We start from the raw sequence: 55620 nt of genomic DNA on the forward strand, positions 1-55620 counted from the left end.
TTAACAGTATTTTTACCTCATACCGAAAAAACGGGGTGACAGGTGCCCTTTAACTAACTATCCACAATTTTTAAACTATCAATATAAGAACTATCTACTATTTATATATCTTTTTTTAAACTTTTTTTAAAATTTAAAGCCGATGCGGTCCATACCCGTTGGAAATCGATAAGGGATCGCTTTGTCCGTGACTACCGGAATAGTCAAAATGCACCAAGCGGATCAGGTGCCAAACGGGTGACCCCGTATGTGCATTACGAGCAATTGCTCTTTCTGCAAAAAACAGTGTCTCAGCGCTCGTAAGTACAAATAGGTCTGTGTGCGAGACAAAATTGTTTAATTAAAGAAAAATAATTTAATTTTTTGGGGGGGTTACAGCACGATATGCAGTACCGCCTCGCCTAGACAGGCAGAGGAACTGGAGCCATCTCCACTGGAACCAAGCCAGCAGACGGGCGCTGAAGATGTGTCTGGCATCAGCGAGCCACGATCTGGGGAGAGAAGCACTGTTGCTTCTGGTGTGAGTGCCCGGTTGCAATCACAGCGTGGACGCAAGCGAGCATCACAAAAAGATGAAGCTGATGCCATTATTGTCGATGGACTCCAACGGGTAGAGGACATGTGTCGTAGTGAACTCAAAGACCTGAGGCGGGAAATTACCGACTTGCAATTCCGCGAGTCTGTATATTCTGCAAATGAGTGGAAGCTACTTTTTTTGTCCTATGTGCCTGTAGCACAAAATATCCCGACACACAGAAACCTTTTGTTTAGGCAAAGACTGAATGACCTTCTTGAGGAATTTGTGGGCCCCCAGGAACCCGCTCCATCGAGAACAAAAAGCATAGACATGCCGGCCTACAACCCTCAATATAGAGGCCGGGGTGAAACGAGCATGGAACATCAGAGACAAAGTAGCAGTCCATCATACAGTTGGGCAGACAATACGCCCGCGCAATACCAGAGTCTGTAGTACTGTTCACTGTCCCCAGCCAGGTGCAATTACTGCGTTTCACGTTTTGTTGGTTAATTATTTTTTTTGCACCCAATTTCGTGTGTGTTTTTTTCCATCCCTATGGGATATCATATGTTAAACATGTCTACCAACAGTTTTTTCATACAAATTCCGAAACTTTTAGTAAACTGTTTAAAATTTAAGATTTTTGTATGACTTTAACTTTGAGAACAACATAATAACATGAATGTAACTTTTTACAAGACATAAGGTTGTGGGAAATAAAACAACCAAAAAAAACCCCACACATTTCAGCAAAACATCAGGACACAACTTCAGACTTTAAATAATTTTCACACGTGTCTGTCTTGTCATGGAACATGGCCTTCATGTGTGAAGTACTGTGCAAATTGATCACGAATCCTCATTATTTGAGCTGTAGACCGAACAGCAGTAGATTCAATGCTAATGAGGTTCGCCTCACATTCATCAAGGTCAACCACCTGGGGTTCATGTCTGGCAACAAAATTATGCAGACAGATGCATGCCTTCACAACACGGTCCACATTTTCTGGTTGCAGTTGCATGCAAGTTAGTAAAATTCGCCATTTTAATGTCAAAATACCAAAGGCACACTCCACATAACGTCTTGCCCGGCTCAAGCGATAATTAAAAATGCGCCTGGTGGAGTTCAGACTACGGCTTGAGTACGGCTTGAGGAGATTTTGTCCAAGTTAGAACACCTCATCACCAACTAAAACAAAGGGCAAACTTGGGTCTTCTGTCCCCGGCAGAGGTCGTGATGAGGGTATGTTGAAATTGTTGCTGTACAAACATCTCCCCATGTTGGAGTCTCTGAAGACTCTGGAATCGTTAGTCCGGCCATACGCACCAATATCCACAGCTACAAAACGGTATCTTGCATCCGCAATAGCCATCAATATAATCTAAAAGTATTTCTTATAGTTATAGTAGAGGGATCCACTATGCGCTGGTTTCTGAATCCGAATGTGCTTGCCGTCCACGGCACCAATACAATTGGGGAAATTAGCCACATCCTCGAACTGTTGGGAAATCGCTAGCCACATTTCTGATGTTGGGGTTGGTAGCACAAGTAGTTGCAAGTTGTTCCAAATGGCATCACAAGTTTCCCGAACCAGTTGGCAAATTGTTGACTTCCCAAGTCTAAATTAATAATGCAGTGACGGAAAAGATTCTCCGGTAGCCAGATATCTGTCGGCATTCAAAAAGAAAAAAAAAAAAAATTGTTTAGGATTTTAAAGGACAACTAAAAGGCTAGTTACAATAGAATATACAATTGCTAAATGAACATTATGCCCCACGATACCTACATCTAGTCTTTGTCAATAGAATGATTAAAAAATGTATAATTACCTCACAGTCACTACTAAACGTTCCTCCGCACAGATGCTTTCACGGAAAGTGCTGCGATGATGATGTATCTCATCCTTCACATGTGAGAGCAGAACATCAAAGGTCTCAATGGACATCCGTAGATAGCGTTGGAATTTGGAGGGATGATCCCGAAGCTGAACATACAGGGTGTGAAAGGCACCATATATATTCCGCAAGAAATTCACTTCGTGGATCCAATATCTCCTTTGCGAACTACGCTTTCTCTGCCGAAGTCGCAACCGCATCAAGCAAAATCGAACGAGCTCAGACACACACATCTTGCTAGCGGAGGTTCACTCAATGCTTTCAAAATGGAGAATGAGTCTGCACCCATACCCCGACGATGACAAAAGGAGAAAAAAAAAAAAAAAATTTATTGACAGTGACAAACGCAGACAAACGGATAGTTCGCGAACGGACATCCAAATGAGAAAAACGCGGTCACGTGCGTTAACGTGATGCCGATTTTTTGATAAATTGGATCCTTTTCTGTACATGCGTTTAACGGATCCGTTTAACACCATGTACTTGAAGCAATGTGAACCTAGCCTTACAGCCTTACAGAACGGCAGAGAGAGTAAGGAGCGCAGCGGTGAGCCTACCTGCCAGAGTGCAGGACCTGAAACACGTGACCTCCGGGGGAGTGGACGGAGGCGGGGCCAGATGCCGAGTAGCAGCGGTGACTGGCGAAGCCGGAGAGTAGGCTGAAGGTGCCGAGGTCAAGCTGGGAGGTAGATGAAGTGCCAGAAGGGTGGGACGTAAGCATGATCGAGATGTAGCAAAAAGGTCAGGGAGCCAAAGATAGCGGTGCAGTACAAACGGGGTAGGCAGGAAGGAAGTTAGAGTACCAAGTCGGAGGTCAGAGCCAGAAACAGACAATTAGCCCAGAGTCACAAGGAAAAGCACAGAACAAGAAAACAGGCCGAGTCATACACAAGAAAGCAATCGGACTAAACAGTATGCAAGCACACCAGGGGGTCAGACACACAGTCAAGACAGATGTGTCACTGACAAGGATCCCCAGATGAAGGTGGGAAAATATAGCCCTCCCCAAACCAAAAGGAGGCTATACAAATAAACCCCGAAAGAACAGGGAAGGAACCTTGTCCACAACCATGACAGACACTATGTAATTGAGGGACAGCACTGTACACAATACAAGAGGAATGTACTATGCACAATTAGGGAGGACACTATACAATAAGGGGGGGACATTGTAATGGAGAATGGCACTATAATGTGGATTGGGCTATGCACAATAAGGGAGGAGACACTATGTAAAGAAATATGGTGCTATACAGAATACAGGGGGACGCTATGTAATGTAGAATGGTGCTATACACAATAAAGGAGGATATTGTAATGGAGAATGCACTATACATAAGGCTACGTTCACATTTGCATTGTGCGCCGCAGCGTTGGCGCCGCAACGCACAACGCAAACAAAAACGCAGCAAAACGCATGCACAACGCTGCGTTTTGCGCCGCATGCATCCTTTTTTTCATTGATTTTGGACGCAGCAAAAATGCAACTTGCTGCGTCCTCTGCGCCCGGACGCGGGCGCTGCAGTGACGCATGCGGTGCAAAACGCAAGTGCGACGCATGTCCATGCGCCCCCATGTTAAATATAGGGGCGCATGACGCATGCGGCGACGCTGCGGCGACGCTGCGGCGCCCGATGCTGCGGCGCAGACCGCAAATGTGAACGTAGCCTAAGAGAGGACACTAATGTGGATAGGTCTATACACAATGAAGGGGAATATTATGTAATGTAGAATGGTGCTATACACAGTAAAGGAGGACATAATAATGGAGAATGCACTATGCATAAGGGAGGGCACTAATGTGGATAGGACTGTACAGCTTAAGAGAGGAGACATTTTGTAATGGAGTATGTTCTATACACAATAGGTTGGTACTATACACAATAGGGGAGTAAAAAGTAAAGGAGGACGCTATAATACATCACAGTGCTAAGTACAATACTGCAGATGGTGCATTACACATTAAGGGGTACACTACAATTGAAGACTCCACTATATACAACAAGGAAGTATACTATGTAATGGTGGACTATGCTATACACAATAAGGGAGGATGACACTGTACACAATAAGGAGAGACACTATGTTATAAGGATGGTGCTTTACATAATAGAGGAGGACACTATAAATGTGTATACTATACAAAGCGTCAGCACTCTAAGCAATAGGAGGACACTGTAAGAAGATGTGGTGCTGCATATGAGAGAACACTGTAAAAGTAGAGATGTCTCTGAATATGAGAGGACACTATGTAATAATAGACAGCGCTCCACATATTGTAATTCCAGCAGATACTACAAACTAGGGGACGATGATATGTATACAGGAGGGTTTTTTTTTACAAGCAAGAGTATAACTCGCATCATCTCTATACAAGTCCTACATTCTTCCAGTCACAACTTGGTCACTGCAGAGTGTGTAGCAGTGATCACCGAGCCCCTGAAAATGAGACCACATGTATTTGCTACCTGAATACATAATGTCCCTTGCTGCACCCCTGAATATAAAAATGAACCACTAATATATAACTATGTCCACTCTGCATCCCCAATAGAAAACGACCCCATTATAATTCACCACTGTGTAAGACTATAACATTGCTTGTAGTCCTGTATCTACTGTTTGGCTTATAGGCAAAGCTCATCTCTATAGGGCCCCCATGCAAAATCAAAAACGACATCTCCCCTCTCATGCTTGCTGAGCAGGTGGGCTCTCCCCGCTGTGAGACTGGTGCTGAGTGAATCAGATCTCTCCCCAATTCTGCACAGACATAGAGACAGATAGAGATAGAGTAGTGCAGCTTCATCCCCCTCCTCCCCTCCATGCCCCTCTTTCTTGTTATTTTACAACCAACTGAACGTTGTAATACTTCTGTCTTCAGTAAACTTATTATTTCTATGTCACACTGTACATGTTCCCTTAACACAAAATTAATGATAAAAATTCACGATGTGGAAACCAGTGATTGTTCTGACCGGATACAGAAATTTTATAAACTGATTTCTAACAAATACAGTCACAAAATACACAATAATACCCAAAGGAGGCAACTTTATTTTATCAGGCAATGATTCAGATCATCTAAGAAGGATTCAGTGGAGGGAACTTAAACCTGAGATGGATCCATAACTCTCCCCAATAATAGGACCGCCTTCATGCGTTTGCAGTAAATCAAAGTGAGAAATGGACAATCAAGTGTCAGCTCGAAATCTTTGGAAAGAGTAATTCCCTGTATGACATGAGCTCCACTGGAGTCTGTCCCATTCTCAGCAATCTTAATTAGAGTTCGTTGGTACATCTAGAGAAAAAGACAATAATCCAATAATTACCCTGTGCACAAGAATATAATTACGGTACTATAATACTGCTGCTATGTATAAGAATATAACTACTACAATACTGTTCCTATGTACAAGAATATAACTAGTATAATACTGCCCCTATGTACAAGAATATAACTACTATAATACTGCCCCTATGTACAAGAATATAACTAGCATAATACTGCTCCTATGTACAAGAATATAGCTAGTATAATACTGCTCCTATGTACAGGAATATAACTACTACAATACTGTTCCTATGTACAAGAATGCAACTACTATAATACTGCCCCTATGTACAAGAATATAGCTACAATAATACTGCTCCTATGTACAATATAACTACTATATTACTGCCCCTATGTACAAGAATATAACTACTATACTTCCCCTATGTACAAGAATATAACTACTATTATACTGCCCCTATGTACAAGAATATATCTACTATAATACTAACCCTATGTACAAGAATATAGCTACAATAATACTGCTCCTATGTACAATATAGCTACTATATTACTGCCCCTATGTACAAGAATATAACTACTATACTTCCCCTATGTACAAGAATATAACTACTATTATACTGCCCCTATGTACAAGAATATATCTACTATAATACTGCCCCTATGTACAAGAATATAGCTACAATAATACTGCTCCTATGTACAATATAACTACTATATTACTGCCCCTATGTACAAGAATACAAGAATATAACTACTATACTTCCCCTATGTACAAGAATATAACTGCTATAATACTGCCCTTTATGAACCAGAATATAACTACTATAATTCTGCTCCTATGTACAAGAATATAACTGCTATAATACTGCTCCTGTGTACAAGAATATAACTACTATAATACTGCTCCTGTGTACAAGAATATAACTACTATAATACTGGCCCTATGTACAAGAATGTAACTACTATAATACTTCTCCTCTGTGCAATAATATAACTACTCTGTGCAATAATATAGCTACTATAATGCTGCCCCCTATGTGCAAGGATATAACTACTATAATACTGCCCCCTATGTACAAGAATATAGGTACTATAATACTGCCCCTTATGCGCAAGAATGTAACTATAATACTGTCCCTATGTACAAGAATATAACTAATATAATACTGCTCCTATGTACAAGAATATAACTACTATAATCCTGCTCCTATGTACAAGAATATAACTACTATTATACTGCTCCTATGTACAAGAATATATCTACTATAATACTGCCCCTATATACAAGAATGTAACTACTATAATACTACCCCAATGTATAAGAATATAACTACTATAATGCTGCCCCCTATGCACAAGAGTCTACTATAATACTGCCCCCATGTACAAGAATGTAACTACTATAATGCTTCCCCCTATGTAAAAAAATGTAACTACAATAATACTGCCCCCTATGTACAAGAATATAACTACTATAATACTGCTCCTATGTACAAGAATGTAACTACCATAATGCTTCCCTTATGCACAAGAATGTAACTACTATAATACTGCCCCCTAACTACAAGAATATAACTACTATAATACTGCTCCTATGTACAAGAATATAACTACTATAATACTGCCCCTATGTACAAGAATATAACTAATATAATACTGCACCTATATACAAGAATATAACTAATATAATACTGCCCCTGTACAAGAATATAACTACTATAATACTGCTCTTTTGTACAGGAATATATCTACTGTAATACTGTCCTTATATACAAGAATATAACTACTATAATACTGCCTCCTATATGCACAATATATAAGAATAGATCTCCTATAAGACTTTTATTGATATAAAAATAAAGATTATTATAAACAATCTTTCTTACCGTGGACACTTTCAATCCTGGTTTTTCTGAGATTCTGGAGAAATCTGCGGTGTCACTAAATGCTTGTGTAATCCCCATGTGGAGCAGGGCATACTGCACATTGATTTGCTGTTCTATCATTATCTCTGGGATGTAGAGATCCAGCAGACTGACCGTAAAACACAGAACATAGATGTAGTGTAATGGTTTTTTTTTTCTGAGGTTCGTATGACTGCGCAATCAGCTCCTGTCTGCTCGAGCCATCACTTACCTGGTTCACGCCTCCGACATATAATATTCTATGAGTTTTGGAGACAATTTAACTTGCAGCAAATCAAAATTTGCTTTATTTGGCATAATAAAAAGCAGAACAAGGTGTTCGTTGTATGGGACCTCCACCATGACACAGCCCAGAGCCTTGTCCTTGAAAGTCCTGTATTGTCCCACTCGGTGCATCATAGGAACCGAAGGTGATTTTATTTGGTTCACCTGGAAATTTTTTCGCTTTGTCCCTTGGAAGGAGAATGGATTTTCCCATTTTGCTGGTGAAATAAACGAAGAATGATATAATTTATTACCCATAAGATAGAGCTTGGATAGGATGCCCTCAAAGTTAGTGCAAGGACAAGTCAATGTACTTAGCAGGACAAGGAGGGCATGAAGTGGTGGGATGGAATGGTTGTGACATCAGTAGTGTACATCTGTCACGTAAGTAGCCATGAAATCACTAGAGTGCTACCGTCGGGGAAGTTGTGTGACATCACTACTGTAGAGTGTATCTGTCAGGGAAGCTGCGAGACAACTAATGTGTTACTGTGAGGGAGCCTGCATGGCATCTCAAGAGTGCTACCGTCAGGGAAGCTGCGTGACATCACTAGAGTGCTACCGTTAGGGAAGCTGTGTGACAACTAATGTGCTACCGTCAGGAAAGCTGCGTGACATCATTAGTGTGCTACCGATCATGGAAGCTGCGTGACATCACTAACATAGTAACATAGTTTAGCAAGGCTGAAAAAAGACATTTGTCCATCCAGTTCAGCCTATATTCCAATGCTGCTGTGACATCACTAGTGTGCTACCGTCAGTGATGCTGCTGAGACATCAATAGAGTGCTCCTTCCAGGAATGCTGCTGAGATATCACTAGAGTGCTCCTTCCAGGAATGCTGCTGAGATATCACTAGAGTGCTCCTTCCAGGAATGCTGCTGAGACATCACTAGAGTGCTACCCTACCGTCAGGGATGCTGCTGTGACATCACTAGAGTGCTACTATCAGGTTAGCTGTTGTGACATCACTGAGTTATACCATCAGCGAAGCTGTTACAACATGATTAGTGTGCTACCGTCAGGAAAACAGCTGCAGTGACATCACTAGTGTGCATCCACCAGGGAAGCTGCAGTGACATCACTAGTGTGCATCCACCAGGGAAGCTGCTGTGACATCACTAGTGTGCAACCACCAGGGAAGCTGCAGTGACATCACTAGTGTGCATCCACCAGGGAAGCTGCTGTGACATCACTAGTGTGCAACCACCAGGGAAGCTGCTGTGACATCACTAGTGTGTATCCTTCAGGGAAGGCACGCCCCGGGAAGAAGCATTAGCGAAACGGCGCCCGTCGGGTGTGAGGAGAACGCCTGCACGCCATCCTGACAGCACTACCATCGGGGTAGAGGTAATCCATCATTTTCCTATACTATTATAGTGATTCGTATAGTACTTAGTGAAAGGGTTTTCTTTTATTTATACCTCATCTAAAGGCTCTTTCTACTGTATATGGCAATACCCAACTATATTTTGCATACTAGTGGTATTAGTGGTAGGACTCGCAAGTAATGAGGACCTGTGACGGGGGTTGTGAGCTTAAATTTTGGCCAAAATATTAACTAACACCTCATTTAAAGTATTTAGCATATGCATTAATTTTTTGCACTTTTTATCATATCATTTTTTGTAAGATGTGGCCAGGCCTCTTTTCGTTGGCTTGGTTTATTGGGGCATCTGTCCCTATGTGCTGGATACTATAGTGTTGGGCAGCCTGCCTGTTAATACAAGGGTGTCATTAATAGGCTGCAAACCAGACACTGTGCATCACACTTACCTGTGTGACTGGCATCCTATGCCAGCTATATCAGTGTGCATTTTTCCTACTAGGCAGCCAACCCCTGCAATGTCTGGCTAGTGTGGGGGTGGCGGTTTTTATCAGTAGTTTGCACCTGTGCTACCCCTTGCCTTTATCAGTGGAGGCCTGCTGCATCCTGCTAAATGTGCATTTGTCATCAGACAGGGTTTTGGGAAGGCTGTATCTTATCTATATATATAATTGTCTAAGGTACTTCCGTCTTTCTGTCGGCAACTTCTGTCACGGAAATCCCGCGTCGCTGATTGGTCTCGCCAGCTGCCTGTTATGGCTGCCGCGACCAGTCAGCGACGGGCACAGTCACTCCCTACTCCCCTGCAGACAGTGCCCGCTCTATAATCCCCTCCGGTCACCGCTCAAACAGGGTTAATGCCAGTGGTAACGGGCCGCGTTATGCCGCGGTGTAACGCACTCCGTTACCGCTGCTATTAACCCTGTGTGTCCCCAACTTTTTACTATTGACGCTGCCTATGCAGCATCAATAGTAAAAAGATGTAATGTTAAAAATAATAAAAAAACAAAAAACCTGCTATTCTCACCTTCCGTCGTCCGACGATGCGCTCGCGCCGGCCGCCATCTTCCGTTCCCAGAGATGCATTGCGAAATTACCCAGAAGACTTAGCGGTCTCGCAAGACCGCTAAGTCATCTGGGTAATTTCGCAATGCATCCAGGGAACGGAAGATGATGGCAGCCGCTCGCGCATCGCCAGAGCTTCGCTGGATCCCGGCGGGTGAGTATATAACAATTTTTTATTTTAATTATTTTTTTAACAGGGATATCACGTGGGCTGTGTTATATACCGCGTGGCTGCTATATACTACATGGGCAGTGTTATATGCTGGGTGATATACTGCGTGGGCTGTGTGATATACTGCATGGGCTGTGTGATATACTGCGTGGGCTGTGTGATATACTGCGTGGGCTGTGCAATATACTACGTGCCCTGTGTTATATACTGCTTGGCTGCTATATACTGTGTGGGCTGTGTTATATACTGTTTGGGCTGTGTTATATACTGTTTGGGCTGTGTTATATACTGCGTGGCCACTGTTATATATTGTGTGGCCTGTATTAACGCATCGGGTATTCTACAATATGTATATGTATGTATGTATAAAGCAGCCACATAGTATATAGCACAGGCCACGTAGTATTTGTCTGCTATATACTACATGGCTCCTATATACTACGTGACCTGTGCTATATACTATGTGACTGCTATATACATACATACATATTCGAGAATACCCGATGCGTTAGAATCGGGCCACCATCTAGTGGTATGTATATTTTGCATACTCTGCAGAGCCCCACTAGGGACTGCACAGCATTCACTGTTACCTCAGCTTACTTGCTATAAACTTATAGCCTCATTCTGCCAATTCCCCCCCCCCCCACCTTCCAACTTGCCTTCTTTTGGTACACTTACCTCCCATTATTAATAAATACTTGACTTGCAGCTGTTTTCCCTCCCTTCAATGGAGGTTTTAAACCCTCTCTTTTAAAATGGTTTTAATTTTGTGTATCAATAAAAAAATATATTATTTTATTTCTGTGATGTTAGGAATCTCTTCTTAGCAGGTGGACTTACTCTTCAGCTGCCTTCAGTGTTTTCTCTGACATACTGTAACTAGTGTGTGTCCACCAGGGAAGCTGCTGTGACATCACTAGTGTGTATCCGCCAGGGATGCTGCTGTGACATCACTAGTGTGTATCCGTCAGTGATGCTGCTGTGACATCACTAGTGGGTATCAGTCAGGGATGCTGCTGTGACATCACTAGTGGGTATCCGTCAGTGATGCTGCTGTGACATCACTAGTGTGTATCCGTCAGTGAAGCTGCTGTGACATCACTAGTGTGTATCCGTCAGGGATGCTGCTGTGACACCACTAGTGGGTATCAGTCAGGGATGCTGCTGTGACATCACTAGTGGGTATCCGTCAGGGATGCTGCTGTGACACCACTAGTGGGTATCAGTCAGGGATGCTGCTGTGACATCACTAGTTTGTATCCGACAGTGATGCTGCTGTGACATCACTAGTGTGTATCCGTCAGGGATGCTGCTGTGACATCACTAGTGGCTGTCTGTCAGGGATGCTGCTGTGACATCACTAGTCTGTATCCGTCAGGATTGCTACTGTGACATCACTAGTGGGTATCCGTCAGGGATGCTCCTGTGACATCACTAGTGTGTATCCATCAGAGAATCTGCTGTGATATAACTAGTGTTTATCGATCAGGGATGCTGCTGTGACATAACTAGTGTGTATCTGTCATGGATGCTGCTGTGACATCACTAGTGTGTATCCGTCAGGGTTGCTGCTGCGACATCTAGTGTGTATCTGTCAGTGATGCTGCTGTGACATCACTAGTGTGTATCTGTCATGGATGCTGCTGGGACACCACTAGTGTGTATCTGTCATGGATGCTGCTGGGACATCACTAGTGTGTATCTGTCATGGATGCTGCTGTGACATCACTATTATGTATCCGTCAGGGTTGCTGCTGCGACATCTAGTGTGTATCTGTCAGTGATGCTGCTGTGACATCACAAGTGTGTATCCATCAGGGAAGCTGTTGTAACATCACTAGTGTGTATCCGTCAGGGTTGCTGCTGCGACATCACTAGTGTGTATCCATCAGAGAAGCTGCTGTGATATAACTAGTGTTTATCCATCAGGGATGCTGCTGTGACATAACTAGTGTGTATCTGTCATGGATGCTGCTGTGACATCACTAGTGGGTATCCGTCAGTGATGCTGCTGTGACATCACTAGTGTGTATCCGTCAGTGATGCTGCTGTGCCATCACTAGTGTGTATCCGTCAGGGATGCTGCTGTGCCATCACTAGTGTGTATCCGTCAGGGATGCTGCTGTGACACCACTAGTGGGTATCAGTCAGGGATGCTGCTGTGACATCACTAGTTTGTATCCGACAGTGATGCTGCTGTGACATCACTAGTGTGTATCAGTCAGGGATGCTGCTGTGACATCACTAGTGTGTATCCGTCAGGGATGCTGCTGTGACATCACTAGTGGCTGTCTGTCAGGGATGCTGCTGTGACATCACTAGTCTGTATCCGTCAGGATTGCTACTGTGACATCACTAGTGGGTATTTGTCAGGGATGCTCCTGTGACATCACTAGTGTGTATCCATCAGAGAATCTGCTGTGATATAACTAGTGTTTATCGATCAGGGATGCTGCTGTGACATAACTAGTGTGTATCCGTCAGGGTTGCTGCTGCGACATCTAGTGTGTATCTGTCAGTGATGCTGCTGTGACATCACTAGTGTGTATCTGTCATGGATGCTGCTGGGACACCACTAGTGTGTATCTGTCATGGATGCTGCTGGGACATCACTAGTGTGTATCTGTCATGGATGCTGCTGTGACATCACTATTATGTATCCGTCAGGGTTGCTGCTGCGACATCTAGTGTGTATCTGTCAGTGATGCTGCTGTGACATCACAAGTGTGTATCCATCAGGGAAGCTGTTGTAACATCACTAGTGTGTATCCGTCAGGGTTGCTGCTGCGACATCACTAGTGTGTATCCATCAGGGATGCTCCTGTGACATCACTAGTGTGTATCCATCAGAGAAGCTGCTGTGATATAACTAGTGTTTATCCATCAGGGATGCTGCTGTGACATAACTAGTGTGTATACTGCAGGGATGCTGCTGAGACATCACTAGTGTTTATCTGTCAGGGATGCTGCTGTGACATCACTAGTGGGTATCCGTCAGTGATGCTGCTGTGACATCACTAGTGTGTATCCGTCAGTGATGCTGCTGTGCCATCACTAGTGTGTATCCGTCAGGGATGCTGCTGTGACACCACTACTGTTTATCCGTCAGTGATGCTGCTGTGACATCACTAGTGTGTATCCGTCAGGGATGCTGCTGTGACACCACTAGTGGGTATCAGTCAGGGATGCTGCTGTGACATCACTAGTGTGTTTCCGCCAGGGATGCTTCTGTGACATCACTAGTGTGTATCCGTCAGTGATGCTGCTGTGACATCACTAGTGTGTATCCCTCAGGGATGCTGCTGTGACACCACTTGTGGGTATCCGTCAGGGATGCTGCTGTGACATCACTAGTGTGTATCCGTCAGGATTGCTACTGTGACATCACTAGTGGGTATCCGTCAGGGATGCTCCTGTGACATCACTAGTGTGTATCCATCAGAGAATCTGCTGTGACATAACTAGTGTTTATCTATCAGGGATGCTGCTGTGACATCACTAGTGTGTATCTGTCATGGATGCTGCTGTGACATCACTAGTGTGTATCCATCAGGGATGCTGCTGTGACATCACTATTATGTATCCGTCAGGGTTGCTGCTGCGACATCTAGTGTGTATCTGTCAGTGATGCTGCTGTGACATCACTAGTGTGTATCCATCAGAGAAGCTGCTGTGATATAACTAGTATTTTTCCATCAGGGATGCTGCTGTGACATAACGAGTGTGTATACTGCAGGGATGCTGCTGAGACATCACTAGTGTGTATCCGCCAGGGATGCTGCTGTGACATCACAGGTGTGTATACGTCAGGGATCCTGCTGTGACATCACTTTTGGGTGTCCGTCAGGGATGCTGCTGTGACATCACTAGTGTGTATCTGGCAGGGATGCTGCTGTGACATAACTAGTGTGTATCAGGCAGGAATGCTGCTGTGACATCACTATTGCGTATCCATCAGGGATTCTGCTCTGACATCACTATTGTGTATCTGTCAGGCTATGTTCACACAGTGCAGATTATTTGCGGTTTTTTAGCGTTTTTGCGCTATAAAAACGCTATAAAACCGCAAATAATCTGCATACATTAAGCATCCTATCATTTTTAATGAAATCCGCACTTTCTGTGCACATGATGTGCGTTTTTCCGCATGAAAAACGCATTGCGGTAAAAAACCGGACATGCTCATTAATTTTGCGTTTTTTTCGCGGTTTTCCCACTGTCTAATGCATTGGGAAATGTTTGGGAAAAACCGCGTCAAAAACCGCTTCAAAAACGCGCAAAAAACGCGCAAAAAAACGCATGCGGTTTTTATGCGGAAATCTGGCAGAAATGTCCGGATTTTCACAGGAATTTTCTGCATCAATTCCTGAACGTGTGTATGGGGCCTCAGGGTTACTTCTGTGACATCACTAGTACAAGCCAAGGTGCTATAACATCTCAACTAGCTCCTGTCAAATGTATAATCGAATGTGCAGTTTCAGCTTGAGTCCATGTTCTTTTCTTACACAGGGGTCCCTTGTGTTTCCAGTACATATCTGTGGGTTTCCACTACTCTCCCCATATAGGTTATCGACAATTACTGGTCGTGAGGAAGGGACATGTGCAAAGCTATAACGGGTATAGGGGAATACAGAGTATGCAGTTACAGCTGTCCCTGGTTTCTGATGGGCCGCAGGAGCCCCTGTACTACATATTAAGACCCCATTATTATACATGGCCCATGGTGGGTGTCGGTGTACCTCTCTATAACTCACCCTCAAAGCTTGCATAGTCGAGCAGAACCATCTCTGTCCGTGTGTCCAGGTCATGAACCAGATCTTCTATTTTGCCATCTGTCCGGCAGCTGACTTGCTCGTTGATACTTTGTGCTGCCTTCTCTGGGTCTTTAAAGTTGACGCTCTGGACAGTGGCGTTGTAGTACTCTGCCAAGTCTTGCTGGTATTGGAGCTGAGGCTTTCTGGAATTATCTAGGAAGAGCCAGTTGAACAATCTGAAATGTGCACCTTCTTTTTCTATTCTAATTTTCGCCAGGAAGTTTTTAAAGTCGTCTTTCAGGGTTTTGTTTGTTTGGGTGGAATTTAAAAACATGGCATCCAGAATCTGCTGGTGAGTTGAGGATCTTGCCCCAAGAGCCAACAAGGCAGTGCTGGTGTAGATGCTTGGAGGGCAGATGAAGATGTTGGCGGGGGCTTTAGCCGTTTTGGACGACACAAGTTTGAAAAGTGAGATGGCGAACTGCATACTGGCCTTGGATAAGCTGTCAACTCCCGTCTGTCTGCCATGTTGGGAAGTGATTGTCACAGAGACGGAGAACAAGAGGAGCCAAAGCAGCTGCATCTTCAGTCTGAAACACACAACGGTGATGACTGCAAGATTAGGTGCGTGGATTTAGGTATTTCTCTTGCTGCCATTTCCACATTTCTCACCCAGTCTGTTATGACCCCAGTGGACAGGGTCTCAGAGGAACGTGTAAGTCTGCGAGATTCAAAAATCCAGCTCATAGGGCTGTGGTAACTGGGTTGACCAAATAGCTACTCCTAACGCCAACACTAGAAGTAGCCGGGGATCATGCCTACGGTGATCGCTAGATGACTCGCGCCAGCCGGAGAATCTAACTACCCCTAGGAGAAGAAAACAAAGACCTCTCTTGCCTCCAGAGAAAGGGACCCCCAAAGCAAGATACAAGCCCCCCACAAATAATAACGGTGAGGTAAGAGGAAATGACAAACACAGAAATGAACCAGGTTCAGCAAAGAGAGGCCAGCTTACTAATAGCAGAATATAGCAAGATAACTTATCTGGTCAACAAAAACCCTATAAAAATCCACGCTGGAGATTCAAGAACCCCCGAACCGTCTAACGGTCCGGGGGGAGAACACCAGCCCCCTAGAGCTTCCAGCAAAGGTCAGGATACAGATTGGAACAAGCTGGACAAAAATACCAAACTAAACTAAAGCAAAAAGCAAGGAAGCAGACTTAGCTTGAAATACAGGAACCAGGATCAAAGGACAAGAGCACAAAAGATTAGCTCTGATTTCCACGATGCCAGGCATTGAACTGAAGGTCCAGGGAGCTTATATAGCAACGCCCCTGAACTAACGGCCCAGGTGAGGATATAGGAAAAGACAGAAGCTCCAGAGTCAAATCACTAATGACCACTAGAGGGAGCAAAAAGCAAAATCACAACAGTACCCCCCCCTTAGTGAGGGGTCACCGAACCCTCACCACGACCACCAGGGCGATCAGGACGAGCGGCGTGAAAGGCACAAACTAAATCGGCCGCATGAACATCAGAGGCGACCACCCAGGAATTATCTTCCTGACCATAGCCCTTCCACTTGACCAGGTACTGAAGCCTCCGCCTGGAGAGACGAGAACCCAAGATCTTCTCCACCACGTACTCCAACTCGCCCTCAACCAACACCGGAGCAGGAGGCTCAGCAGAAGGAACCACAGGCACAACGTACCGCCGCAACAAGGACCTATGAAACACGTTGTGGATAGCAAACGACACAGGAAGATCCAGGCGAAAGGATACAGGATTAAGGATTTCCAATATCTTGTAAGGACCAATAAAACGAGGTTTAAATTTGGGAGAGGAAACCTTCATAGGAACAAAGCGGGAAGAAAGCCACACCAAATCCCCAACACGTAGTCGGGGACCCACACCGCGGCGGCGGTTGGCAAAGCGCTGAGCCCTCTCCTGTGACAACTTCAAGTTGTCCACCACAAGATTCCAGATCCGCTGCAACCTATCCACCACAGAATCCACCCCAGGGCAGTCAGAAGGTTCCACATGACCCGAAGAAAAACGAGGGTGGAAACCAGAGTTGCAGAAAAACGGCGAAACCAAGGTGGCGGAACTAGCCCGATTATTAAGGGCAAACTCAGCCAACGGCAAGAAGGTCACCCAATCGTCCTGATCAGCAGAGACAAAACACCTCAAATAAGCCTCCAAAGTCTGATTAGATCGCTCCGTCTGTCCATTAGTCTGAGGATGGAAAGCAGACGAAAACGACAAGTCAATGCCCATCCTACTACAAAAGGATCGCCAGAATCTGGAAACAAACTGGGATCCACTGTCTGACACAATATTCTCAGGGATGCCGTGCAAACGAACCACGTTCTGGAAAAACACAGGAACCAGATCGGAAGAGGAAGGCAGCTTAGGCAAAGGAACCAAATGGACCATCTTGGAGAAGCGATCACATATCACCCAGATAACAGACATGCCTTGAGACACCGGAAGATCAGAAATGAAATCCATGGAGATATGTGTCCAAGGTCTCTTAGGGACAGGCAAGGGCAAGAGCAACCCGCTGGCACGAGAACAGCAAGGCTTAGCTCGAGCACAAGTCCCACAGGACTGTACAAATGACCGCACATCCCTAGACAAGGAAGGCCACCAAAAGGATCTGGCCACCAGATCTCTGGTGCCAAAAATTCCTGGGTGACCTGCCAACACCGAGGAATGAACCTCGGAAATGACTCTGCTAGTCCACTTATCAGGCACAAACAGTCTGTCAGGTGGACAAGAATCAGGCCTATCAGCCTGAAATCTCTGCAACACACGTCGCAGATCTGGAGAAATAGCTGACAAGATAATACCATCCTTAAGAATACCAACAGGTTCAGCGACTCCAGGAGCATCAGGCACAAAGCTCCTGGAAAGAGCATCGGCCTTCACATTTTTTGAACCTGGTAAATACGAGACAACAAAGTCAAAACGGGAGAAAAACAATGACCAGCGGGCCTGTCTAGGATTCAGGTGTTTAGCAGACTCGAGATACATCAGATTTTTGTGATCAGTCAAGACCACCACACGATGCTTAGCACCCTCGAGCCAATGACGCCACTCCTCAAATGCCCATTTCATGGCCAACAACTCCCGATTGCCCACATCATAATTTCGCTCCGCAGGCGAAAACTTCCTAGAGAAAAAGGCGCAAGGTCTCATAACAGAGCAACCAGGGCCTCTCTGCGACAAAACGGCCCCTGCTCCAATCTCTGAAGCATCCACCTCAACCTGAAAGGGAAGCGAGACATCAGGCTGGCACAAAACAGGCGCCGAAGTAAACCGACGTTTCAACTCCTGGAAAGCCTCCACGGCAGCAGGAGCCCAATTAACCACATCGGAGCCCTTCTTGGTCATATCCGTCAAAGGTTTCACAATGCTAGAAAAGTTAGCGATAAAACGACGGTAGAAGTTAGCGAAACCCAAGAACTTCTGAAGACTCTTAACTGACGAGGGTTGAGTCCAATCAAGAATAGCTCGGACCTTGACTGGGTCCATCTCCACAGCAGAAGGGGAAAAAATGAACCCCAAAAAGGGAACCTTCTGTACACCAAAAAGACACTTTGAGCCCTTGACAAACAAAGAATTTTCACGCAAAATTTTAAAGACCATCCTGACCTGCTCCACATGCGAGTCCCAATTATCAGAAAAAAACAGAATATCATCCAGATAAACGATCAAAAATTTATCCAGATAGTTCCGGAAAATGTCATGCATAAAGGACTGAAAAACTGAAGGGGCATTAGAGAGCCCAAAAGGCATCACCAAGTACTCAAAATGACCTTCGGGCGTATTGAATGCGGTTTTCCATTCATCCCCTTGCTTAATGCGCACAAGGTTGTACGCACCACGAAGGTCTATCTTGGTAAACCACTTGGCACCTTTAATCCGGGCAAACAAGTCAGACAACAGCGGCAAAGGATACTGAAATTTGACAGTGATCTTATTTAAAAGCCGATAGTCAATACAAGGCCTCAAAGATCCGTCCTTTTTAGCCACAAAAAAGAATCCCGCACCAAGAGGGGAAGAAGACGGACGGATGTGTCCTTTCTCCAGAGACTCCTTGATATATGAACGCATAGCGGTATGTTCAGGTATCGACAGATTAAACAGTCTTCCCTTAGGAAATTTACTGCCTGGAATCAAATCTATTGCACAGTCACATTCCCTATGAGGAGGCAATGCACTGGACCTGGACTCGCTAAAGACATCCTGATAATCAGACAAATACTCCGGAACTTCCGAAGGCGTAGAAGAAGCAATAGACACAGGCAGGGAATCCTCATGAATACCACGACAGCCCCAACTAGACACTGACATAGCCTTCCAGTCAAGGACTGGATTATGGGTCTGTAACCATGGCAGCCCCAAAACAACCAAATCATGCATTTTATGTAGAACGAGAAAACGTATCACCTCGCGGTGTTCAGGAGTCATGCACATGGTAACCTGTGTCCAATACTGCGGTTTATTTTCTGCTAATGGCGTAGCATCAATACCCCTAAGAGGGATAGGATTTTCTAATGGTTCAAGAATAAAACCACAGCGCTTAGCAAATGAGAGATCCATAAGACTCAGGGCAGCACCTGAATCTACAAACGCCATGACAGGATAAGATGACAGTGAGCAAATCAAAGTTACAGACAGAATAAACTTAGGATGCAAATTACCAACGGTGACAGGACTAACAACCTTAGATATACGTTTAGAGCATGCTGAGATAACATGTGTAGAATCACCACAGTAGTAGCACAAGCCATTCCGGCGTCTATGAATTTTCCTCTCATTTCTAGTCAGGATTCTATCACATTGCATCAAATCAGGTGTCCGTTCAGACAACACCATGAGGGAATTTGCGGTTTTTCTATCACATTGCATCACATCAGGTGTCTGTTCAGACAACAACATGAGGGAATTTGCGGTTTTGCGCTCCCGCAACCGCCGGTCAATTTGAATAGCCAGGGACATGGTATCATTCAGACCTGTGGGAATGGGAAAACCCACCATAACATTCTTAATGGCCTCAGAAAGGCCATTTCTAAAATTAGCGGCCAGTGCACACTCGTTCCAATGTGTCAGCACGGACCATTTCCGAAATTTTTGGCAATACACCTCAGCCTCGTCCTGGCCCTGAGACATAGCCAGCAAGGCTTTCTCTGCCTGAATCTCAAGATTGGGTTCCTCATAAAGTAAACCGAGCGCCAGAAAAAACGCATCAATATCAGCCAATGCCGGATCTCCTGGCGCCAACGAAAAAGCCCAATCCTGAGGGTCACCCCGTAAGAATGAAATAACAATTTTTACTTGTTGAGCAGAGTCTCCAGACGAACAAGGTTTCAGGGACAAAAACAATTTACAATTATTCCTGAAATTCCTAAACTTAAATCGGTCTCCTGAAAACAGTTCAGGAATCGGAATCTTGGGTTCAGACCTAGGATTTCTGGTAACATAATCTTGTATACCCTGCACACGAGCGGCAAGCTGGTCCACACTTGTAATCAAGGTCTGGACATTCATGTCTGCAGCAAGCTTAAGCCACTCTGAGGTAAAGGGGAAAAGAAAAAAAAAAAGAGAGGGAAAAAAAAAAACTCAAAATTTTCTTTCTTATAATCCCACTTCTGCAATGCATTAAACATTTAATACTGGCCTGGCATACTGTTATGACCCCAGTGGACAGGGTCTCAGAGGAACGTGTAAGTCTGCGAGATTCAAAAATCCAGCTCATAGGGCTGTGGTAACTGGGTTGACCAAATAGCTACTCCTAACGCCAACACTAGAAGTAGCCGGGGATCATGCCTACGGTGATCGCTAGATGACTCGCGCCAGCCGGAGAATCTAACTACCCCTAGGAGAAGAAAACAAAGACCTCTCTTGCCTCCAGAGAAAGGGACCCCCAAAGCAAGATACAAGCCCCCCACAAATAATAACGGTGAGGTAAGAGGAAATGACAAACACAGAAATGAACCAGGTTCAGCAAAGAGAGGCCAGCTTACTAATAGCAGAATATAGCAAGATAACTTATCTGGTCAACAAAAACCCTATAAAAATCCACGCTGGAGATTCAAGAACCCCCGAACCGTCTAACGGTCCGGGGGGAGAACACCAGCCCCCTAGAGCTTCCAGCAAAGGTCAGGACACAGATTGGAACAAGCTGGACAAAAATACCAAACTAAACTAAAGCAAAAAGCAAGGAAGCAGACTTAGCTTGAAATACAGGAACCAGGATCAAAGGACAAGAGCACAAAAGATTAGCTCTGATTTCCACGATGCCAGGCATTGAACTGAAGGTCCAGGGAGCTTATATAGCAACGCCCCTGAACTAACGGCCCAGGTGAGGATATAGGAAAAGACAGAAGCTCCAGAGTCAAATCACTAATGACCACTAGAAGGAGCAAAAAGCAAAATCACAACACCAGTCCTGACCATTGATGGATATCTCCACCACCTTTTAAATATTTTATTATTAGCATTATTATTATTTATATAGCACCATTAATTCCATGGTGCTGTACATGAGAAAGGGCTAGTGCAGCGCCCCAGAGTCCTGGTCGTTGCAGTACTATTGCTCCGCCACTAAGGGGGGCTATGGTGTGTCTGATGGCACTGAAGGAGTTCATCTGACCAGGTATCACAGACACCAATACATTTCACAGTCTGGCCTCCAGGGGGAGCTAAGGGTGCTATTTATTAGGCCACTCCTCACACATTGGTAAAACTGGGGGTTAGGCAGGAAGTTAGAAGAGAAAGCTGACTGGGTTGGAACCAGGCAACACCTAGTGGCAGAGGGTGTTGCAGGGGGAAGATTCGGTAGGGTCCCTGTCAGGGGTGGGATCCTGACAGAGGCCTGGCAACCAGAGAGAACGTCACGGGACCGTGCCTGCTCTGTATAGCGGCAGTGCCCTAAGGAAGGATGAGAAGCGAGATATATTGTGCTGAGTGAGAAACGAGATCAAAGCAGAAGGAGAATACCAGTAGGAGTCGTGCTGTAAGACGAGGCAACATCCTACTGAGGCGCATAACCGGTGGCCGGAACGCCGAGGAAGTATAGAGCTCCAGGCCAAACTTCAAACCTACGGCAGGACAGTCAGTTAGAGGCGGGCTGTCTCACAGAAAGAGCCCAGGTGACACAGGGGGGGTAACAACAGGAGTGGGGCGACGACCGAGTCCCAGGAAGAACCTCCGAGCCTTCCCCGTCTTACGGGCGCGTCCTTACCATAGCATCTGGGGGGACGTGGAAGAACATCAGAATGGAGTTGTGAGGGAACACGAGAAACAGACACAACAGTTGTGGGGTACTATCCCGTGGTGCTCAGCAGGGAAGGACCACAACACACAAGCGCAGGAAGGTAGGCACATATTTCCACCTGCAAAGGGAACTCTGGAGGTGCCATCGGACCGGCAGGACTTACGCAGCCCTGTTAACCGTATTTCGGACTGAGGACCCTGAAGCCTTCAGTAAAGAGGTAAAGAGACTGCACTCTGGTGTCCTCATTATTTACTGCGACCGGCACTTCACCGCACCATACCACCACATTTCATTGTACGCCCCTCAGCAGGGTCACGGACTGGGTCTAGCCACCGTGACAACCCCAGAACAGAGACTCAGAGGCCCGGTACCGGGTACCCCTCGGCCCTGCGGCAGTGGGGGCGCTACAAACTTGGCGTCACGAACAGGATCTACTTAAGCCTGAAGAATCAGGTCATGTGTGCCTTGGAACTGTGATTTACTGTGCTTTATTGCAAAGACTGTGTATTGCCACTGCCCGCCAAAATCGCCGCCATTGCGGCACCATGTGGCGTGCCGGAAGAGCGGGGCATGTCGTCTTAGGAGTAGCTTGGAAGAATGGCGTGAAAGTTGAGCCAGCCCCCCAGAAGTACTACTATGTTCGGGAGATATGCCCTTCAACGAGGGAGGTACGCCTCCTAGTCTGGGACGGCGGCGGGAAGAGGAACCGCCCTCCTGATAGGGGAAGGCCGGAAGCCCTGGACGACGTGGGGCAGAGCCAGATTAGCAAGATGACGAGCGAAGGTCGCCCAGAAGAGGGGGAGAAGGCCCGCACCAGCCCCAGCCAATGGGAGCTGAGCAAACTTTCACCAGGCTGCGAGGACCGGGAAATTCTCGGGGCGGAAGTGGAGGAGCTCTGCCGTCAGCTTCGGAGTCTGTGTCGGCGCAAAGCCGCTACCAGTGAAGAGCTGTGCCACCCCCAGTCGCTGGCACCGCAAGCCCCTCAGCAGGGTCACGGACCGGGTCTAGCCACCGTGACAACCCCAGAACAGAGACTCAGAGGCCCGGTACCGGGTACCCCTCGGCCCTGCGGCGGTGGGGGCGCTACACTTACATACAGAGTTATAGATATCGTTTGCAGTAAACAAATTTACAATGACAGACTGGTACAGAGGGAAGAGGACCCTGTCCTTGCAGACTTACATTCTATGGGATAATGGGGAAAAGACAGAAGGTCTGGGGTGCGGCAACTCAGGTGGTGGTGAGGCGGCAGCTCGGGTGGTGGTGAGGCGGCAGAATGGTTATTGCAGGCTGTAGGTTTTCTTGAAGAGATGGGTTTTCAGGTTCCGTCTGAAGGATTCGAGGTTGGTGGATAATCGGCGTGGAATTTCAGAGAATGGGGGATATTCGGGCGAAATCTTGGAGGCGGTTGTGTGAGGGATGAATAAGTGTGGAGGAGAGTAGGAGGTCTTGGGAGGATCGGAGATTACGTAAGGGGGACAGGTTGTGGATGGCTATGTAGATCAGTGTTAGTAGTTTGAACTGGATTTGTTGGGGAATTGGGAGCCAGTGGAGGGATTTGCAGAGGGGAGAAGCAGGGGAGTAGCGAGGAAAGAGGTGGATTAGCCGGGCATCAGAGTTGAGGACAGACTGGAGCGGTGCAAGAGAGTTAGCGGGGAGGCCACAGAGGAGGGTATTGCAGTAATCGAGGAGGGAGAAGATGAGGGCATGCACAAGAGTTTTCGTAGATTGTGGGCTGATGAAGGGATGGATTCTGGCAATATTTTTGAGTTGGAGGCGACAGGAGGTGGCAAGAGTTTGGACGTGCGGTTTGAAGGACAAGGCAGAGTCGAGAGTTACCCGCAACTCAGACAGCGGATTTCAGGTGCGGGAGAGAGCGTGATGCCATTTACCGTAATAGATAGATCAGGTAGGGGGGATACGCGAGATGGGGGAAAGATGATGAGTTCGGTTTTGTCTACATTGAGTTTTAGGTAGTGAGAGGTGAAGAAGGAGGATATGGCTGATAGACACTCTGGGATTCTGGACAGCAGAGAGGTGACATCTGGGCCAGAGAGGTAGATCTGAGTGTCGTCCGCATATAGGTGGTACTGGAAGCCATGGGACTTTATGAGTTGTCCTAGGCCAAGGGTATAGATGGAAAAAAGTAGGGGCCCCAGGACAGAGCCTTGAGGGACTCCAACAGAGAGAGGGTGGGATGAGGAGGTAGTGTGGGAGTGGGAAACGCTAAATGTGAGGTCGGAAAGGTATGAGGCAATCCAGGACAGAGCAAGGTCTTTGATGCCAAGGGAGGAAAGAATCTGTAGCAGTAGGCAGTTGTCGACTGTGTCGAAGGGAGAGGACAGGTCGAGAAGGAGGAGGATGGAAAACTGCCTGTTAGGTTTGGCTATGAGTAAGCAGTTAGTAATTTTTGTCAGGGCAGTTTCGGTGGACTGGTGGGGGCGGAAGCCAGATTGGAGGCTGTCAAGGTTATGGATTAGGATATGGATTAATTGTCCTAATGTTTCAGTGTAATACCTCTGCTTGCAGTCAGGTAATGGGCACGTTTGTTTGACTATCAAAAACTGAAAACCCATCCTGCTCACACAGCTGCCGGCCTTGTTACAATGTATCAGTGCTGAGAAGGGTATGTTCTGTTGTATACCTGATCCATACATATAGCCACACAGCGTGAAACCACCCATGAGATCCAGGACATATACAAGATATATTGTATCACGCTGTGTGATCCAGACGGCTCCATTCCCTGACAGCCAGCAGAGGTTTTCACAAGCTTTTCATACATTATTGGAGGGTTTATTGATCAGCATACAGATTAGTTATGCATTAATTACATTTATTACTCATGATCTGTAGTCCCTCAGATTTATCGTCATCGGCTCACAAGTAAATGAGGCTGGACGCATTCAGCACATAGTAACACAAGTATGAGGTCCACATGGAGCAAGCGCCCCTTTAATTTTTATTTTTTTTTACCTTAATGATCATTTGGTCAAAATAATTACAAAGTAAACGTAACAAAACCCCAGAAATCTCTCACCGTTGTCTCCGCGCCGCCGACCTCAGGGATGCTGGTAACCTCCGTGACTGACATTTATATCACCGGACATGTCGCTGCCTTATCTGGTCCATGAAGAAGTCATGACAACCTGACCTTCCGAATACAGCGTTAGCACAGCCGAGGGGTTAATGAGTAACACAGTATCACCCTGTTACTGTTATGGGATGTTCGAGAAGATAAAATTTCACAAATAATGAACTACAGAGAAAAGTTCAATTAAATCAGTCCAAAACAGGAACCTCCAGAGCTGCAGGGGCGGTGTGGTACCGGGGGGCCCAGAGCAGTGCTTCAGTGCCGGGGGGCCCAGAGCAGTGCTGCGGTCCCAGGAAGCCCAGATCAGTGCTGCAGTGCCAGGAAACCCAGAGAAGTGCTGCGGTGTCAGGGAGCCTAGAGCAGGGCTGCGGTGCCACGGTGCTCAGATCAGTGCTACGATGCCAGAGGGCCCGGAGCGATGCCAGAGGGCCCGGAGCAATGCCAGGGAGCCCAGAGCAGTGCTGCCATCCCAGGAAGCCCAGTGCAGTGATGTGGTCCCAGGAAGCCCAGAGCATTGCTGCGGTTCCAAGGGGCCCAGAGCAGTGATGTGGTCCCAGGAAGCCCAGAGCATTGCTGTGGTGCCAGGGGGCCCAGAGCAGTGTTGTGGTCCCAGGAAGCCCATAGCATTGCTGCGGTGCCAGGGGGCCCAGAGCAGTGTTGTGGTTCCAGGAAGCCCATAGCATTGCTGCGGTGCCAGGGGGCCCAGAGCAGTGTTGTGGTCCCAGGAAGCCCAGAGCATTGCTGCGGTGCCAGGTGGCCAGAGCAGTGGTGTGGTCCCAGGAAGCCCAGAACATTGCTACAGTACCAGGAAAACCCAGAGCAGGGCTGCAGTGCCAAGGGGCCCAGAGCAGTGTTGTGATCCCAGAAACTTGAAGCCCAGAGCAGTGTTGCGGTGCCAGGTGGCCAGAGCAGTACTGTGGTCCCAGGAAGCCCAGAGCATTGCTGTGGTGACAGGGGGCCCAGAGCAGTGCTGCGGTGACAAGCAGCCTAGGGCAGTGCTGCGGTGCCAGGGGGCCCAGAACATTGCTGCAGTGCCAGGAAACCCAAAGCATTGCTGCGGTGCCAGGGGGCCCAGAGCAGTGCTGTGGTGCCAGGGGGCCCAGAGCAGTGCTGCAGTGCCAGGAAACCTAGAGCATTGCTGCGGTGCCAGGGGGCCCAGAGCAGTGCTGTGGTGCCAGGGGGCCCAGAGCAGTGCTGCGGTTCCAGGGGTCCCTGGCTGGTCTGCTGCCAGTGGATGATAGTGAGGCGGACAGCAACTCACAGTGATCGGGGCAACCAGCAACAGGCGGACAGTCATTAAAGGGAATCTGTCAGCACAGAATGACTGTCCAAACCAAGCACAGGCGCTCAGTGCATCATGGAGAATAAACATAAATGCACCTTACCACCTGCTTTTTTTCCATCTATCAGGCAATCAGTGACCAGCGGACAGTCAGATACACTCACACGGACAGTCGGTGACAGGCGTACACTCATCAGCACCTATGCAGACAGTAAACGACAGATGAACAGTGACTAACAGTCATAGAGACAGTCAGCGACAGCCAGGAGTGTAAGGGTACTGTCACACAGTGCAATTTTCGTCGCTACGACGGCACGATCCGTGACGTCGCAGCGTCGTATGATTATCGCTCCAGCGTCGTAGACTGCGGTCACACTTTGCAATCACGGCGCTGGAGCGATGCCAAAGTCCCCGGGTAACCAGGGTAAACATCGGGTTACTAAGCGCAGGGCCGCGCTTAGTAACCCGATGTTTACCCTGGTTACCAGTAAACGTTAAAAAAAAACAAACAGTACATACTCACATTCCGGTGTCTGTCCCCCGGCGTCTCAGCTTCTCTGCACTGTGTAAGCACCATAGCCGGAAAGCAGAGCGGTGACGTCACCGCTGTGCCCGCTTTCCGGCCGGCAGGCGCTCACACAGTGCAGAGAAGCTGAGACGCCGGGGACAGACACCGGAATGTAAGTATGTACTGTTTGTTTTTTTAACGTTTACGCTGGTAACCAGGGTAAACATCGGGTTACTAAGCGCGGCCCTGCGCTTAGTTACCCGATGTTTACCCTGGTTACAAGCGAACACATCGCTGGATCGCTGTCACACACAACGATCCAGCGATGTCAGCGGGTGATCAAGCGACGAAAGAAAGTTCCAAACGATCTGCTACGACGTCCGATTCTCAGCGTGATGTCTGATCGCAGTAGCGTGTCAGACACAACGATATCGTAACGATATCGCTAGAACGTCACGAATCGTGCCGTCGTAGCGATGAAAATGGCACTGTGTGACGGTACCCTAAGCTCTAGTGACACAATGTGTGCAGGACTGGAAGCTAAATATCCTCCAGTAAGAGGTCTAGTAGAGAGCCACCCCCTGGGTGATGCAGCCCAGTCAGTCCGGAGGTGGATGGAGATTGGATCAAAAACCATTTTTTTCTTTACAATTTTCAGGTAAATCTGTCACAAGAAAAAAGACGACAAAGTCAGCTCTGCTGCATCTTTATTACTTCTCACATCCCAGAATCGTAGCGACATCGGTCACATTTCCACATTTTTCTTCAGTGGGTTGGTGATTCTTCCCAGGAACAGAATTGTATTAGTCTCATCATCAATGACGAGAACAAGAAATGGTTTGTTCACTTTTACCTCTGGGGAAGGAGCAAAGAAAGTCAAGCCTAAGCCAGTAAAAGGTGTCCCCTCTGTGCCTCTAGCATCAACATTGAGGATGACCGTGTGGACCGCCTGGAGGAAAAGAAACCAGAAGACCTCAAATACAGGGTCAATATATCACCATGGAGAAGTCAGGCAGTTGGCACAGTGGACAGATGACCACCCAGGTCCAATCCTTAGAAGGTTCTAGGGACCCTCATATGGAGTCTCGGACCGAGAACCCATCTTACCCTTATCTGAACACGTAAGGAACAATGACCCCTCCACTGATGTCTATGTGAGTCCCAAATGTAGCCAAGCTGGTGACTGCCTTAGATTTCAATCATGGCCACTTCTTCGTGGTAGATGCTGATGTGACTTAGAGTTTCCATAGAGAATTACTAACCTGTGAAGGTGCTACAATCCTCTGAATGGCGCACGGTGGTGCAGCACACAGACCTCTGTCTCCAAGTGAACTGCAGCGGCGTGCATGATGATTAGTGGGGTGCAAGCTTGTAAAAAGCCAATGTGGGCTGCTGGTATTACAAGACTTATGGGTCACCAAAGTGGCAAGGATGTTGGTAGGAGTATTTGCCCCGAATGTCTGATGCCAGAGAGGGGCCGACAAGATTTTCCATCTTTGCCAGGGTAGTAAACTGGAAGTGCTTGTCCTTACATGTACTGAGATGGACACATGAAGTTCTGCAGTGTCACAATGGGAAATAACCACGTACCTGTGACACACGCAGTTGGACATCCTGGGACATTCCAGAGAAGTTTGCCTGGACACTAAAAGCCATCGCCATGCCCAGATCACTTAGAACTGTCTTTAGGTCCAGGGAGGAGGTGATGGAAAACTTCGGTATGTGAAGGTTTATTTTACTGAGGAAAGAAAACATTCAATGTTCAAACACATGAGACGGATACCTTGTAACTAGTGTTGAGCGATACTTTCCGATATCGGAAAGTATCGGTATCGGAAAGTATCGGCCGATACCGTCAAAATATCGGATCCAATCCGATACCGATACCCGATCCCAATGCAAGTCAATGGGACGAAAATATCGGAATTAAAATAAACCCTTTATAAACTTGTAGGTTCATTCTACATGAAGGAAAACAACTAAGAATAATGTAGGATGTATTGGGGGACGTGGCGGAGATATTAAAGGGACAGAGGTTTAGCCCAATGTAATAGAATAGCAGGATTTTTAATTTTTTTTTATGAAGTTCGGCGTTAGAAAGAATTTGACTATGTTATTTTTTTTTTTTTTTATGTCAGATATTGATGTTTCACTACTTCCACGCCCTTCACCTTCTTTTTTACTTCTCCCACGCTTTCTTCTTAATTATCCTCATCATGAGCTTCTTTGACATCAACTTCTTCACCTTATTCATCTTCTTCTTCATCTTCTACCTATTATTTTTTGGGTTACATTGTTCATATTCTTTTTATTTTACTATTATCTTCATCATATTCAACTTCTTCATCATATTATTATTTGTGACAGGCATTCCCGTAGTTGTTATCTATAAAAGTTTGAAGATTACACCTTCCGTTCTGCCTGTCACAAACCAGTTACATTTGTCCGCGTTCAGTTTGGCCTGCAGCATCAGGCTTTATCCAGGGGCACCACGAGGAGGAACGGACTCACCCCCATACACTGCTTAGTCTTCTTCTGCTTATAATTTACATAATATTTTTTTGCTCTGATATTTTGTGTTATGCTTAATGTCCTTCTGCTCTTTGTTCTGCAGCCTCTTGTTCTTCTGCTTCTCGGTCTTCCAGGTCGTCGTCGTCTCCAGGGTCGTCGTCTCCGGGGTCGTCGTCATCGGGGTGGTCTCCGGGGTCGTCGTCATCGGGGTGGTCTTCAGGGTCATCGTCTCCAGGGTCGTCGTCATCACGGTGGTTGTCGTCTCTGGTGTCGTCGTCATCTTAGGGGTGTTCTTCCGGGTCATCGTGTTTAGTCTCTTGAACTTGGAAATGTAGCAGAAGGTACAAGAAGGCTGAGAAAATGCCGAGAACCAGCTGATGGAACTGGAACTCGGATGGCTACCCGAAGGTCCAAGAGCCAATGGAACTACCGAGGACCAGCTGACGTTACTGGAACCCGGTTACTAAGCAGGAGGTACCCGTGCCTGAAAGCACTACCAAGGACCACCTGACGTTGGTGGAACTCGGATACCCAGAGGGAGGCACCTAAGCCAAAGGCTCTGCCCGGAACCAGCTGACGGTACTGGAACCAGGATGGGGAGCAGAAGGTACAAGAGCAAAAGACACTGCCGAGAACCAGCTGACGGTGCTGGAACCCGGATGGGTAGCCGAAGGTCCAAGAGCCAATGGAACTACCGAGGACCAGCTGACGTTACTGGAACCCGGTTACTAAGCAGGAGGTACCCGTGCCTGAAAGCACTACCAAGGACCACCTGACGTTGGTGGAACTCGGATACCCAGAGGGAGGCACCTAAGCCAAAGGCTCTGCCCGGAACCAGCTGACGGTACTGGAACCAGGATGTGGAGCAGAAGGTACAAGAGCAAGTGTCTGCGTGGCTTTTGCAGGACACGTTGCCGGCTGCACAGCAGGGGAACAGCTGGCGGTGCTGGACCCCACTGACACATTGGCGAGGTGTTTGGCTCTGTGCAGCCAGCACTTCCGGACAGCAACGAGCGGTGTTGTAGCCCGGGCTCTGCAGGGGGAGCAGAGTGTAGGCCGAAGCCTACTTGAACCAATTTCAAAGGTAACCTTTAACCCCCCCTCAGGGGTTAGAAAGTAGAAGAGCCACAGCTTATGCAGCAGTAGTGCTGCACAAGTCAAAGGTTGCTCTTTTAATTTCGCTCCTTGCACACGCTGAATGAAACACGTATAACATTTAGCCCTTTATACAGTCAAACTGTGTTGGAGGCGCGAGTTCCCTTTGTAATGAGACGCAGCACAGATGTCAAGAATCCCACCTTGGTGCTGGGTGCAGCCTCCTGAGCGTTGTTATTTGCTGTACAGGAGTCTGCGCTGTCGTGTTATCCCCTGGCCTAGCGCTGTTAGCGCTGCCCATCTTCTGACCTCATTTAATGTTGGCCGGTGCGGTTCGCGATGCCCATGAATCACAGCCCCGCAGTGTATTGACATAGTTTAAACACTGCGGGGCTGGGATTCATGGCCTGGCGCAGTACATATGTTCGCCTCTCGCTTGGGTTCTTACACCTGCTTCAGACTATGTGGCGTCATCTGATCCCTTATCGCATGCCACGGCCATGAAGCCGCACAGTCCGAAGAAGGCGGAAGGAGAGGAGGGACAGGCGAACTGATGCACTGATCCTGCCCATCAATCACACCCTCGCAGTCCCAATAAATAAGACACCGAGGGGCGTTGTGTGGGTCAGGGCGGCCGCAGAGGCGCAGGCAGCCAAACAATGATGCCAGAAGACGGGCAGCGCTACCAAGGGGGTTGCAGCGTGTCATTACAAAGGAAAGTCACACCACCGGGACGGTTAAATGGTCACACAGAGGACACATTGCAGACGTGTTTTCAGTTCCACATGTGCGAGGAGAATACGTTTCTGAGCCACCTTGCACACATGCAGCATTACCGCTGTACAAGGTGGCTGGATAACGTAAAAACGCCTGGGGGAGGGGGGACAGGTTCCCTTCAATTTCAGTTCTTGTGTCTGCGTGGCTTTTGCAGGACACGTTGCCGGCTGCACAGCAGGGGAACAGCTGGCGGTGCTGGACCCCACTGACACATTGGCTGGTGTTTTTCTCTGTGCAGCTAGCACATCTGGGCAAAAACTGGCGGTGTGTTAGAGCCCAGGGACAGCAGGAGGAGGAGCAGGAGGAGGAGGAGCAGGGGGAGGGGAGTGTAGGCCGAAGCCTGCACAGGCGGCAGCTTTGGGTGTGTTGTGTCTGCGTGGCTTTTGCAGGACACGTTGCCGGCTACACAGCAGGGGAACAGCTGGCGGTGCTGGACCCCACTGACACATTGGCGAGGTGTTTGGCTCTGTGCAGCCAGCACTTCCGGACAGCAACTAGCGTTGTTGGAGCCCGGGCTCTGCAGGTGGAGCAGAGTGTAGGCCGAAGCCTAATTGAACCGATTTCAAAAGTCACCTTTAACCCCCCCTCAGGGGTTACAAAGTAGAAGAGCCACAGCTTATGCAGCAGCAGTGCTGCGCAAGTCAAAGGTTGCTCTTGTAATTTTTCTCCTTGCACACGCTGAATGGAACACGTATAACATTTAGCCCTTTATACAGTCAAACTGTGTAATGGAGGCGAGAGTTCCCTTTGTAATGAGACGCAGCACAGGTGTCAAGAATCCCACCTTGGTGCTGGGTGCAGCCTCCCGAGCGTTGTTATTTGCTGTACAGGAGTCTGCGCTGTCGTGTTATCCCCTGGCCTAGCGCCGTTAGCGCTGCCCATCTTCTGGCATCATGTAATGTCGGCCGGTGCGGTTCGCGATGACCATGAATCCCAGCCCCGCAGTGTCTTAACATTGTTAAAACACTGCGGGGCTGGGATTCAGGGCCTGGCGCAGCACATATGTTCGCCTCTCACACTCGGGTCCTTACACCCGCTTCAGACTGTGCGGCGTCATCTGATCCCTTATCGCATGCCACGGCCATGAAGCCGCACAGTCCGAAGAAGGCGGAAGGAGAGGAGGGACAGGCGAACTGATGCACTGATCCTGCCCATCAATCACACCCTCGCAGTCCCAATAAATAAGACACCGAGGGGCGTTGTGTGGGTCAGGGCGGCCGCAGAGGCGCAGGCAGCCAAACAATGATGCCAGAAGACGGGCAGCGCTACCAAGGGGGTTGCAGCGTGTCATTACAAAGGAAAGTCACACCACCGGGACGGTTAAATGGTCACACAGAGGACACATTGCAGACGTGTTTTCAGTTCCACATGTGCGAGGAGAATACGTTTCTGAGCCACCTTGCACACATGCAGCATTACCGCTGTACAAGGTGGCTGGATAACGTAAAAACGCCTGGGGGAGGGGGGACAGGTTCCCTTCAATTTCAGTTCTTGTGTCTGCGTGGCTTTTGCAGGACACGTTGCCGGCTGCACAGCAGGGGAACAGCTGGCGGTGCTGGACCCCACTGACACATTGGCTGGTGTTTTTCTCTGTGCAGCTAGCACATCTGGGCAAAAACTGGCGGTGTGTTAGAGCCCAGGGACAGCAGGAGGAGGAGCAGGAGGAGGAGGAGCAGGGGGAGGGGAGTGTAGGCCGAAGCCTGCACAGGCGGCAGCTTTGGGTGTGTTGTGTCTGCGTGGCTTTTGCAGGACACGTTGCCGGCTACACAGCAGGGGAACAGCTGGCGGTGCTGGACCCCACTGACACATTGGCGAGGTGTTTGGCTCTGTGCAGCCAGCACTTCCGGACAGCAACTAGCGTTGTTGGAGCCCGGGCTCTGCAGGTGGAGCAGAGTGTAGGCCGAAGCCTAATTGAACCGATTTCAAAAGTCACCTTTAACCCCCCCTCAGGGGTTACAAAGTAGAAGAGCCACAGCTTATGCAGCAGCAGTGCTGCGCAAGTCAAAGGTTGCTCTTGTAATTTTTCTCCTTGCACACGCTGAATGGAACACGTATAACATTTAGCCCTTTATACAGTCAAACTGTGTAATGGAGGCGAGAGTTCCCTTTGTAATGAGACGCAGCACAGGTGTCAAGAATCCCACCTTGGTGCTGGGTGCAGCCTCCCGAGCGTTGTTATTTGCTGTACAGGAGTCTGCGCTGTCGTGTTATCCCCTGGCCTAGCGCCGTTAGCGCTGCCCATCTTCTGGCATCATGTAATGTCGGCCGGTGCGGTTCGCGATGACCATGAATCCCAGCCCCGCAGTGTCTTAACATTGTTAAAACACTGCGGGGCTGGGATTCAGGGCCTGGCGCAGCACATATGTTCGCCTCTCACACTCGGGTCCTTACACCCGCTTCAGACTGTGCGGCGTCATCTGATCCCTTATCGCATGCCACGGCCATGAAGCCGCACAGTCCGAAGAAGGCGGAAGGAGAGGAGGGACAGGCGAACTGATGCACTGATCCTGCCCATCAATCACACCCTCGCAGTCCCAATAAATAAGACACCGAGGGGCGTTGTGTGGGTCAGGGCGGCCGCAGAGGCGCAGGCAGCCAAACAATGATGCCAGAAGACGGGCAGCGCTACCAAGGGGGTTGCAGCGTGTCATTACAAAGGAAAGTCACACCACCGGGACGGTTAAATGGTCACACAGAGGACACATTGCAGACGTGTTTTCAGTTCCACATGTGCGAGGAGAATACGTTTCTGAGCCACCTTGCACACATGCAGCATTACCGCTGTACAAGGTGGCTGGATAACGTAAAAACGCCTGGGGGAGGGGGGACAGGTTCCCTTCAATTTCAGTTCTTGTGTCTGCGTGGCTTTTGCAGGACACGTTGCCGGCTGCACAGCAGGGGAACAGCTGGCGGTGCTGGACCCCACTGACACATTGGCTGGTGTTTTTCTCTGTGCAGCTAGCACATCTGGGCAAAAACTGGCGGTGTGTTAGAGCCCAGGGACAGCAGGAGGAGGAGCAGGAGGAGGAGGAGCAGGGGGAGGGGAGTGTAGGCCGAAGCCTGCACAGGCGGCAGCTTTGGGTGTGTTGTGTCTGCGTGGCTTTTGCAGGACACGTTGCCGGCTACACAGCAGGGGAACAGCTGGCGGTGCTGGACCCCACTGACACATTGGCGAGGTGTTTGGCTCTGTGCAGCCAGCACTTCCGGACAGCAACTAGCGTTGTTGGAGCCCGGGCTCTGCAGGTGGAGCAGAGTGTAGGCCGAAGCCTAATTGAACCGATTTCAAAAGTCACCTTTAACCCCCCCTCAGGGGTTACAAAGTAGAAGAGCCACAGCTTATGCAGCAGCAGTGCTGCGCAAGTCAAAGGTTGCTCTTGTAATTTTTCTCCTTGCACACGCTGAATGGAACACGTATAACATTTAGCCCTTTATACAGTCAAACTGTGTAATGGAGGCGAGAGTTCCCTTTGTAATGAGACGCAGCACAGGTGTCAAGAATCCCACCTTGGTGCTGGGTGCAGCCTCCCGAGCGTTGTTATTTGCTGTACAGGAGTCTGCGCTGTCGTGTTATCCCCTGGCCTAGCGCCGTTAGCGCTGCCCATCTTCTGGCATCATGTAATGTCGGCCGGTGCGGTTCGCGATGACCATGAATCCCAGCCCCGCAGTGTCTTAACATTGTTAAAACACTGCGGGGCTGGGATTCAGGGCCTGGCGCAGCACATATGTTCGCCTCTCACACTCGGGTCCTTACACCCGCTTCAGACTGTGCGGCGTCATCTGATCCCTTATCGCATGCCACGGCCATGAAGCCGCACAGTCCGAAGAAGGCGGAAGGAGAGGAGGGACAGGCGAACTGATGCACTGATCCTGCCCATCAATCACACCCTCGCAGTCCCAATAAATAAGACACCGAGGGGCGTTGTGTGGGTCAGGGCGGCCGCAGAGGCGCAGGCAGCCAAACAATGATGCCAGAAGACGGGCAGCGCTACCAAGGGGGTTGCAGCGTGTCATTACAAAGGAAAGTCACACCACCGGGACGGTTAAATGGTCACACAGAGGACACATTGCAGACGTGTTTTCAGTTCCACATGTGCGAGGAGAATACGTTTCTGAGCCACCTTGCACACATGCAGCATTACCGCTGTACAAGGTGGCTGGATAACGTAAAAACGCCTGGGGGAGGGGGGACAGGTTCCCTTCAATTTCAGTTCTTGTGTCTGCGTGGCTTTTGCAGGACACGTTGCCGGCTGCACAGCAGGGGAACAGCTGGCGGTGCTGGACCCCACTGACACATTGGCTGGTGTTTTTCTCTGTGCAGCTAGCACATCTGGGCAAAAACTGGCGGTGTGTTAGAGCCCAGGGACAGCAGGAGGAGGAGCAGGAGGAGGAGGAGCAGGGGGAGGGGAGTGTAGGCCGAAGCCTGCACAGGCGGCAGCTTTGGGTGTGTTGTGTCTGCGTGGCTTTTGCAGGACACGTTGCCGGCTACACAGCAGGGGAACAGCTGGCGGTGCTGGACCCCACTGACACATTGGCGAGGTGTTTGGCTCTGTGCAGCCAGCACTTCCGGACAGCAACTAGCGTTGTTGGAGCCCGGGCTCTGCAGGTGGAGCAGAGTGTAGGCCGAAGCCTAATTGAACCGATTTCAAAAGTCACCTTTAACCCCCCCTCAGGGGTTACAAAGTAGAAGAGCCACAGCTTATGCAGCAGCAGTGCTGCGCAAGTCAAAGGTTGCTCTTGTAATTTTTCTCCTTGCACACGCTGAATGGAACACGTATAACATTTAGCCCTTTATACAGTCAAACTGTGTAATGGAGGCGAGAGTTCCCTTTGTAATGAGACGCAGCACAGGTGTCAAGAATCCCACCTTGGTGCTGGGTGCAGCCTCCCGAGCGTTGTTATTTGCTGTACAGGAGTCTGCGCTGTCGTGTTATCCCCTGGCCTAGCGCCGTTAGCGCTGCCCATCTTCTGGCATCATGTAATGTCGGCCGGTGCGGTTCGCGATGACCATGAATCCCAGCCCCGCAGTGTCTTAACATTGTTAAAACACTGCGGGGCTGGGATTCAGGGCCTGGCGCAGCACATATGTTCGCCTCTCACACTCGGGTCCTTACACCCGCTTCAGACTGTGCGGCGTCATCTGATCCCTTATCGCATGCCACGGCCATGAAGCCGCACAGTCCGAAGAAGGCGGAAGGAGAGGAGGGACAGGCGAACTGATGCACTGATCCTGCCCATCAATCACACCCTCGCAGTCCCAATAAATAAGACACCGAGGGGCGTTGTGTGGGTCAGGGCGGCCGCAGAGGCGCAGGCAGCCAAACAATGATGCCAGAAGACGGGCAGCGCTACCAAGGGGGTTGCAGCGTGTCATTACAAAGGAAAGTCACACCACCGGGACGGTTAAATGGTCACACAGAGGACACATTGCAGACGTGTTTTCAGTTCCACATGTGCGAGGAGAATACGTTTCTGAGCCACCTTGCACACATGCAGCATTACCGCTGTACAAGGTGGCTGGATAACGTAAAAACGCCTGGGGGAGGGGGGACAGGTTCCCTTCAATTTCAGTTCTTGTGTCTGCGTGGCTTTTGCAGGACACGTTGCCGGCTGCACAGCAGGGGAACAGCTGGCGGTGCTGGACCCCACTGACACATTGGCTGGTGTTTTTCTCTGTGCAGCTAGCACATCTGGGCAAAAACTGGCGGTGTGTTAGAGCCCAGGGACAGCAGGAGGAGGAGCAGGAGGAGGAGGAGCAGGGGGAGGGGAGTGTAGGCCGAAGCCTGCACAGGCGGCAGCTTTGGGTGTGTTGTGTCTGCGTGGCTTTTGCAGGACACGTTGCCGGCTACACAGCAGGGGAACAGCTGGCGGTGCTGGACCCCACTGACACATTGGCGAGGTGTTTGGCTCTGTGCAGCCAGCACTTCCGGACAGCAACTAGCGTTGTTGGAGCCCGGGCTCTGCAGGTGGAGCAGAGTGTAGGCCGAAGCCTAATTGAACCGATTTCAAAAGTCACCTTTAACCCCCCCTCAGGGGTTACAAAGTAGAAGAGCCACAGCTTATGCAGCAGCAGTGCTGCGCAAGTCAAAGGTTGCTCTTGTAATTTTTCTCCTTGCACACGCTGAATGGAACACGTATAACATTTAGCCCTTTATACAGTCAAACTGTGTAATGGAGGCGAGAGTTCCCTTTGTAATGAGACGCAGCACAGGTGTCAAGAATCCCACCTTGGTGCTGGGTGCAGCCTCCCGAGCGTTGTTATTTGCTGTACAGGAGTCTGCGCTGTCGTGTTATCCCCTGGCCTAGCGCCGTTAGCGCTGCCCATCTTCTGGCATCATGTAATGTCGGCCGGTGCGGTTCGCGATGACCATGAATCCCAGCCCCGCAGTGTCTTAACATTGTTAAAACACTGCGGGGCTGGGATTCAGGGCCTGGCGCAGCACATATGTTCGCCTCTCACACTCGGGTCCTTACACCCGCTTCAGACTGTGCGGCGTCATCTGATCCCTTATCGCATGCCACGGCCATGAAGCCGCACAGTCCGAAGAAGGCGGAAGGAGAGGAGGGACAGGCGAACTGATGCACTGATCCTGCCCATCAATCACACCCTCGCAGTCCCAATAAATAAGACACCGAGGGGCGTTGTGTGGGTCAGGGCGGCCGCAGAGGCGCAGGCAGCCAAACAATGATGCCAGAAGACGGGCAGCGCTACCAAGGGGGTTGCAGCGTGTCATTACAAAGGAAAGTCACACCACCGGGACGGTTAAATGGTCACACAGAGGACACATTGCAGACGTGTTTTCAGTTCCACATGTGCGAGGAGAATACGTTTCTGAGCCACCTTGCACACATGCAGCATTACCGCTGTACAAGGTGGCTGGATAACGTAAAAACGCCTGGGGGAGGGGGGACAGGTTCCCTTCAATTTCAGTTCTTGTGTCTGCGTGGCTTTTGCAGGACACGTTGCCGGCTGCACAGCAGGGGAACAGCTGGCGGTGCTGGACCCCACTGACACATTGGCTGGTGTTTTTCTCTGTGCAGCTAGCACATCTGGGCAAAAACTGGCGGTGTGTTAGAGCCCAGGGACAGCAGGAGGAGGAGCAGGAGGAGGAGGAGCAGGGGGAGGGGAGTGTAGGCCGAAGCCTGCACAGGCGGCAGCTTTGGGTGTGTTGTGTCTGCGTGGCTTTTGCAGGACACGTTGCCGGCTACACAGCAGGGGAACAGCTGGCGGTGCTGGACCCCACTGACACATTGGCGAGGTGTTTGGCTCTGTGCAGCCAGCACTTCCGGACAGCAACTAGCGTTGTTGGAGCCCGGGCTCTGCAGGTGGAGCAGAGTGTAGGCCGAAGCCTAATTGAACCGATTTCAAAAGTCACCTTTAACCCCCCCTCAGGGGTTACAAAGTAGAAGAGCCACAGCTTATGCAGCAGCAGTGCTGCGCAAGTCAAAGGTTGCTCTTGTAATTTTTCTCCTTGCACACGCTGAATGGAACACGTATAACATTTAGCCCTTTATACAGTCAAACTGTGTAATGGAGGCGAGAGTTCCCTTTGTAATGAGACGCAGCACAGGTGTCAAGAATCCCACCTTGGTGCTGGGTGCAGCCTCCCGAGCGTTGTTATTTGCTGTACAGGAGTCTGCGCTGTCGTGTTATCCCCTGGCCTAGCGCCGTTAGCGCTGCCCATCTTCTGGCATCATGTAATGTCGGCCGGTGCGGTTCGCGATGACCATGAATCCCAGCCCCGCAGTGTCTTAACATTGTTAAAACACTGCGGGGCTGGGATTCAGGGCCTGGCGCAGCACATATGTTCGCCTCTCACACTCGGGTCCTTACACCCGCTTCAGACTGTGCGGCGTCATCTGATCCCTTATCGCATGCCACGGCCATGAAGCCGCACAGTCCGAAGAAGGCGGAAGGAGAGGAGGGACAGGCGAACTGATGCACTGATCCTGCCCATCAATCACACCCTCGCAGTCCCAATAAATAAGACACCGAGGGGCGTTGTGTGGGTCAGGGCGGCCGCAGAGGCGCAGGCAGCCAAACAATGATGCCAGAAGACGGGCAGCGCTACCAAGGGGGTTGCAGCGTGTCATTACAAAGGAAAGTCACACCACCGGGACGGTTAAATGGTCACACAGAGGACACATTGCAGACGTGTTTTCAGTTCCACATGTGCGAGGAGAATACGTTTCTGAGCCACCTTGCACACATGCAGCATTACCGCTGTACAAGGTGGCTGGATAACGTAAAAACGCCTGGGGGAGGGGGGACAGGTTCCCTTCAATTTCAGTTCTTGTGTCTGCGTGGCTTTTGCAGGACACGTTGCCGGCTGCACAGCAGGGGAACAGCTGGCGGTGCTGGACCCCACTGACACATTGGCTGGTGTTTTTCTCTGTGCAGCTAGCACATCTGGGCAAAAACTGGCGGTGTGTTAGAGCCCAGGGATAGCAGGAGGAGGAGCAGGAGGAGGAGGAGCAGGGGGAGGGGAGTGTAGGCCGAAGCCTGCACAGGCGGCAGCTTTGGGTGTGTTGTGTCTGCGTGGCTTTTGCAGGACACGTTGCCGGCTACACAGCAGGGGAACAGCTGGCGGTGCTGGACCCCACTGACACATTGGCGAGGTGTTTGGCTCTGTGCAGCCAGCACTTCCGGACAGCAACTAGCGTTGTTGGAGCCCGGGCTCTGCAGGTGGAGCAGAGTGTAGGCCGAAGCCTAATTGAACCGATTTCAAAAGTCACCTTTAACCCCCCCTCAGGGGTTACAAAGTAGAAGAGCCACAGCTTATGCAGCAGCAGTGCTGCGCAAGTCAAAGGTTGCTCTTGTAATTTTTCTCCTTGCACACGCTGAATGGAACACGTATAACATTTAGCCCTTTATACAGTCAAACTGTGTAATGGAGGCGAGAGTTCCCTTTGTAATGAGACGCAGCACAGGTGTCAAGAATCCCACCTTGGTGCTGGGTGCAGCCTCCCGAGCGTTGTTATTTGCTGTACAGGAGTCTGCGCTGTCGTGTTATCCCCTGGCCTAGCGCCGTTAGCGCTGCCCATCTTCTGGCATCATGTAATGTCGGCCGGTGCGGTTCGCGATGACCATGAATCCCAGCCCCGCAGTGTCTTAACATTGTTAAAACACTGCGGGGCTGGGATTCAGGGCCTGGCGCAGCACATATGTTCGCCTCTCACACTCGGGTCCTTACACCCGCTTCAGACTGTGCGGCGTCATCTGATCCCTTATCGCATGCCACGGCCATGAAGCCGCACAGTCCGAAGAAGGCGGAAGGAGAGGAGGGACAGGCGAACTGATACACTGATCCTGCCCATCAATCACACCCTCGCAGTCCCAATAAATAAGACACCGAGGGGCGTTGTGTGGGTCAGGGCGGCCGCAGAGGCGCAGGCAGCCAAACAATGATGCCAGAAGACGGGCAGCGCTACCAAGGGGGTTGCAGCGTGTCATTACAAAGGAAAGTCACACCCCCGGGACGGTTAAATGGTCACACAGAGGACACATTGCAGACGTGTTTTCAGTTCCACATGTGCGAGGAGAATACGTTTCTGAGCCACCTTGCACACATGCAGCATTACCGCTGTACAAGGTGGCTGGATAACGTAAAAACGCCTGGGGGAGGGGGGACAGGTTCCCTTCAATTTCAGTTCTTGTGTCTGCGTGGCTTTTGCAGGACACGTTGCCGGCTGCACAGCAGGGGAACAGCTGGCGGTGCTGGACCCCACTGACACATTGGCTGGTGTTTTTCTCTGTGCAGCTAGCACATCTGGGCAAAAACTGGCGGTGTGTTAGAGCCCAGGGACAGCAGGAGGAGGAGCAGGAGGAGGAGGAGCAGGGGGAGGGGAGTGTAGGCCGAAGCCTGCACAGGCGGCAGCTTTGGGTGTGTTGTGTCTGCGTGGCTTTTGCAGGACACGTTGCCGGCTACACAGCAGGGGAACAGCTGGCGGTGCTGGACCCCACTGACACATTGGCGAGGTGTTTGGCTCTGTGCAGCCAGCACTTCCGGACAGCAACTAGCGTTGTTGGAGCCCGGGCTCTGCAGGTGGAGCAGAGTGTAGGCCGAAGCCTAATTGAACCGATTTCAAAAGTCACCTTTAACCCCCCCTCAGGGGTTACAAAGTAGAAGAGCCACAGCTTATGCAGCAGCAGTGCTGCGCAAGTCAAAGGTTGCTCTTGTAATTTTTCTCCTTGCACACGCTGAATGGAACACGTATAACATTTAGCCCTTTATACAGTCAAACTGTGTAATGGAGGCGAGAGTTCCCTTTGTAATGAGACGCAGCACAGGTGTCAAGAATCCCACCTTGGTGCTGGGTGCAGCCTCCCGAGCGTTGTTATTTGCTGTACAGGAGTCTGCGCTGTCGTGTTATCCCCTGGCCTAGCGCCGTTAGCGCTGCCCATCTTCTGGCATCATGTAATGTCGGCCGGTGCGGTTCGCGATGACCATGAATCCCAGCCCCGCAGTGTCTTAACATTGTTAAAACACTGCGGGGCTGGGATTCAGGGCCTGGCGCAGCACATATGTTCGCCTCTCACACTCGGGTCCTTACACCCGCTTCAGACTGTGCGGCGTCATCTGATCCCTTATCGCATGCCACGGCCATGAAGCCGCACAGTCCGAAGAAGGCGGAAGGAGAGGAGGGACAGGCGAACTGATGCACTGATCCTGCCCATCAATCACACCCTCGCAGTCCCAATAAATAAGACACCGAGGGGCGTTGTGTGGGTCAGGGCGGCCGCAGAGGCGCAGGCAGCCAAACAATGATGCCAGAAGACGGGCAGCGTTACCAAGGAGCTTGTTGCGTGTGTCAATACAAAGTCAAATCACACCTGAGGGACGTTTTAATGGTCACAGAGGACACATTTTAGACGTGTTCACTTCAACATGGGCAAGGAGAATAAGTTTCTGAGCCACCTTGAACACATGCAGCATTACTGCTGTTCAAGGTAGCTGTAAAACATAGAAACACCTGGGGGAGGGGGGACAGGTTCCCTTCAATTTCAGTTCTTGTGTCTGCGTGGCGGTCGCAGGACACGTTGCCGGCTACACAGCAGGGGAACAGCTGGCGGTGCTGAACCCGACTGACACATTGGCTGGTGTTTTTCTCTGTGCAGCTAGCACATCTGGGCAAAAACTGGCGGTGTTAGAGCCCAGGGTCAGCAGGAGGAGCAGGGGGAGCGGAGTGTAGGCCGAAGCCTGCACTCGAGCAAGTTGAAAGGAAACCTTTAACCCCCCCCCCCCCCAGGCGTTTGTAGCTGAAAGAGCCATTGTGTACAGCACTAATGCTGGAAAAGGTAAACTTAGCTCTTTTAATTATGGTCCTTGTACATGCGGAACCAAACATTTATGAAATGTGTCTCCTCACAGCGTTAAACCGTCCGGTAGGTGGAACTTTCCTTTGTCGTGTGACGCAGCACAGCCATCATTTTTACCCCCTTGGCGCCGTGCGCCCCCTCCTCAGCGTTGTTTGAATCTGTCCCGGAGCCTGCGCTGTTAGGTTAGCCCTTGGCCATGCACACATGTTGCGCTGCCCGTCTTCTGACCTCATTTGGTGTCAGGCTGGCTGCGCCTGTGCGGGTGCGCTGGCCGAGATCCCGCCTCGCAGTGTCGTCTAATGTAATCCCACCGCGGGCCTGTGATCCGTGCCCGTGCGCAGTGCATATCCTCTCCTCTCACTCCCCTCCCTACGGCTTTTTCAGACTGTGCGGTGTCACGGCCGTGGCATGCTATTAGGGACCAGCTGACATCGCACAGTCTGAAGAAGCCGTAGGGAGGGGAGTGAGAGGAGAGGATATGCACTGCGCACGGGCACGGATCACAGGCCCGCGGTGGGATTACATTAGACGACACTGCGAGGCGGGATCTCGGCCAGCGCACCCGCACAGGCGCAGCCAGCCTGACACCAAATGAGGTCAGAAGACGGGCAGCGCAACATGTGTGCATGGCCAAGGGCTAACCTAACAGCGCAGGCTCCGGGACAGATTCAAACAACGCTGAGGAGGGGGCGCACGGCGCCAAGGGGGTAAAAATGATGGCTGTGCTGCGTCACACGACAAAGGAAAGTTCCACCTACCGGACGGTTTAACGCTGTGTGGGGACACATTTCATAAGTGTTAGGTTCAGCATGTGCAAGGAGCATCACGAAAAGAGGCACTTTTTCCCTTTGCATTATTACTGCTGCACAAGGTGGCTCCTTCAGTAACAAACGCCTGGGGGGGGGGGGTCAGGTTCCCTTACATTTAACTTGTTGTGTCTGCGTGGCGGTCGCAGTACACGTTGCCGTATACACAGCAGGGGAACAGCTGGCGGTGCTGAACCCCACTAACACATTGGCGAGGTGTTTGGCTCTGTGCGTACAGCACTTCTGGACGGCAACTAGCGGTGTTGGAGCCCAGGGACAGGTGGAGGAGGAGGAGGTTGGAGGAGGTTGGAGGAGGTAGGAGGGATTGCCACACACACAGCAGGGGAACAGCTGACGTTACTGAACCCCAATAACAGAGGAGGGACTGTTGACTGTGCGTACAGCACTTCTGGACGGCAACTGGCGGTGTTGGAGCCCAGGGACAGGTGGAGGAGGAGGAGGTAGGAGGAGGTAGGAGGGATTGCCACACACACAGCAGGGGAACAGCTGACGTTACTGAACCCCAATAACAGAGGAGGGACTGTTGACTGTGCGTACAGCACTTTTGGACGGCAACTGGCGGTGTTGGAGCCCAGGGACAGGTGGAGGAGGAGGAGGTTGGAGGAGGTAGGAGGGATTGCCACACACACAGCAGGGGAACAGCTGACGTTACTGAACCCCAATAACAGAGGAGGGACTGTTGACTGTGCGTACAGCACTTCTGGACGGCAACTGGCGGTGTTGGAGCCCAGGGACAGGTGGAGGAGGAGGAGGTAGGAGGAGGTAGGAGGGATTGCCACACACACAGCAGGGGAACAGCTGACGTTACTGAACCCCAATAACAGAGGAGGGACTGTTGACTGTGCGTACAGCACTTCTGGACGGCAACTGGCGGTGTTGGAGCCCAGGGACAGGTGGAGGAGGAGAAGGTTGGAGGAGGTAGGAGGGATTGCCACACACACAGCAGGGGAACAGCTGACGTTACTGAACCCCAATAACAGAGGAGCGACTGTTGACTGTGCGTACAGCACTTCTGGATGGCAACTGGCGGTGTTGGAGCCCAGGGACAGGTGGAGGAGGAGGAGGTTGGAGGAGGTAGGAGGGATTGCCACACACACAGCAGGGGAACAGCTGACGTTACTGAACCCCAATAACAGAGGAGGGACTGTTGACTGTGCGTACAGCACTTCTGGACGGCAACTGGCGGTGTTGGAGCCCAGGGACAGGTGGAGGAGGAGGAGGTAGGAGGAGGTAGGAGGGATTGCCACACACACAGCAGGGGAACAGCTGACGTTACTGAACCCCAATAACAGAGGAGGGACTGTTGACTGTGCGTACAGCACTTCTGGACGGCAACTGGCGGTGTTGGAGCCCAGGGACAGGTGGAGGAGGAGGAGGTTGGAGGAGGTAGGAGGGATTGCCACACACACAGCAGGGGAACAGCTGACGTTACTGAACCCCAATAACAGAGGAGGGACTGTTGACTGTGCGTACAGCACTTCTGGACGGCAACTGGCGGTGTTGGAGCCCAGGGACAGGTGGAGGAGGAGGAGGTAGGAGGAGGTAGGAGGGATTGCCACACACACAGCAGGGGAACAGCTGACGTTACTGAACCCCAATAACAGAGGAGGGACTGTTGACTGTGCGTACAGCACTTCTGGACGGCAACTGGCGGTGTTGGAGCCCAGGGACAGGTGGAGGAGGAGGAGGTTGGAGGAGGTAGGAGGGATTGCCACACACACAGCAGGGGAACAGCTGACGTTACTGAACCCCAATAACAGAGGAGGGACTGTTGACTGTGCGTACAGCACTTCTGGACGGCAACTGGCGGTGTTGGAGCCCAGGGACAGGTGGAGGAGGAGGAGGTTGGAGGAGGTAGGAGGGATTGCCACACACACAGCAGGGGAACAGCTGACGTTACTGAACCCCAATAACAGAGGAGGGACTGTTGACTGTGCGTACAGCACTTCTGGACGGCAACTGGCGGTGTTGGAGCCCAGGGACAGGTGGAGGAGGAGGAGGTAGGAGGAGGTAGGAGGGATTGCCACACACACAGCAGGGGAACAGCTGACGTTACTGAACCCCAATAACAGAGGAGGGACTGTTGACTGTGCGTACAGCACTTCTGGACGGCAACTGGCGGTGTTGGAGCCCAGGGACAGGTGGAGGAGGAGGAGGTTGGAGGAGGTAGGAGGGATTGCCACACACACAGCAGGGGAACAGCTGACGTTACTGAACCCCAATAACAGAGGAGCGACTGTTGACTGTGCGTACAGCACTTCTGGACGGCAACTGGCGGTGTTGGAGCCCAGGGACAGGTGGAGGAGGAGGAGGTTGGAGGAGGTAGGAGGGATTGCCACACACACAGCAGGGGAACAGCTGACGTTACTGAACCCCAATAACAGAGGAGCGACTGTTGGGACTGTGCGTACAGCACTACCAGGCAACAACTAGCGGTGTTGGAGCCCAGGGACAGGTGGAAAAGCAGAGGAACACAATGTAGGCCGAAGCCTGAGAAAGTCGAAAGGGAACCTTTAACCCCCCCCCAAGGCGTTTGTAGCTGAAAGAGCCAGCTTGTGCAGCACAAAAGATGCAAAAGGAAAAGGTGGCTCTTTTCATCATGCTCCTTGCAAACACAGAACTAAACACTTATAAAATGTGTCCCCTGCAACCGTAAAACCGTCCCGGAGGTGGGACTTTCCTTCGTAATGTGACGCAGCCCAGCCGTCATTCCTACCCCCCCGGCGCCGCGCACCGGCTCCTCAGCGTTGTTTTATTCCGTCCAGGAGCCTGCGCTGTTATGTTATCCCGTGGCCAGGCACACTTAGCGCTGCCCGTCTTCTGGCATCATTTGGTGTCTGGATGGCTGCGCCTGTGCGGCCGCGCTGGCAGAGAGCCCGCCTCGCAGTGTCTTCTGATTTAATCCCACTGGGGGCCTGGGATCCATGGACATGCGCAGTGCATATCTGAACCTCCACCTCTCACTCATCTCCCTATGGCTTCTTCAGACTGTGCGGTGTCACGGCCGTGGCATGCTGTTAGGGACCAGCTGACACCGAACAGTCTGAAGAAGCCATAGGGAAATGAGTGAGAGGTGGAGGTTCAGATATGCACTGCGCATGTCCATGGATCCCAGGCCCCCAGTGGGATTAAATCAGAAGACACTGCGAGGCGGGCTCTCTGCCAGCGCGGCCGCACAGGCGCAGCCATCCAGACACCAAATGATGCCAGAAGACGGGCAGCGCTAAGTGTGCCTGGCCACGGGATAACATAACAGCGCAGGCTCCTGGACGGAATAAAACAACGCTGAGGAGCCGGTGCGCGGCGCCGGGGGGGGTAGGAATGACGGCTGGGCTGCGTCACATTACGAAGGAAAGTCCCACCTCCGGGACGGTTTTACGGTATCAGTGGACACATTTTATAAGTGTTAAGTTCTGCGTGTGCAAGGAGCTAAACAAAAATAGCTACCTTTTCCTTGGGCAGCATTACTGCTGCACAAGGTGGCTCTTTCAGTAACAAACGCCTTGGGGGGGGGGGGGGGGACAGATTCCCTTACATTTCAGTTGTTGTGTCAGCGTGGCGGTCGCATGACACATTGCCGGCTACACAGCTGGGGATCAGCTGACGTTACTGAAACCCAATAACACTGGGTCGTATGTTTTGACTGTGCAGACGGCACGTCTGAGCCTCAACTGGCGGTGTTGGAGCCCAGGAATTTAAGTTCAGGTGGTAGAAAGATGAACACAACAGGAGACCTGGATAACGTATACAGTGACCTAATTATTCAATCAGGAGGAGGAGTGGCAAATTCCGGCGAGATCCAGGCCTTGTTCATTTTCAGGAAAGTAAGCCGGTCAACGTTATCGGAGGATAGTCGCATGCGACGGTCAGTTAGTACACCACCTGCAGCACTAAAGACACGTTCCGATAATACACTGGCCGCAGGGCAAGACAGCACCTCCAATGCATACTGGCTTAGCTCTGGCCATGTATCCAGCTTTGAGACCCAAAACTTGAAAGGGGAAGAGCCATCTGGGAGTACAGCAAGAGGGCAAGACATGTAGTCTGTCACCATCTGACGGAACCGTTGCCTCCTGCTGACTGGAGCCGTCTGTGATGGTGTAGACTTTTGTGGCGGGCACAGAAAACTGTGCCACAGTTCGGCCATACTGGTCTTGCCTTGGGCAGAGGCACTGCTTCTGCTCCCTCTTTGTGCAGAGCCTCCACCACGGCCTGGACGCACTGAGCTGCTTTGGAATGCACTAGCAGCACTTCTCTCAGTTGGAATGGAGAAGATGATGGAATTGACCAGTGTGTCTTGGTACTCCCGCATTTTTTGCTCCCGGTTCAACGGTGTGATGAGGCTTTCTACGTTGTCCCGGTAGCGAGGATCGAGGAGGGTGAACACCCAATAATCAGACATGTTGAGAATGTGGGCGATGCGGCGGTCGTTTCTCAGGCACTGCAGCATGTAATCCACCATGTGCTGCAGACTGCCAACTGCCCAAGAAACGCTGTCCCCTGCATGAGGCGTGATCTCTGCCCGCTCGTCATCACCCCACCCTCGCTGTACACACTGAGTACTGGACAATTGTGTAACTCCCTCCTCTGGACGGATGTCTTCCTCCTCCATTGACTCCTCCTCATCCTCCTCACAAACGGTCCCCTGCCTACGCGTTTGTGAGGAACCACGTGGCGCTGACTGTCCAGAAGATGATGGAAATGGTGAATCCTCATCCTCCACCTCTTCCACAACATCATCCCTTAGCGCTTGCAGTGATTTTTCAAGCAGGCAGATAAGGGGGACAGTCATGCTGACTAGTGCATCATCTGCACTCGCCATCCGCGTGGAATAATCAAAGGGACGCAAAACCTGGCAGACGTCATTCATAGTGGCCCACTCTGTGGTTGTGAAGTCTGTACGGCGCTGACTGCGACTTTTTTGCGCCTGAAGCAGCTGGTACTCCATTACAGCTTGCTGCTGCTCACACAACCGCTCCAACATATGTAACGTGGAATTCCACCTGGTAGGTAGGTCACATATGATGCGATGTTCCGGCAGGCGGTGTCGGCGCTGCAGAGCCGCAATGCGCGCTTTTGCCGTGCTGGAACGCCGCAAGTGAGCACACTCTAGGCGGACCTTGTGCAGCAGTGCATCAAGATCCGGATAGTCCCTCAAAAAGCTCTGCACGACCAAATTGAGCACATGTGCCAGACATGGGATGTGAGTGAGGTTGCCGAGGCCCAGAGCTGCCACCAGATTTCGGCCATTATCACACACTACCATGCCTGGCTGGAGATTCGCTGGCACAAACCACACATCGCTCTCCTGCTTGATGGCATTCCAGAGCTCCTGCGCTGTGTGGCTACGATTCCCCAAGAAAATTAATTTCAAGACGGCCTGTTGACGTTTGGCCACGGCTGTGCTCATGTCGGTCGTAACAGGTACACGTTCATCACGGGTCCATGTGGAGGTGGACTGTGACGGCTCCTGCAGCGATGATTCTGAGGAACTGGTGTAAGAGGAGGAGTCAATGCGTACAGAATGGATTCCTGCAATCCTTGGAGTGGGCAGGACACGTCCTGCGCCACTCGCACGGTCTGTACCCGGCTCAACGACATTAACCCAATGGGCAGTGAGGGAAAGGTATCGCCCCTGTCCATGTTGACTGGTCCACGCATCGGTGGTGAGGTGGACCTTGCTACTGACGGCGTTCAGTAGCGCGTGTTTTATGTGTCCCTCCACATGCTTCTGCAGGGCAGGGACGGCTTGCCTGCTGAAGTAAAAGCGGCTGGGCACATTGTACTGTGGGACTGCCAATGACATCAAGTCACGGAAGCTGTCAGTCTCCACCAGCCTGAATGACAGCATTTCCAGTGACAGAAGTTTGGCAATGCCTGCAGTCAGAGCCTGTGCTCGTGGGTGGTTTGACGAGAAAGGCCGCCTTTTCTCCCATGCCTGTACTACCGATGGCTGTAGACTGGGCTGGGAGTGTGTGGATGACTGGGAAAGTGGCGCTGCGGGTGGAATTACAGCGGGTCTCTGGACAACTGGGGCAGAGGTTCTTCCACGGCGATCCTGGGAGGACGCCGAACCAGCTGCGTGTGAGGTAGAGGAAGAGGCAACACGAGCTGAAGAGGTGGTAGCTGCCGCTGTTGGTTGGCCTACCTCTTCAGTGTGTTTTTCTAACTCCGCCGGGTGCCTGTTGCGCACATGTTTCCACATGTTGGAGGTATTGAGGTTGCTGACATTTTTCCCTCTTTTGACTTTTTGATGACACACGTTGCATCTGACATAGCAAATGTCATCTGCAACTGTGTCAAAAAAGGACCAGGCACTGCAAGTCTTGGGAGCGCCCTTTTTGGCTTTTGGAAGAGACATGCTCCTAACGGGTGCCAAAGCGGAGGCTGCAGGATCCGCAGTCTTCCCCCTCCCTCTCCCTCTTTGGGCCGTACGGGGAATCTCTTCCTCAGAGCTGCTCCCACCACCTTCCTGTCCCTCACGCCAAGATGGGTCGAGGACCTCATCATCTACACTACCCTCTGCCCCCAACTGCTCCTCCTGGGTAGTCTCAGCAGCAGAGCACGCACCAGTAAGTGGCACCTGAGTGTCATCATCAGCTGATGCGGCCTGCGATGTGGTGACCGGAGCCACTGGCCCACCCGCCTCTTCAGAGGAAGACAGAAAAAGCTGTTGGGCATCACTGCACCCTGCCTCTTCTTCCATTTCTCCAATGCTGCTTGGCTGGCCCCCTGTTTCCAAGCCAAGAGATTCAGAGAACAGAAGTAGAGACGGCTCCTGTCCTGGGCTCTCTGTCTGCCTGGGCAATTTGGCAGGTGGTGAAGAGACAGATGGCTGCTCTCCAGTGCTCTGTGTCTGAGAGGATGTGGCACTAATGGAAGTTGATGCATTAGCTGCCATCCATCCGACAACAGCTTCAATTTGTTCTTCACGCAGCAGCGGTGTACGGCGCTCGGACACAAAGCTTCGCATGAACGACTTGCCTGGTGAAAGTGGGTGCTGATGAGTCACCGGTGCCCGCAGCAGGCACAGAATCCCCACGTCCCCTCCCTGCTCCGCGACGGCTCCCACGCCCCCGTGCCTTACTCACTGCCTTCTTCATCTTGGTTGACTGATAAAGATAAGCAGAAAAGTACTAACGGATTTGTGTGCTTATTCCTGAGCAACTCCTCCTAACAGGTATAAGAAGCACTAATTATCTAAAGTGTGGACTAGACTTTAATATGAGCTAATGTGGCCTACAGAAATGTAAAGTGGTGTAACTGGTGTGTTTGGTGAACTTTATTATTTATTTATTTTTTGGGGGCTGAACTGACAACAGATAGAGCTGCAGTCACACGGAGACCGTGCAGACAGACGTAAATGGCGCTACAAGGCCCAAAAACCCTCCTCTACTTTATCCTATGTAGTGTTTTTCCACAAATTAGCTGGAGACGGGTGGAAAGACACTAATAGGATTTTTTTGAATAAATTAGCAGCAGACTACACTATTTGGAAAAAAAAGAAAATTGATTTGGCGGGATGACGCAGTGAAAAACCCTGAGCTGGAGACAACCAGGCTATAGCTGCTCACAGATTACAGGGCGAGCTGCAGTCACACGGAGACCGTGCAGACAGCCGTAAACGGCGCTGCAAGGCCCAAAAACCCTCCTCTACTTTATCCTATGTAGTGTTTTTCCACAAATTAGCTGGAGACGGGTGGAAAGACACTAATAGGATTTTTTTAAATTAATTAGCAGCAGACTACACTACTTTGAAAAAAAAGAAAATTGATTTGGCAGTATGACGCAGTGAAAAACCCTGAGCTGGAGACAACCAGGCTATAGCTGCTCACAGATTACAGGGCGAGCTGCAGTCACACGGAGACCGTGCAGACAGCCGTAAACGGCGCTGCAAGGCCCAAAAACCCTCCTCTACTTTATCCTATGTAGTGTTTTTCCACAAATTAGCTGGAGACGGGTGGAAAGACACTAATAGGATTTTTTTAAATTAATTAGCAGCAGACTACACTACTTTGAAAAAAAAGAAAATTGATTTGGCGGTATGACGCAGTGAAAAACCCTGAGCTGGAGACAACCAGGCTACAGCTGCTCACAGATTACAGGGCGAGCTGCAGTCACACGGAGACCGTGCAGACAGCCGTAAACGGCGCTGCAAGGCCCAAAAACCCTCCTCTACTTTATCCTATGTAGTGTTTTTCCACAAATTAGCTGGAGACGGGTGGAAAGACACTAATAGGATTTTTTTAAATTAATTAGCAGCAGACTACACTACTTTGAAAAAAAAGAAAATTGATTTGGCGGTATGACGCAGTGAAAAACCCTGAGCTGGAGACAACCAGGCTACAGCTGCTCACAGATTACAGGGCGAGCTGCAGTCACACGGAGACCGTGCAGACAGCCGTAAACGGCGCTGCAAGGCCCAAAAACCCTCCTCTACTTTATCCTATGTAGTGTTTTTCCACAAATTAGCTGGAGACGGGTGGAAAGACACTAATAGGATTTTTTTGAATAAATTAGCAGCAGACTACACTACTTGGGAAAAAAAAAAAAAAAAGGAACAGTATGAGGCAATGAACCACCCTCCCTGAACTGAATACAACCAACTATGGATGGCCTATGTGGCTGCACTCAGACTGGAGACTGGGCTGCACTCACACACACACACACACAGACCCTGCAGATCGCTGTGAAAACAGCGCTACAAGGCAAAAGCAAGGTGAATAGTAGGTGAACACAGCGGTTGCTAAATTAGCCTTTGGAAAGCACAAAGAAGCAAATCGCTATCTCTAAACTGTCCCTCAGTCAGCAAACAGCGTCCTGTCACTAACTGAATTCACAGCAGAGTGATCGCAAAATGGCGCCAGCGACTTTTAAACTGCATCATGACATCATTACACCAGCCAATCACAGCCTTGCCAGTAGTTTCATGCCCTCCATGCTAAACAGGATGTGCCCACACTTGGAATCAATCTCATTGGCTGAATTTCTGCTTTTTGAATCTTAGAACTTCCGATTCCGGTATCCGATACGCGGCAAGTATCGGAATCCCGGTATCGGAATTCCGATACCGCAAGTATCGGCCGATACCCGATACTTGCGGTATCGGAATGCTCAACACTACTTGTAACATCTCAAGAACTGATACATCGTTTTTACCATTTTCCCATTGATTTTCTCCATCCGCTGATCATGTCCACAGACAAAGCTTCTTCTACATCATGGATCTTTCCGTCTTCAGGGACAATGAGGAGCATAGAAGCTTTGCTTTTGTACGGGAGCTCGATCACAGTGCACGGAAGCTTCTTGTCTTGGTGAATCTTGTATACACCAGGGTTACTCATCATAGGAACATTCACTGTTGTGTCCTTATCCACAATGAACTTGTCATTTGTGGTCAGCAGAGGGACAAATGGAAGCTTCCATTCCCCTATAGACAGATGTTAATATATTAGATTATTATAGATTTGCCTCAGAGAAGTAGATATTTAACATCTTACCTTTAAACAAGACAAAATTGATGAGAACCATTAATGTGTCTGGATCCAAGTCTTTGATAACCTCTGGGATTTTTCCGTCAGTTTTGCTCTTGACGTGATCATTGATCTGTCCCTTGACCTGTGGTCCATCTGTGAAGTCCGTCTTCACAATCTCCGCCTGGTAGTAATGCACCGTTTCATTAAGAAAACTTTCAAGGATTTCCATCTTTTTGTCCACAAATACGGCATTTCCAATGTTGATCTGTAGGTTACTCTCGGGTTGGCTCAGCGTTCGGTGGAGATGGCCCAGCACTCCGTGCACTTCTGCCTCTTGTGTGTGGTTCTGGTTCAGGACATCCATGATCTCCTGGTGAGTTGTGGATCGGGCTCCCAACACCAGTGTGGACAGCATGGTGGAAAAACTCAGTGGAGAGATGACAATATTTTGGATCGGAGATCCCTTCGCCCTTGATGATTTGGAGGCTACGAGCTTAAAAAGCTTCAGTGCAAATTCAATATTTGCTGTAACTATTGCACTTTGGGCCTCTTTGAATTGTTCACCATCTTCTGTCTTCTTGGGCTCCTCGCGTGGAAAATTGCAAAAACGCTGGTCTAAAGCGATCACCATGGGGATGAACCATATGAGATATTGGAGGACCTTCATGGCTTATTAGTAAATGCTGACCTGTAGAATGCAAAGTTGTATCCTTCATGTCATCAATATTAATGAAAAGCAAAATTTGTGGCACTTTTTAAAAAGAACGGTCTCATTCCTGAAAACAGAGCAGATGACCAACCACAGGTCCAGCTCTTGACAACCTCCATTTTGCTGGGAGATGTTTCCATTGACTGCACATTTTCTTAAATTGGCCACTACATGGAATAAGAGATAGTAGATCAGGTCTACACTCTGACTCACAGTGGAGGGTCCCAAGCAGGGGGCTTTGAGCTTCATGCTCCCTAGTAGGGTGCTTTAACCCCATTAATCTAAGGGGTAACATTTCTTCTTGTGGAGAGTGACAAGCCAGGCCTGGTATGTCAGAGAGAGGAGACTTATAAGCCATGGATACGCCTCTGGCAAATTAAATATGCAAAAATGACTTCAGAGAGGAAGAGGACTAGAACGCTAGCATAACCTATTGTAAGTAGCAATACTGAAAGTCACAATCAACCCTTTAACAAGCCTTGCCATGTGATTTAGGATAAAAGCCCAAACCAGAATCTCAATTTGCAGACACGGTGTTTAAAGTGTTTCCCTTATCAGTTCAAAGTGTGAGATCAGACTTCGGTAGGTGAGAGGCTTAATCCTGGGATACTTCGCACTGACGAGGGGCAATACCCCGAAACACCGTGTCTGCAAATTGAGATTCTGGTTTGGCTTTTATCCTAAGTCACATTGCAAGGCTCGTTAAGGGGTCCGTATTGACTTTTAGACTTGCTAGATTCAATAGGTTGCGCTAGAGTTGAAGTCTTTCTCCTTTCTTAAGAGTCAATTTGCATATTAAAATCCCATGAATGTAATATTTTCAAGAAAACCTCAGAATTTTCCAGTCTGGTTTGATATATTTTGTATCCATTGGGGTCCTCAGTTTGCAAAAGTTTCACCAAAACTTAGACTATTTTTTGGAATGTTGAATGTAACATTTTGACTCAAAGGAAAGACATCTCATAAGGAGACTAAGCAAGTACATGGTGTTCCATGTGCTCATGGATGATAACCCCTGTGGGACAACTACTGCTGGCCATATTGCTTGTCACTTGGCTTGATGGTAAAGGAGAACTTAACCACTCGGTTTTTTCAGGGGTGGAATTTGAATTTTTTAGTTTTGACTACAGCATATAGTAATGATAACTTCCTAACCAGTTACTACCCCACTTACAGTTCTGTGGTGCTACATGAGACCCTTCCATCCTCCCCCAACGCACCTGAAAGCTGCGAGGTGTCAGCCGGTAATCATCGGTATAATAAGAGGTTTTTGTGCTGCAATCTCTGTATGCTTCCTGGTAAATTGTTTTGTAACCGCCGACATTGAGCCCTAATTCCCAGGAACGGAACAGAACAGTTTATTTGCTCAGTAAATGATACTTTGTAACCTTGCAATACCACAAACACATTGTAGAAAGTTTCTCCTCCATCGTCGGCTGCTTTTTATTTTGTTCATTTTGATGCATTTAAACAAACATTAAAAAAGTGAAATAAAAACTGAATAATTCTCTAACGCTTTC

At 49.7% G+C, this 55620-nt stretch overlaps 2 protein-coding genes across 3 annotated transcripts; both read right to left on the reverse strand.

Moving 5' to 3' along the window:
- Positions 1 to 5382: 5382 nt before the first annotated feature.
- On the reverse strand, positions 5383 to 25720 carry LOC143763851 (serpin A3-7-like). 2 transcript variants are annotated; one of them, XM_077249315.1, is made up of 5 exons: positions 25545 to 25571; positions 15218 to 15807; positions 7845 to 8115; positions 7595 to 7742; positions 5449 to 5711 (listed from the first exon to the last, which is right to left on the reverse strand). In XM_077249315.1, exons 2-3 carry the CDS (start codon positions 15798 to 15800, stop codon positions 7850 to 7852), a joined length of 849 nt encoding a protein of 282 aa, XP_077105430.1. In that variant the 5' UTR covers positions 15801 to 15807; positions 25545 to 25571; the 3' UTR covers positions 5449 to 5711; positions 7595 to 7742; positions 7845 to 7849. The 2 variants fall into 2 exon arrangements, with proteins under 2 accessions (XP_077105437.1, XP_077105430.1); XM_077249322.1 differs by lacking the exon at positions 7595 to 7742 and having other exon boundaries at positions 5383 to 5711; positions 25545 to 25720.
- A 2359-nt stretch (positions 25721 to 28079) lies between these two features.
- Positions 28080 to 55419, reverse strand: LOC143781697 (alpha-1-antitrypsin-like protein GS55-MS). Its single transcript, XM_077268431.1, has 5 exons — positions 55321 to 55419; positions 53416 to 54079; positions 53075 to 53345; positions 28979 to 29126; positions 28080 to 28337 (listed from the first exon to the last, which is right to left on the reverse strand). The coding sequence occupies exons 2-5, from the start codon at positions 54056 to 54058 to the stop codon at positions 28134 to 28136; spliced, it is 1266 nt and encodes a 421-aa protein (XP_077124546.1). The 5' UTR covers positions 54059 to 54079; positions 55321 to 55419; the 3' UTR covers positions 28080 to 28133.
- Positions 55420 to 55620: the final 201 nt, after the last annotated feature.

The sequence above is a fragment of the Ranitomeya variabilis genome, chromosome 1 (assembly GCF_051348905.1).
Source record: "Ranitomeya variabilis isolate aRanVar5 chromosome 1, aRanVar5.hap1, whole genome shotgun sequence".
Taxonomy (NCBI): Eukaryota; Metazoa; Chordata; class Amphibia; order Anura; family Dendrobatidae; genus Ranitomeya; species Ranitomeya variabilis.

What these genes read in the sequence shown, in the direction of transcription:
- LOC143763851 (XM_077249322.1), bottom strand. Translation starts at nt 15,800, where the DNA reads ATGCAGCTGCTTTGGCTCCTCTTGTTCTCCGTCTCTGTGACAATCACT. An exon ending in CGACTATGCAAGCTTTGAGG is followed by an intron (nt 8,116 to 15,217) that starts GTGAGTTATAGA and finishes TTATTTCACCAG; the next exon opens with CAAAATGGGAAAATCCATTC.
- LOC143781697 (XM_077268431.1), bottom strand. Translation starts at nt 54,058, where the DNA reads ATGAAGGTCCTCCAATATCTCATATGGTTCATCCCCATGGTGATCGCT. An exon ending in CAATTTTGTCTTGTTTAAAG is followed by an intron (nt 53,346 to 53,415) that starts GTAAGATGTTAA and finishes ATCTGTCTATAG; the next exon opens with GGGAATGGAAGCTTCCATTT. An exon ending in AGAAAATCAATGGGAAAATG is followed by an intron (nt 29,127 to 53,074) that starts GTAAAAACGATG and finishes TTCTTTCCTCAG; the next exon opens with TAAAATAAACCTTCACATAC.